At 38.1% G+C, this 72,089-nt stretch overlaps 2 protein-coding genes across 3 annotated transcripts; one reads left to right on the top strand and one right to left on the bottom strand.

The window, feature by feature from the left end:
- The first annotated feature begins 48,031 nt into the window (after positions 1–48,031).
- Positions 48,032–56,609, top strand: LOC135586594 (uncharacterized). Of its 2 annotated transcripts, XR_010493278.1 has the most exons (4): positions 48,033–49,936; positions 50,044–50,869; positions 50,956–51,098; positions 56,391–56,609. XR_010493278.1 is itself a non-coding variant. In XM_065137062.1 (3 exons), the coding sequence occupies exons 1-3, from the start codon at positions 48,533–48,535 to the stop codon at positions 56,548–56,550; spliced, it is 2,619 nt and encodes an 872-aa protein (XP_064993134.1). In that variant the 5' UTR covers positions 48,032–48,532; the 3' UTR covers positions 56,551–56,609. The 2 variants fall into 2 exon arrangements, 1 of the variants encoding a protein (XP_064993134.1); XM_065137062.1 differs by having other exon boundaries at positions 48,032–49,936; positions 50,044–51,098.
- Positions 56,610–64,241: 7,632 nt separating this feature from the next.
- Positions 64,242–65,814, bottom strand: LOC135628421 (EPIDERMAL PATTERNING FACTOR-like protein 6). The gene is made up of 3 exons (XM_065135057.1): positions 65,352–65,814; positions 64,901–64,935; positions 64,242–64,746 (listed from the first exon to the last, which is right to left on the bottom strand). Exons 1-3 carry the CDS (start codon positions 65,455–65,457, stop codon positions 64,552–64,554), a joined length of 336 nt encoding a protein of 111 aa, XP_064991129.1. The 5' UTR covers positions 65,458–65,814; the 3' UTR covers positions 64,242–64,551.
- Between the last annotated feature and the right edge of the window lie 6,275 nt (positions 65,815–72,089).

Genomic DNA, 72,089 nt, shown 5'->3' with positions numbered 1-72,089 from the left:
TCCTCTCCGATGGCCATTAAGGCGTAATGAGCAACTTGCTCGGTGTTAGACTCCTCTTCTTCGGACGCGCTCGAGTCATCCCACGTTGCTTTGAGTGCCTTCTTTTTTGATGTTCTCTTTTTGACTTGGGGACAATCACTTTTGTAGTGTCCTGGCTTTTTGCACTCATAGCAAATAACTTGGTCCTTCTTGGGTTCAAGTTTATTTTTTGTGTCATTCTTAAACTTGTTTCTTTTAATAAATTTTTTAAATTTTCTTGTTAGAAGTGCTAAGTCATCGTCACAGTCCTCATCACTTGAGTTTTCTCTCAGGTGGTCTTCTGAAGTTCTAAGTGCCATATCCTTCCTGTTCTTTGGAAGGATGTCTTCTTGCTCTTCATGAGCTTTACAAGTCATCACGTAGGTCATTAATGACCCGATTAGTTCTTCAAGAAGGAAGTTGTTTAGATCTTTCGCCTCTTGAATAGCAGTGACTTTAGGATCCCAACTCTTAGGAAGGGATCTTAGAATCGTATTTACTAGCTCAAAATCCGAAAAACTTTTTCCGAGTCCTTTTAGACCATTGACGACATCCGTGAAATGGGTGAACATGTCGCCAATAGTCTCACTCGGTTTTATCCGGAAAAGTTCGAAAGAATGTAACAAAAGATTGATTTTTGACTCTTTCACTCTACTTGTGCCTTCGTGAGTCACTTCGAGTGTGTGCCAAATATCAAATGTGATTTCACAAACCGAAACACGGTTGAACTCATTTTTATCAAGTGCACAAAATAAGGCATTCATAGCCTTTGCATTAAGAGCGAAAGCCTTCTTCTCCAATTCATTCCAATCGATCATTGGAAGAGAAGACTTCGAAAATCCATTTTCGACAAGATTCCAAAGTTCAAAATCCATAGAAATAAGAAAGATCCTCATTCGGGTCTTCCAATAGGTGTAGTCCGTCCCATTGAACATGGGTGAACGTGTAATAGAATGGCCCTCTTGGTTTCCAGTGTATGCCATCTCTCTTGGGTTTTAATCCATTTGAGAGTTAACCCCGCTCTAATACCAATTGTTAGGATCAAGAGCACTAAGAGGGGGGGGGGGGTGAATTAGTGCAGCGGAAAACCTTCTATGATTAAAAAAAAAACTACGTTCGTTCGATAAAAGTGATTTCAGTAAGAAAGCCGATTCGTAAATCACTTTAACTTTTGATTAAGCGAGATGCAGCAAAGATATAAATGCAGTTTGCAGTTATGGTTCAAATAAGATAGTAGGTGCAAACTTAAATATGATATTCGTATGAAAAAACTGATTTACGTCTAAATGTTGATTCGTAAATCACTTGATTAAGCGAGATGCAGTTAAAGCAAGGATATAAAGGCAGTTTGCAGTTATGATAGAAATCAAAATGTAAGCGCAAACTGAAATATGATGATCGTACGATAAAACTGATTTACGTCTAAACACCGATTCGGAAAGTGCAAAGCTTGAAACCCAATCGTATATGCACAGAAAGCAGTAAGCTTTTGAGGAGGTTTGCAGTAAAGATAATATGCTCAAAGTAAATGCAAACCGAGATTTAGAGTGGTTCGGTCAATCTTGACCTACTCCACTTTTGGCTTTCTCCACCGACGAGGTCACCGACGTCAACTAGAGGTCTTCCTTCAATAGGCGAAGGCCAACCACCCTTTTACAATTTCACTCCTTTTGACGGGCTTAGAAGACAACCCTTACAGAATTTTCTCTCCTCTCTTTACAACTCAGAACTTGGAAGAACAGAGGGAGAAGAACTTTTGGCCTTTACAACAATTTTGAACTCTAAGAATAATAGAAAAGGATCAAGATTTCGGTGTAAGTTCATACCCTTTCAGTGCTAAATGGGTGGGGTATTTATAGGCTCCAACCCAGTTCAAATTTGGAGCTCAAAATTGTCAATTCCCAGAATTCCGGGATCAGGCGGTTGCACCTCCTGACTGGAGCGGTTGCACCGCCTGGCAAAGCTCGAAGACTGAGCCTCTGGGCGGTGCCACCTCCTGTCAGGGGTGGTTGCACCTCCTGCCAGAGCTCGAAGACCGAGCTCAAGCGGTGCCACCACCTGACTGAGGCGGTTGCACCGCTCTGCTAGAGCTTGGAGACCGAGCCCAGGTGGTGCCACCTCTTGTCAAGGGCGGTTGCACCGCCCAGTCTCGCTCGGAGACTGAGCCCAGGCAGTGCCACCGCCTGGCTTGGGCTGTTCAACCGCCTGGCAAAAATCAGGGTCCGAATGGGTTGATCCATTCGGCCCAATTTGGGTTTTTCAGGGGCCCAATTGCCCCAAGATTAAGTTAATGGGATCACCTCTCATTTCCAACTTAATCATTGTGCTAACTATGATATTTCCTAAGACATTTACTGCAACTTGCTCCGGTGCGTCAATCGCTTCTTCCGGCAAACTTCCGGCGAACTTCCGTCGATCATCCGATGAACCCTCAGTGATGCTCCTGCGGACTTCCGGCAAACTCCTAGACTTGCGATGATCCACTTGGCGAGTTCCGACGAGCTTCTTTGGCAAGCTCATGGACTTCTCGGATTTGTTCCCGCAGAACCTCCGACGACTGTCCGAACTTCCGTCGAACTCTCGAACTCCCAACGTGATCATTGTCTTGACTCCGACGCAACTCCTGCTGTATATCTTATTTTCATCGTAGTTAATCCTGCACACTTATCTCAACATATAAATTAGATAACAAATGACAATTGACTTCATCATCAAAATCCGAGATTCAACAAGACCCTTTTTAGCTGTTATCTTATATACTCCTCTCTCTCTCTCTCCTCCTCAGCCAACAACTCTAGTTTGGGGCGTGTGAACAACAAGAAGAGCTGACCTCTTCTTGATCATATGGTGCATGTGAAAAGGAGGATTATGCAATGATTTGAGGAGTGTTTTCATAGCCTTTGTCATGTGGATCACCACTAGAGAGGAGGACAATTGACCTCCTTCATCTTTTCCCATAAATCTGTAGGGTTTCAGGGATATATGATCTCCCTACATAACATATATTTCAAATATATGTAATTTTTTTATTTTACGATTTTTGTGCATCAATCTTTCTATGACGATGAAATATTTTCTACAAAAAATCTATATTTTTATTTTTTATTTTTTTACTGCACATGTAACGGTGCCCAGATTTTCCAATAATTCCCCTTTAGTCATTCTCATGCTGGCTATTAAGAAGGTATTTGACTCGTTATCTTGGGATAACATCCTCAAGGTGCTTACTTTACTGAACTTAGAAAGCATTTGACTCGTTATCTTGGGATATCATAAGGTGGTTGCTTCTCCTCGAATTGGTTTTCAGCAAGCAGGGATATAAGGCAAAGAGTTCTCTTTTTTCCTTACCTATTCATTCTCACTCAACAAATTTTTGCTTCTATCATCTCATCTATAGCTAGCAATTAGCTTATTACCCCCTTTAATTTGGAAGGTGTCAAACTAACTCTAATCCTTTTAGCCTTTCTAGCCAACAATAAAACTTGCTCGAATGTTCCCAAAGTTCTAAAATCATTTCAGCAGCTTACCAACCTCAAAGTCTCAAAGTCAACACCCTTAAGTCCAACATCTACTTCTTTAAATATTACTTCCCTTCTATTAAATACTTTATTTGCCAAACGATTGGTATTAAAGAAGGGGTCCAGCCTTTTAAATACCTTGGCTCTTTCTTATCCCTAGGTCGTCTTCCTCAAAGCCATCAAAATATTCTTGTTGACAAGTTATTGTCTAAAATCCAAGGATCTTATAAAAGATACATCTCTCAGGCAAGCAAGATAGTTCTCATTAATTCAGTGATTAATTCTATATATACATATCTCTTTTTTAATTACTGCTTATTTGATTTAGTTCTTAACCATATGACTCATATAACTTGGAACTTTTTTTTTTTTAATACTGACTCCACATCCTCTTGGATGAAACTCAAAAGTTGGAGCACCATCACTTAACCTAAAGATAGTGGGAGGCTTAGCCTCAGGGATCTTCTCACTGTTAAAAAATCCATTTGCACCAAGGGTATCCTCCCCCTTTTTAAGGGTATTGACTTCTTATAGGCCTAGATCCTCAGGGTTAAATATGAGAAATTATGTTCTCGGGCTGTTTATCACTCCTCCAACCATTCTAGATCTAGGAGGAACATCAATACCCTCATCAAGGATACCAAACCTGGGTTTAGAAAACTGATTGGGGATGAAAAAACTATCAAAATATGGTTTAATCCTTGGATAGATAATATTTCAATTTTCTTTTGGCTGACTATGATCAATGTGGCTGAGATGCATTCTTTTAACTATGTTTATAACATCTAAGATTCAAACTGATGGGTTATCTCAAAACTTCTGACTTTTTCACCCTTCCCTCATTGATCGTGTTGAATCTCGGATTTTGATGATGAAATTAATTGATAAATGATCTAATCTATATGTTGAGATAAGTGTTATAGGATTAACTACAATAATGAATAAGGCATTGGGCTGGAGTCAAAGATCACTTGATATGTCAAAGATTCAAATGATGTGTCGGAAGCTTGCCGAGAGTTCGTTGGGAGTTCGCCGAGAGCTCGTTGAGAGTTCGTCAAAAGCTCGTCGAGAGTTCGTTGGGAGTTCACTGAGAGTTCATCGAGAGTTCGCTAAGATTTCATTGGGAGTTCGCCAAGAGCATGCCGAAAAGTTCACCAAAATTTCATCGAGACTTTATCGGAAGAATGATTGACATACCAGACAAAGATTACTTAGTTAATATCTTAATTATCATGAACTAAGAATAAGTTAGGATTAGGAGGTAATCCCACTAACTCAGTTAGGGGTCAACTGGGTCCAAAACAGGGCTAAGTTGGGGCGGATGGAAGGCCCACTAGGCCACTTGGAGCCTTGCCAAGCAGTGGCACCACCTAGGGTGGGCGGTGGAACCGCTTGAGGCTCAACCTCCCAGGTGGTCTGGGCTGTGTTACCACCCAAATTGGGCGATGGTACCATCGACAGTTAATACTACCAAGCGGTGGTACCGTTCTGTCAGGCGGTGGTATCGTTAGAGCCCAGTCTCTGAGGCTCTATTAGATTATAGTACCTTTAGACTAGGCGATGGTACCATTAGACTGGGCGGTGGTACCGCTCAGTGTCAGAGTATTTGGCGATGGTACCACCCAATAATGGCGGTGATACCGCCAGTACCCTAGAAATCTAGGAAGAGACACTTTTTGGCTCTAATTCTGAAACCTTTGGGGCATATAAATACCCCACTCCTTTCTGCATGAAAGGGTAACAAAAAGAGCAGAAAAATATGAAAAAATCTTCAAGTGTTAGGGTGTAAAAGTATTGTAAAAGTGCTAAGGGTCCTCGTTGTTGAATCTCGAATTTTGATGATGAAATCAATTGATGTGTTAGTCATCTAATCTACGTTTTGAGTAACACTTGACTAGCTTTGATCAAGGAGAGACAAATTGATTAAAGCAGGAGGAATTAGATATTGGCCCGGAGTGAACATGTCAGAAGATTGGACGTCGGGCTGAAGGATCGGTCGACGTGTCCACAGAAGGCTCATGCCATGAATTCGGGCATCGAGCCGAAGGATCAGACATTATGCCAAGGAGATCGGAATTTGTAGGAGTCAATATGCCAATTGAGCAAAGAAGAGGATGATGCGCCGAAGGATCGGACGAGCACCGGATAAACCAATAACATGACGAACAAAGAATTAATGCTTTGTAATCATTTATCTAAGATCAAAATAGTTTAAGAGGCTAATTAAGTTAGCTTTTAGTATTAATTAGGGGCTAATTAAGCCTTAATTAGGACTGATTTAGGCTCATTGGGAGGCCCATTCAGTGACCGAAAAGTTGGGTCAAGCGGTGGAACCGCTTGTGAGTTGAAAAGCTCGAAAAACCTAGTCTCTAATGTTGTCAGGCGGTGGTAACGCCAGACTGGGGGGTGGTAGCACCCAGTGACAATGTGTCAAGCGATGGTATTGCCCAATGTCAAGCTGTAGGTAGTGGTACCGTCTAGTGCAAGCGGTGATATCGCTCATACCCCGAAATCTCGGGGATTTGAATTTTGGGCTCTAAATTTGAATCCATTTGGGGTCTATAAATACCCCACTCATTCTTGCTTGGTAAAGTAAGAAAGTGAGTTAAAAAAGGGGAAAGAATCCTTGAGTAAAAATTATAATCTCTCTTGAAGAGTAGAGTCACTTCTTCCTAGTATTTAGAAAGTTCTTCTAAAGGGAGAAGAGAGGTCTAGGTCTGAAAGATGTTGAATCTCGGATTTTGATGATGAAGTCAATTGTCATTTGTTATCTAATCTATATGTTGAGATAAGTGTGCAGGATTAACTACGATGAAAGTGAGACATGCAGCAGGAGTTGCGCCGCAGTCAAGACAATGATTACGTTGGGAGTTCGAGAGTTCGACGAAAGTTCGGACAATCGTCGGAGGTTCTGCGGGAACAAATCGGAGAAGTCCATAAGCTTGCCAAAGAAGCTCGTCGGAACTCGCCAAGTGAATCGTCGCAAGTCCAGGAGTTTGCCGGAAGTCCGCAGGAGCATCACCGAGGGTTCATCGGATGATCGACGGAAGTTCGCCGGAAGCTCGCCGGAAGAAGCGATTGACGCACCGGAGCAAGTTGCAGTAAATGTCTTAGGAAAAATCGTAGTTAGCACTTTGATTAAGTTGGAAATGGGAGGTGATCCCATTAACTTAATCTTAGGGCAATTGGGCCCCTGAAAAACCTGAATTAGGCCGAATGGATCAACCCATTCGGACCCTGATTTCTGCAAGGCGGTTGAACCGCCCAAGGCAGGAGGTTGCACCGCCTGGGCTCAGTCTCCGAGCGAGACTAGGAGGTGCAACCGCTCCAGCCAGGCGGTGGCACCGCCTGGGGCTCAGTCTCTGAGCGAGATTGGGCGGTGCAACCTCTCCTGACAGGAGGTGGCACCACCTGAGCTCAGTCTTCGAGCTCTACCAGGTGGTGCAACCGCCTCAGTCAGGAGGTGCAACCGCCTGAGCTCGGTCTTCGAGTTCTGTCAGGAGGTGCAACCGCCCCTGACAAGAAGTAGCACCGCCCAGAGGCTCAGTCTTCGAGCTCTGCCAAGCGGTGCAACCGCTCCAGTCAGGAGGTGCAACCGCCTGATCCCGGAATTCCGGGAATTGATAGTTTTGAGCTCCAAATTTGAACTGGGTTGGGGCCTATAAATACCCCACCCATTCAGCATTGAAAGGCAGAAAATTAACACTGAAATCTTGATCCTTTTCTGTGATTCTTAGAGCTCAAAATTGTTGTAAAGGCCACAAGTTCTTCTCCCTCTGTTCTTCCAAGTTCTAAGTTGTAAAGAGAGGAGAGAAAATTCTGTAAGGGTTGTCTCCTAAGCCCGTCAAAAGAAGTGAAACTGTAAAAGGGTGGTTGGCCTTCGCCTATTGAAGGAAGGCCTCTAGTTGACGTCGGTGACCTCGTCAGTGGAGGAAGCCAAAAGTGGAGTAGGTCAAGATTGACCGAACCACTCTAAATCTCAGTTTGCATTTACTTTGAGCATATTATCTTTACTACAAACCTCCTTTGAAGCTTACTGCTTTCTGCGCATATACGATCGGGTTTCAAGCTTTGCACTTTCCGAATCAGCATTTAGACGTAAATCTGCTTTTTCGTACGATCATCATATTTCAGATTGCGTTTACGTTTTGATTTTTACCATAACTGCAAACTGCCTTTATACCCTTGCTTAAACTGCATCTCGCCTAATCAAGTGATTTACGAATCTGCATTTAGACGTAAATCAGTTTCATCGTACGATCGTCGTATTTCAGTTTGCGCTTATATTCTGGTTTTCATCATAACTGCAAACTACCTTCATAGATTGACTTTAACATCATCTTGCTTGATTTTAAGTTAAAGTAATCTTAGAATCGGCTTTCACACAGAAATCGTTTTTATCGTTCGAACGCAGTTTCATTTTAATCGTAGAAAGTTTTCCGCTGCACTAATTCACCCCCCCCCCCCCCCTCTTAGTGCTCTTGATCCTAACAATTGGTATCAGAGCGAGGTTAACTCTCTATCGGATTAAAACCCAAGAGAGATGGCATACGACGGAAACCAAGAGGGCCATTCTATTACACGTCCACCCATGTTCAGTGGGACGGACTACACCTATTGGAAGACCCGAATGAGGATCTTTCTTATTTCTATGGATTTTGAACTTTGGAATCTTGTCGAAAACGGATTTTCGAAGTCTTCTCTTCCAATGATCGATTGGAATGAATTGGAGAAGAAGGCTTTCACTCTTAATGCAAAGGCTATGAATGTCTTATTTTGTGCACTTGATAAAAACGAGTTTAACCGTGTTTCAACTTGTGAAACCGCATTTGATATTTGGCACATACTCAAAGTGACTCACGAAGGCACAAGTAGAGTGAAAGAGTCAAAAATCAATCTTCTGTTACATTCTTTCGAACTTTTCCGGATGAAACCGAGTGAAACCATTGGTGACATATTTACCCGTTTCACGGATGTCGTCAACTATCTAAAAGGACTCGGAAAAAGTTTCTCGGATTTTGAGCTCGTAAATAAGATTCTAAGATCCCTTCCTAAGAGTTGGGATCCTAAAGTCACTGATATTCAAGAGGTGAAAGATCTAAGCAACTTCCCTCTTGAAGAACTAATCGGGTCATTAATGACCTACGAGATGACTTGTAAAGCTCATGAAGAGCAAGAAGACATCCTTCCAAAGAACAGGAAGGATATGACACTTAAAACTTTAGAAGGCCACTTGAGAGAAAACTCAAGTGATGAGGACTGTGATGATGACTTGGCACTTCTAACAAGAAAATTTTAAAAATTCATTAAAAGAAACAAATTTAAGAATGATGCAAAAAATAAACTTGAACCCAAGAAGGACCAAGTTATTTGCTATGAATGCAAAAAGCCGGGACACTACAAGAGTGATTGTCCCCAAGTCAAAAAGAGAACATCAAAGAAGAAGGCGCTCAAAGCAATATGGGATGACTCGAGTGCATTCGAAGAAGAGGAGTCCAACACCGAGCAAGTTGCTCATTACGCCTTAATGGCCATCCGAGATGAGGTAACAAATTTAATAGATGCAGATTTATCATTTGATGAATTATTAAATGCCTTCCATGACGTATTTGATGAATGCAAGATTATTAGTAGAAAATATAAATTGCTAAAAAAGGAGCATGATAGTCTTACTTGTAATTTTGATAAGTTAAAAACTGAATATCATGATAGTTTAAGTTCATGCATAAAATGCCATGATTTAGAAACTCTCCAAAAGGAAAACTTGCTACTTAAGGACACCTTGAAGAAATTCGAGATTGGTAGCAAGTCATTGAACATGATCCTTGCAAACAAGGGTCACGTTCCCAAAAGAAGTGGAATTGGATTTGTGAGAAGTCCTCACCAAAATCCAACCATCTTCATAAAAGGCCCTATCTTACATGTTCGACACCAAAACAAATGCAACTTTTGTTGCAAATTTGGACACAAGACGCATTATTGTCCATTCAAGAAAATTAGTCCAAACAAATTGATTTGGGTTCCTAAAGGAACCATGATAAATTCTATGCAACATGATAGACAATGTAGATCTATTTGTGAGGCACCCAAAAGCAAATGGGTACCTAAAAATCATCCTTTCCTATAAAAACATAAAAAAATTAAGCTGGAGCAAGAAATAATATTCTGCTCCTTGGATTCTCGATATTCATAACCCAAGATCCAAAAAGGAACTCGCAATGCTCTCTAGCCTAAATAACAGATGGAGATTATAAATTTAAAATCACAAATGTGATTTAGATACAATCCTATTTGACTTTTCAGAATTAGAAACGTATGATTCTCAATTCACATATCCTCTAGATTTTCGAACCCATCAACTTCATCCGTTCATAACTTTCGAATCCAACTCTGTATCATGAACTGACTAAGTCTGTCATGAACTTGCAAGGCTTACCAACTTGAACAAACTGTCACAAACATGTGTACGACATTGAGAGTATGCACGTTAAAAGATCTATCTTGATCGTGCAAAAGTTCTTGTCTTAAACTGAAAACTCTTACGTAATTACGTAAGTAAAGTTGATTGCTCTGAATGAAAATTCTTCTCAAGACAAAAACTCTCAAATCAGATTACACTACGATCAAAACAAGTGCTCACCGCCTGCAGGCGGTGGCACCACCCCAACTGGAGGTAGCACCTCCAGCTGTCACGTGTTGCAAGCGATTGCACCGCTCCAGCCAGAGGTGCAACCGCCCGCAACTCTGCCCTTTTTAACCCAAGCTAGGGCCGACGGTGAAACCGACCCCAACTCACTCCCTTCCCCTCTCTACTCTTCCAAGCCTCCTCCATCCCCATTTCTCCCCTCATAGCATCCCAAATACCCCTCATTTCGGAGCAAAACATCAACAATCCTTCCCTCTCTTGAAGATCTCACTAAGGTATTCTCTAAGAATCCCTTAAACTCTGTTTTTTGATTCATTTACTCTTGCTCATCACTATTCTTCTAAACAACAGTAGTTATGGGATCTAGAAGATCCTCAAGGGACAAAGGAAAGAGGATATTAGTAGAAGATTTTGATCTCACCCTTTTCGATTCAAAATACCATGCTGAAAAATTTTCCTCTTTCGAACTTAGGAGTGTCAATAAGGGAAAATATGTAGATTTAAATGAACTAAGAGACTTAGAGACAATCCAATGGTTTGCAAACTTAGATCTATTTCCTATTTTGTAAATTAATGAACCCATCTATCCAAGACTTGTTAGATTGTTTTACAACAACATACAAATAGAATAGATGAAGAAGAAAGAATGTCTACCTATCTTTTAGGACAACACATCTCAATTACGGATAAATTCATTTGCGACATGATAGGCATTCCCATGAAAAGTAGAGGACTTTACTTTAGAGGATCATGGGATGATGAAACTGTTGGAACAACATATGTTGAAGCCTTAGGAACAATTTTTGTCAATCCCAACTTAGCATTTGTTCCTAAAAGTTGTGAACATCTACTGCCTCTAAACACTAAGGTACTTCATCATATCCTAACTAGCATCATTCTTCCTAAACAATACCATCATGATGAAGTAAGCCAATTAGAATTAGGAACTATGTATTTGATCATGAAAGGACATGACATCTGTCTTGGTTATCTTATCCAACAAAACATGTTAGAACTATCTAAGAAAGACATGATGCTCCCATATGGTGGTATAATCACTAGAATAATGAAAGCCTATGATATTCTAATACCACCGGAAGAAGAAGTAATAAAAGTAGATAGATTTAGCATAATAAATAAAAATCTACTTCACCGATTAAGATGTTTTTATAGAAACGGTAACTGGGTTAGAATGCCAAGAAGAACCGATCCCCCTCAACCTGAACCAGAACCGGAAACACCAGTCTTTAGGGGTACCCAATCTCCTCCGATCTGTCCCTTTGAGGAAACACATCCATTTGAGCAAACTCATACATCATCTGTCGAAGATATTGGGATTCGGATGGACCGATTCGAACAAAGACAAGAACGGTTTAAACATCGACAAGATCAAATCCTATCTGAGCTGCAGCAAATACATCGACAATTTGACTCTTTGTTTAGGCACTTCAATTTTCCACCTCATGAATGAGCTTGTATGAACACAATCATCTGTTGTTATTGTAAACTCCTTATGTTACTCGCCATGATGAGCTTTGCCTTGATCCTTGATATGGTTACCTGATATATTTTGAGCATATGCAGAGTTGTAAACATCTATCGTTGTTTATCTCAGATTTTACATTGAAACTAAATGGTTTGAAAACCTTGTGTTTGCTTAACAATTGGAATGCTAAAAATCAAATTTTCTCATACACTCTTATGAAAAATATTTTTTTTCTGAAATGGATTTGATGAAATGATTCCTGCTTATGAATTCCATCTTGAAATATGGATGATAGTATTTTTACTTGCAAAAAGCTATTACAAACACATATCTTGACTCAAAGTAAACTTACAAATAGCTGGAATCACAAATGGCTTTCCTCCTTCATGCACAAAGGATTATAACAAAAAAAAAGGAAGAAGTATTCAAAGCAATCTACGTATCATGCCTTCCTTTATATGCTTGATAACTTGCTTATATTGTTCTCCTGGTATCACAACTACCATACTTTTTGTTGATGACAAAGGGGGAGAAATATATGAATTGATGCTATAAACACTGATGCTATGATTATGCCATGCTTGCATCACCAAGAGATATATAAACAGATGCCATGCATTAATTTGCATTATGCCTTGAGTTGATATCTTACCATGTGAAGAAATGCAACACTTGCTAAAATATTTGAAATGTGTACATCATGTAATGATATTAAAATCTTACTTCACAGCTTTACATGTTGATATCTTACAATATGATGAATTGCTACAATTACCATCATTCAAAATAGTTATGTAAAAATTGAAAATGAATGTCAAGCCTTGACATCATCTTCAGAGAGATACATCATGAATGGAATCATGATAGGAGTATTGATAAGTTCAAATGATTTAACTTATCAATATGTCTCTTGAATTCTTAGGTCTTGAATTCAAGAATGACTTATCTCAAGTATGGCATATAGACAGGGGGAGTTAAGGTTAACTCCATTATCAATTGATTGTCATCATCAAAAAGGGGGAGATTGTTGAATCTCGGATTTTGATGATGAAGTCAATTGTCATTTGTTATCTAATCTATATGTTGAGATAAGTGTGCAGGATTAACAACGATGAAAGTGAGACATGCAGCAGGAGTTGCACCGGAGTCAAGACAATGATCACGTTGGGAGTTCGAGAGTTCGACGGAAGTTCGGACAGTCGTCGGAGGTTCTGCGGGAACAAATCCGAGAAGTCCATAAGCTTGCCAAAGAAGCTCGTCGGAACTCGCCAAGTGAATCGTCGCAAGTCCAGGAGTTTGTCGGAAGTCCGCAAGAGCATCACCGAGGGTTCATCGGATGATCGACGGAAGTTCGTCGGAAGCTCGCCGGAAGAAGCGATTGATGCACCGGAGTAAGTTGCAGTAAATGTCTTAGGAAAAATCGTAGTTAGCACTTTGATTAAGTTGAAAATGGGAGGTGATCCCAGTAACTTAATCTTGGGGCAATTGGGCCCCTGAAAAACCCGAATTGGGCCGAATGGATCAACCCATTCGGACCCTAATTTCTGCCAAGCGGTTGAACCGCCTAAGGCAGGAGGTTGCACCACCTGGGCTCAGTCTCCGAGCGAGACTGGGAGGTGCAACCGCTCCAGCCAGGCGGTGGCACCGCATGGGGCTCAGTCTCCGAGCGAGACTGGGCGGTGCAACCTCCCCTGACAGGAGGTGGCACCGCCTGAGCTCAGTCTTCGAGCTCTGCCAGGCGGTGCAACCGCCTCAGTCAGGAGGTGCAACCGCCTGAGCTCGGTCTTCGAGCTCTGTCAGGAGGTACAATCGCCCCTGATAGGAGGTAGCACCGCCCAGAGGCTCAGTCTTCGAGCTCTGCCAGGCGGTGCAACCGCTCCAGTCAGGAGGTGCAACCGCCTGATCCCGGAATTCCGGGAATTGACAATTTTGAGCTCCAAATTTGAACTAGGTTGGGGCCTATAAATACCCCACCCATTCAGCATTGAAAGGCAGAAAATTAACACCGAAATCTTGATCCTTTTCTGTGATTCTTAGAGCTCAAAATTGTTGTAAAGGCCAAAAGTTCTTCTCCCTCTGTTCTTCCAAGTTCTGAGTTGTAAAGAGAGGAGAGAAAATTCTGTAAGGGTTGTCTCCTAAGCCTGTCAAAAGGAGTGAAACTGTAAAAGGGTGGTTGGCCTTCGCCTATTAAAGGAAGGCCTCTAGTTGACGTCGGTGACCTCGTCGGTGGAGGAAGCCAAAAGTGGAGTAGGTCAAGATTGACCGAACCACTCTAAATCTCGGTTTGCATTTACTTTGAGCATATTATCTTTACTGCAAACCTCCTCTGAAGCTGACTGCTTTCTGCACATATACGATCGGGTTTCAAGCTTTGAACTTTCCGAATCAGCGTTTAGACGTAAATCTGCTTTTTCGTACTATCATCATATTTTAGATTACATTTACGTTTTGATTTCTACCATAACTGAAAATTACCTTTATACCCTTGCTTAAACTGCATCTCGCCTAATCAAGTGATTTACGAATATGCATTTAGACGTAAATCAGTTTCTTCGTATGAACGTCGTATTTCAGTTTGCGCTTATATTCTGGTTTTCATCATAACTGCAAACTGCCTTCATAGATTGACTTTAACATCATCTTGCTTGATCTTAAGTTAAAGTAATCTTAGAATCGGCTTTCACATAGAAATCATTTTTATCGTTCGAACGCAGTTTCGTTTTAATCGCAGAAAGTTTTCCGCTGCACTAATTCACCCCCCCCCCCCCCCCCCCCCCCTTTTAGTGCTCTTGATCCTAACAAAAGAGAGGTGTAAAGGTTCTCTCCTAAGCTTGTCAAAAGGAGAATAGAGTTATAAGAAGGTGGTTGGTCTTCACTTATTGAAGGAAGACCGTTAGTGGATGTCAGTGGCCTCGACGGAAGAGGAATCAAGAGTGGATGTAGGTCACGACGATCGAACCACTATAAAACTCGGTTTGCATTTACTTTAAGCTCTTTACATTCATTACAAACTGCTTTACTTGCTTTACCTTCTCATTACACTGTTCCGTATGCTTTCAAGTTAAACTCATATTTCCTATATCGATTTTCATCGAACGGACGAAAGAGTTTTAAAACCGATGTTTTTACCTGCTGCAATAATTCACCCCACCCCCCCCCCTTTTTTAGTACCGACTCGATCCTAAGAGTTGGTATCAGAGCCATGTCTTTCTCATTTAGTTTAACACCTAAGAGAAATGCCTCTTTTATGCTTTTAAGAGGGCTTTTCTATTGTTTGTCCTTCCATATTCAATGGGACGGACTACACTTATTGGAAAACTCGTATGAGAGTTTTCTTGCTTTCCTTGAACCTTGATTTATGGAATATTGTTGAAAACGGTTTTAAAAAGTCTTCTACTCCAATGAATGAATGAAATGATTTAGAGAAGAAAACTTTTTCTTTAAATGCTAGAGCTATGAATACTCTATTTTACGCCTTGGACAAAAATAAATTCAATCGGGTTTCTACTTGCAAAATGACTTTTGACATTTGGCACATACTCGAAATCATATACGAAGGCACTAGTAGAGTTAAAGACTCTAAAATAAATATTTTGATGTGTGATTTTGAATTATTTCGTATGGAACTAAGAAAAACTATTGGAGACATGTATACCCATTTTACGGATGTCATCAATAGTCCAAAAGCTCTTGGTAAAAGTTTTTCAAATCTTGAACTTGTGAGGAAAGTTTTATGATTACTTTCTAAAAATTAGGATTCTAAAGTAACGGCAATACAAGAATCAAAGGACTTGAACTATTTTCCGATTAGAGAACTTATTGAGTCTTTGATGACCTATGAAATGACTTATGTGGTACTTAAACTTAAAAATAACCTTCCAAAGAATAGGAAAGATTTGGCACTTAGAACAAATGATGACCACTCGAGCAAAAGCTCAAGTGATGAGGACTTTAAACTCTTAACTATAAAGCTTAAAAAATTCTTAAAACAAAAATGAACCTAAAAAGAAGAAGTTACAAAAGAAGAAGAAAACACTCAAGGTGGCTTGGGACAAATTGAGTTCATCTGAAGATGAAGAAAAAACTACAAAGGCGAGGTGACAAACTACGTTTTAACAGCTTTCGATGACAAGGTAATCAAAATCCCCTTAGTTTACTTTGAAATTACTTGATGCTTTTCCTAAGTTATTTTTAATTTAGTTTAGAAAAATTATATATAATTTTTTTATTGTATGTTTAATGATGTAATGAAAATGTTAAAAGTTTTGGGATCATGTTTATCTTTCTAGTGATTTAAAAAAAAGAAAAATTAAGTATAACAATTGCATATTAACTCCTAGCATTAAGAATGACAAGTTAGATTCACTTAATCATTCTAATTGAAAATGATCATGTTATAGATTTAATGATGCATAATTATTTAAAATCTTATGTTTTGGAATTACGTGTTACAATTTTGATCTTATATCTTTCATGATATGACTCCTTTATATTTATGATTTGTATATCTCATGATATGATTGAATCATTGATGCAAAGAAGGAAAATGCATTACTACAACAAACAAAATAATTTTGATTAAAAATGCTTTCTGAAATCATGCTTGATGAAGTAATATAATGATGATTTGAAATCATGATTAATGAGTTTATATTTCAAAATTATACATGATGATCTTTGTGATGATAAACTTTACTTTTAAACGATGATGCATGTTTTGATTTGGTATAAAAACTTGGGCATGCTTGTGTGAAATAAATCAAAAAAAAAAGGAGGAAAATATTTTTCGTAAGAATTTCTCAATCCCTATCTTATTGAGTTTTCAAAAAGGAGATTGGTGAATCTATTTGTATGAATCTCTTAGACTATAAAAAAAGATTTTGATGATTTAAAGCTAAGTGAGATATCTTCTATTTTATGCGAATCAAGATCTCTTTTTTGTTCTTCTATGTTTCTTCCTACCATTTACTAAAGAAGATATTTTTTATATGAATCATAAGATTTCTTATGTATGAATTAAAATCTTTTTCTCCTATGTTTCTTTTTATGATTTACTAAAGAGAATAGCTTTTTCGAAATTCATGACTTAAAATTTATTTTAAAGATCTTTTATTATTTGATCTCCTAAGATTTTCTCTTGAATATTTAAGAGGAGATTTGTCAAAATGAATCATGTCTTTTGGTATTCACATGATCTCATCTTTCATGATATGATTTTTTGTCTTTGTATAATTTTTTGTATTCATGAAGTATATCTCATCATCAAATTTTTCTTATTATCCTTCATGTGATGATATGAAATTATGCAATACTCATGATATTATGTTGATACATACAAATAAGAAGTTATGATCATGCATGGTAGGATGTAATTTAATTTGACAAATTGATACTATCATGATGTGAAATATTTATGATTTGGAATGATGCATGTAATACTTATGATTTTATTATGATAATGTATATGATGTATTGTATATGATGCGAATCATGATTAAAATTGTTTTGACTTGAATTCAATTTGAATTCAAGATTTACCTCAATTATGGCATATTGCAATAAGAATGACACTTTATCTTTATCATAATTTGTAAATTGATATAAAGGGAAATGAATTGCACCATTGTATGTTATTTCCCTCTTTTTGCCAATGACAAAGAGGGAGAAAGAATTGCTAGTGTGCATATCTCAAAAGAGAAAGATTTGCTAGCTTGCACAATTCAAGAAGATGCAAAAACATGCTAGCTTGCTCATCTCAAAAGAGAAGCATATTGCTAACTTGCATATTTCAAAAAGCAAAAGTTATTTTCTTGAATATATCAAATATTGCTAGCTTACATTTTCTAAAATGATGTAAAAATTTGCTAGCTTGCATGATGTAAAACTTGCTAGAGTTGCTAGCTTGAACATTGCAAAGGAAGTAAAAATTACACTTCTCAAAAGAGAAGAAAGAACTCACTAGCTTGCATGTTCTAAAGTGATGGAAAATTTGCTAAATTCCTAAACTTATATCTCTAAATCTTGAAAGTTGCACTTCTTTTTTTGTTGATGACAAAGGGGGAAAAGTCATGATGACAATCATGTATAGGATGATGTATTTGGATATTTTGATTATGCATGAGTTGATGTTGCATGCAATGATATGATTAATTGGGTCTTTCAATAATTCATGATGCATGCAATGGTAAAATACTTATAATTTTTTGAATTCAAAGATTCTATCAATATGACATATTGATAGAGGGAGTTTAATTTAAACTCTATTATTAATTGGTTGTCATCATCAAAAAGGGGGAGATTATTGAATCTTAGATTTTGATGATGAAATCAATTGATGTGTTAGTTATCTAATCTATTTTTTGAGTAACACTAGATTAACTTCGATCAAGGAGAGACAAATTGATTAAAGCAGGAGGAATCAAACATTGGGCCAGAGTGAACATGTCAGAAGATTGGACATCGGGCCGGAGGATCGGTCGACGTGTCGACAAAAGGCTCGTGCCTTGAATTCGGGCATTAGGCCGAAGGATCGGACATTACGCCAAGGGGTTCAGAATTTGTGGGAGTCACCATGCCGATTGGGCAATATACCAAAGAAGAGGACGATGTGCCGAAGGATCGGACGAGCATCGGATGAACCAATTGTTGAATCTCAGATTTTGATGATGAAGTCAATTGTAATTTGTTTGATCTAATCTATATGTTAAGAAAAGTGTGCAGGATTAACTATGATAATAGTAAGATATAAATCAGGTGTTATGCCAGAGTCAAGATTGAGATCACGTTAGGAGTTTGAGAGTTCATCGGAAGTTCGGACGTTCGTCGGAAGTTCTGCCAAAACCAACCAAGAAGTCCAGGAGCTTGCCAAAGAAGCTCATCGAAACTTGCCAAAAAGATCGTCGTAAAGTCAAGAAGCTTGTTGGGAGTCCGCCAGAGCATTGCCGAGAGTTTGTCGGATGTTCGTCAGAAGTACGCCGAAAGCTTATCGGAAGAGCAATTGACGCATCGGAACAATAAGTGCTATGATCATATCTTAATTATCATAATTAAAGCATAAATTCAGTTAGGATTGGAAGATAATCCCATTAACTTAATTAGGGGCCAACTAGGCCCTTAATAGGGCTGATTTGGGCCGGATTGAACAGCCCAATCAGCCCCTGAAAACATGGCCGGCGGTAGCACCACCCAAAAGACCTAGTCTCCCAGGTGGTCTTGGTAGTAGTACCTGTTGAATCTTAGATTTTGATGATAAAATCAATTGATGAGTTAATTGATCTAATCCATATTATTAAGTTAAGTGTGCAGGATTAACTACGATAATCAGAAGACACAAAGCAAGAATACCGGAGTCAAGTTCGATGGACGTTTAAGAGTCCGAAGAATCGTCGGAGATGCTGCCGGAACCAACCGAGAAAAATCGAGAACCTGTCAAAATTTTCGGAAGTTTGCCGAAGAGATCGTCGAAGATTCGCGGAGATCACCGAGAAGGCTCGGCTACTCGTTAAAGTCATCATAAGATCGGGAGCTTGCTGGGAGTCCGTCGGAAGAAGTTCGTTAGAAAGCTCGTCGGAACAAGACTTGACGTTCGCAGTTGAAAACTTGCTTAGGATGTTTTTAGTTATGTAGTTCACATGTAATTAGGATTAGGATTAAGAGATAATCCTATATCCTGGTTATGGGTCAACTGGGCCCAAAATTAGACTTGGTTTGAGCTAAATTTAAAGCCCAACCAGTGAACCGGAGGGTCTGGCGGTGGCACCGCCCAGCCCCCGAGAGCCAGGCGGTGGCACCGCTTGGTTGGGCGGTGGCACCGCCAGTCCACTGTCAGTGTCAGACACTGACAGGCAGTGGCACCGCCACTGATAGGCGGTGGCACCGCCAGCATCGGGAACCAAAGAGAATTCAAATTTTGGAGCCCAAATTTGAATCCTCTTGAGGCCTATAAATACCCCTCAAATCTCAGCTGAGATTACAACTTTTTGAGAAGCAATTGATTGAAAGAAAGGTCTTAGAAAAGTCTTAGCTAGTCTTATTTTCAATTTGCTAGTGTTCACCTCCTTCTTTCTTGCTGAAAATCTGTAAGAGAGTGAACCGCTTGTAAAAAGTTGTAAGAGGGGTATTTACCCTTCCCTTTCAAGAGATTTGCTAGTGGAATGTGGGAGCCTCATCGAAGAGGGGCCTCGCAAGTGGATGTAGGTCATTTGACCGAACCACTTTAAAATCGGCGTAATCTCTGGTTTGCATTTCATTACTGCTATTTACATTACTGTAAACCTTCTTACTTGCTTTATTTCCTCATTACCTTTTCTGCACAACTTTGTGAATACGCTTTCAAGTTAAGCACTTCCGAGTTCGATTTTTATCATATGAAAGATTTGTCGAAACAAAAGTTTTAATCCGCTGCACTAATTCACCCCCCCTCTTAGTGCCGCTCCGATCCTAACAATTGGTATCAGAGCCAGGTTCACTCTCATATTTGGTTTGATACCCAAGAGAGATGGCTTACTCCGGCATACATGAGGGTCATTCTATCACACGTCCACCCTTGTTTAATGGGTCGGATTATACTTATTGGAAGACTCGTATGAGAATCTTCCTCATTTCCATGGATTTCGAGCTTTAGACTATTGTTGAAAACGGATTTCAAAAATCTTCTCTTCCGATGAGCGAATGGAATGAATCGGAGAAGAAGGTTTTTGCTTTAAACGCAAAGGCTATGAATGCCTTGTTTTGTGCACTAGACAAAAATGAATTTAATCGTGTTTCAATTTGTGATTCAGCTTTTGATATTTGGAGAAGTCTTGAGGTCACTCATGAAGACACTAGCCGAGTGAAAGAGTCCAAAATCAACATCCTTGTGCACTCTTATGAACTTTTCCTAATGAAACCAAGTGAGTCCATCGGAGACATGTACACCCGGTTCACGGATGTCATCAATGGACTCAAAGCTCTTGGTAAAGATTTTACTAACTTTGAACTAGTAACTAAAATCTTAAGATCCCTCCCTAAAAGTTGGGATCCAAAAGTTACGGCCATTCAAGAGGCCAAAGACCTTAAAACATTCTCTCTTGAAGAACTTATTGGGTCTCTAATGACCTACGAAATGACATGTCAAGCTCATGACGAGCTCGAGAACCCCCTACCAAAGAACAGGAAGGATATGACACTCACATCACAAGAAGACCACTTGAAAGGAACATCAAGTGATGAGGACAGTGATAATGACATTGCACTTTTGACTTCAAAATTTTAAAAAATATTTAAGAAAGAACAAATTTAAAAATAATACAAAAAATAAATTCGAACACAAGAAGGACCAAGTGATTTGCTATGAGTGCAAAAAACTGGGACACTACAAGAACGATTGTCCTCAAGCCAAAAAGAGAACATCAAAGAAGAAGGCGCTCAAGGCAACGTGGGATGATTCAAGCGCGTCCGAAGAAGAGGAGTCCAACACCGAGCAAGTTGCTCATTACGCCCTAATGGCCATCAGAGAAGAGGTAACAGATTTAATTGATGCAGATTTACCTTATCATGAATTATTAAATGCCTTCCATGAGTTATTTGATGAATGTAAGACAATTAGTAGAAAATACAAATTGCTAAAAAAGGAGCATGATAGTCTCACTTGTGATATTGATAAATTAAAAACTGAATATCATGATAGTTTAGCTCCATGTGTAAAATGGCATGATCTAGAATCTCTCCAAAAGGAGAACTTGCTACTTAAGGACACCTTGAAGAAATTCGAGGATGGTAGTAAGTCTTTGAACATGATCCTTACAAATAAGGGTCACATTCCTAAAAGAAGTGGAATCGGATTTGTGAGAAGTCCTCACCAAAATCCAACCACCTTCATTAAAGGCCCCGTCTTACATGTTCGGCACCAAAGCAATTGTAACTTTTGTTGCAAATATGAACATAAAACTTATAAATGTCCATTCAAGAAAATTAGTCCGAACAAACTAATTTGGGTTCCTAAAGGAACCATGATTAATTCTATGCAATATGATGAACAAGTTAAATCAGTTTTTAAGGCACCCAAAAAAAAATGGATACCTAAAAATAATCCCTTCTTGTAGAAACATACACCATCACAAGTTAGGAGCAAGAGATTGTATCTAGATAGTGGATGCTCAAGATATATGACTGGAGATCCATCTCATTTCTCTATGCTCACTAGCAAAGAAGAAGGGTACGTCACCTTCGGAGACAACAACCAAGGCAAAATCATTGGCAAGGGAACCATAGGTAACAAATTAAAATTTTCTATTAATGATGTCTTACTAGTTGATGGATTGAAACATAATTTCTTGAGTATTAGTCAATTATGCGATAAAGGTTATATCGTTAGATTTGAATCAAATGTGTGTATTATTGAAAAACCAAACCATAACATAACTATGATTGCATTAAAATAAAATAATGTCTACACCATCAACCTTGATGAACTGAGTAATGAAATGTGCTTCTCCGCTTTAAATGATGATGCTTGGCTTTGGCATAGGAGACTAGGCCATGCAAGCATGAAACTAATATCTAAGATCTCATCTAGAGAATTAGTGCAAGGAATTCCAAATATAAAGTTTATTAAGGACAAAGTATGCGATGCATGTCAGCTAGGTAAACAAATAAAAACTAGTTTCAAACCAAAAACTCAAATTAGCACCACTAGACCATTACAATTGATTCATTTGGACTTATTTGGACCAATTGACACGACAAGTCTAGGAGGAAGCAAATATGCGTTTGTAATTGTGGATGACTATACTAGATGCACTTGGACCTATTTCTTGGCTCACAAAAGTGATTGTTTCAAGTGTTTCTCTAAATTTTGTAAACTTACTCAAAACGAAAAAGGTTTCATGATTTCATCAATTCGGAGTGATCACGGTGACAAATTTCAAAACCGTGACTTTCAAAATTTTGTGAAGTTAATGGATACAATCACAACTTCTCCACTCCGAGGAATCCCCAACAAAATAGAGTAGTTTAAAGAAAAAATAGAAACCTACAAGAAATGGCAAGAACGATGTTAAATGAACATAGTCTACCCAAGTATTTTTGGGCCGAAGCCGTAAATACGACTTGCTACATTATGAATAGGGTCCTAATAAGACCATCCCTATCCAAAACTCCCTATGAATTATGGAATAACAAAAAACCAAATATTTTCTATTTTAAAGTTTTCGGTTGTAAATGCTTTATTTTGAATGAAAGGGATACCTTAGGAAAATTTGATGCTAAATCCGATGAAGGCATCTTTCTTGGTTACTCTTCCGTTTCTAAGGCTTTTCAGGTTTTTAACAAAAGAACCTTAGTAATAGAAGAGTCTATTCATGTAGTTTTTAATGAAATTTCTAATTTAAAGAAAAATGAATTTGATGATGATCTTGGTTTTGATAATTTGAATTTAAATGAACCCCCTCCTCAAAATAACAACTTGGATGCACCTTCTTCCGAAATTTCCTTACCCAAGGAATGGAAGTATATAGATGCTCATCCAAAGGAGCTACTTATAGGAGATACATCAAAAGGGGTTCAAACTCGTTCCTCTTTCAAAAATTTTTGTGCTAACGCCGCCTTCCTTTCTCAAATCGAACCTAAATGCATTGATGAGGCCATAAAAGATGATTTTTGGGTTATTGTAATGCAAGAGGAATTAAATCAATTTTAGAGGAATAAGGTATAGAAGCTTGTTCCTAGACCTAGTGACCATTTAGTCATTGGTACTAAATGGGTCTTTAGAAACAAGCAAGACGAAAATGGTATCGTGGTTAGAAACAAGGCTATATTAGTGGCCAAAGGTTTCAACCAAGAAGAAGGTATCGATTACGAAGAAACCTTCGCTCCCGTGGCTCGATTAGAAGCCATAAGGATGCTCCTTGCCTATGCTAGTAGTAATAATTTTAAACTGTTTCAAATGGATGTCAAAAGTGCTTTCTTGAATGGTTTTATTTCCGAAGAAGTATATGTCGAACAACCTCCCGGATTTGAAAGTTCTCTTCTTCCTAATCATGTATTCAAATTGACTAAGGCTCTCTATAGCTTGAAATAAGCTCCTAGAGCTTGGTATGAAATGCTTAGTTCCTTTCTTATTTTAAATAATTTTACCAAAGGCAAGGTTGATACTACATTGTTTATCAAATATTTTGAAAATAATTTTCTTATTGTACAAATTTATGTTGACGATATTATTTTTGACTCTTCGGATGAATCACTATGTGAATCATTTACCAAATGTATGAGTCATGAATTTGAAATGAGTTTAATGGGTGAATTAACTTTCTTTTTGGGATTACAAATCAAACAACTTAGTGATAGTATATTTCTTAACCAATCTAAATATACATTAGAATTGTTAAAACGATTTAACATGGATAATTCAAAAGCAATAAACACCCCTATGAGTACTTCGACTAAGTTAGATATGGATGAAAATAGTGAAAATTTTGATAAAAAACATATATGGGAATGATAGGTAGTCTACTCTACCTCACCGCGACTAGACCGGATATTATGTTTAGTGTAGGACTTTGCGCTAGGTTTCAATCTAATCCTAAATTATCTCATCTTAAGAGTGTTAAAAGAATATTTAGGTATCTTAAAGGAACTTCAAATTTAGGATTGTGGTATCCAAAATATGAAAAATTTGATTTAATAGCTTATACAGATGTCGATTTTGGCGGATGCAGGATAGATAGAAAAAGTACATCCGGAACATGCCAATTTTTAGGACATGCACTTGTTTCTTGGACTTCTAAGAAACAAAATTTAGTCGCACTATCTACGGCGGAAGCCGAATACATTGCTGCAAGTGCATGCTATGCACAAGTTGTTTGGATGAAAAATACATTAGAAGACTATGAAATTCACTTCAAAAACGTTCCCATAAAATGTGATAATACTAGTGTCATATGTCTTACTAAAAATCCAATTCAGCACTCTAGAACTAAGCACATCGACGTTAGGCATCATTTCATACGCGATCATGTCCTTAACAATAATGTTGTTCTAGAATTCATTGACACAAAGCATCAATTAGCAGATATATTTACAAAAGCTTTGAATGAAGACCAATTTGAATTCATTAGAAGGGAATTAGGTATGTTAAATTGTCCCTAAGAATAAACTTGTTTGAATGGATTTTCCGTAAAAGTTTTTCATCCTCTCTCCGTTCCTCGGTGAATTTGATCCTTCTCTTTCGATTCTAAATGACACGTCAAATTACCTTATCCTATCTTGAGTCAAACACCGCTCCCATCTGATCAAGATTAATGATTTTATGATATTTTGTGAATTTCGAAATTGATTTTGATGGCTTGATTATGAGTTTCAAGTTGACGATTTGAATGAATTTGAATGAGTTTGTATTCGAATTAATGATCTTGACTTATTGGAGTTACTACTTGAAATTTTTTAATCACAATCACTTCTTTGTACATCTATAATTTTTGTTATTTATAGAAAGAAGAGATTTGATAAAATGGATGAATGCTGAATTTTCCTTTAAGATGAACTCTGCGTAAATATTTTAGCATACTTAATTTTGAATGATAAATTTTTGTATGATCAATGCTAAATTCCTGATGTTATAATCACAAGTTAAGTGCTTCAAGTCTCATTCCCTTTTTTGTTGATGACAAAGGGGGAGAAGTGATGACTAAGTAATGACTTATACCATTTCGATAGCATGACTTAATGAAAATGTCTTATGCGCATCGATAACATGACTTATATGAATTACAAGAGATTGTATAATACGAATGTCTTATATGCCTTGTAAAATCTTTGAGAATATCGCAAGATTGATTAATCATATTGAAAGCATGCCTTACATCTATATCATGAAATTCATGTTGAAAATCTTCATCTCCTATCGTAGTAAAAATTGTCTCTTATCATTCGACTTGAAAATGATTTTCATCGAAGTTTCATATTTACTATTGCATAATGAGAATAACGATAAGTTCAACGGTTAGAACTTATCGGTTTATGCTTGAATTCAATGGGATGAAATTCAAGTATTTTTATCTTCTCATAATATGGCATATAGATAGGAGGAGTTATGTTTAACTCCGTCATCAATTGATTGTCATCATCAAAAACGGGGAGATTGTTGAATCTTAGATTTTGATGATAAAATCAATTGATGGATTAATTGATCTAATCCATATTATTGAGTTAAGTGTGCAGGATTAACTACGATAACCAAAAAACACAAAGCAAGAATACCGGAGTCAAGTTCGATGGACGTTTAAGAGTCCAAAGAATCGTCGGAGATGCTGCTGGAACCAACCGAGAAGAAATCGGGAACCTATCGAAATTTTCAGAAGTTCGCCGAAGAGATCGTCGGAGGTTCGCGGAGATCACTGAGAAGGCTCAGCTACTCGTTAAAGTCATCACAAGATCGGGAGCTTGTTGGGAGTTCGTCGGAAGAAGTTCGTCGGAAAGCTCGCTAGAACAAGACTCGACGTTCGCGGTTGAAAACTTGCTTAGGATGTTTTTAGTTATGTAGTTCACATGTAATTAGGATTAGGATTAAGAGATAATCCTATATCCTGGTTAGGGGCCAACTGGGCCCAAAACTAGACTTGGTTTGGGCTAAATTTAAAGCTCAACCAATGAATCGGAGGGTCTGGCGGTGGCACCGCCCAGCCCCCGAGAGCCAAGCGGTGGCACCGCCAGTCCACTATCAGCGTTAGACACTGACAGGCGGTGGCACCGCCAGCATCGGGAATCAAAGAGAATTCAAATTTTGGAGCCCAAATTTGAATCCTCTTGAAGCCTATAAATACCCCTCAAATCTCAGCTGAGATAACAACTTTTTGAGAAGTGATTGATTGAGAGAAAGGTCTTAGAAAAGTCTTAGCTAGTCTTGTTTTCAATTTGCTAGTGTTCACCTCCTTCTTTCTTGCTGAAAATCTGTAAGAGAGTGAACCGCTTGTAAAAAGTTGTAAGAGGGGTATTTACCCTTCCCCTTCAAGAGATTTGCTAGTGGAAGGTGGGAGCCTCATCGAAGAGGGGCCTCGCAAGTGGATGTAGGTCATTTGACCGAACCACTTTAAAATCGGCGTAATCTCTGGTTTGCATTTCATTACTGCTATTTACATTACTGCAAACCTTCTTACTTGCTTTATTTCCTCATTACCTTTGCTGCACAACTTTGCGAATACGCTTTCAAGTTAAGCACTTCCGAGTTCGATTTTTATCGTACGAAAGATTTGTCGAAACGAAAGTTTTAATCCGCTACTCTAATTCACCCCCCCCTCTTAGTGCCGCTCCGATCCTAACAATCACAACTTCTCTACTCCAAGAAACCTCAACAAAATGGAGTAGTAGAAAGAAAAAATAGAAATTTACAAGAAATGATGAGAACCATGTTGAATGAACATAGCCTACCCAAATATTTTTGGGCCGAAGCCGTAACACTACATGCTATATTTTGAATAGAGTTCTAGTAAGACCCTTACTCACCAAAACTCCCTATGAGTTGTAGAATAATAAAAAACCCAATGTTTCATATTTTAAAGTTTTTGGGTGTAAGTGTTTTTATCTTGAATGAAAAAGATACCTTAGGAAAATTTGATGCTAAATCCGATGAAGAAATTTTTCTTACTTATTCTTCGGTTGCTAAAGCTTTTCGTATCTTCAATAAAAGAACTTTAATTATAGAAGAATCCATTCATGTTGTTTTCAATGATATTTTCAAAATCAAGAAAAATGATTTTGATGATGATGTTAATTTTGATTCTTTGAATTTAATTGAAATCCCTTCTCCAACTAGCAACTTGGATGCATCCACTTCCGAAACATCCTTACCCAAGGATTGAAAGTATGTAGATGCTCATCCTAAGGAGCTAATCTTAGGAGACACATCTTACGGGGTTCAAACATGTTCTTCTCTTAAAAATTGTTGTGTCAACGCTGTTTTTCTCTACCAAATTGAACCTAAATGTATTGACGAAGCCATGAAAGATGATTCATGGATTACCGCAATGCACGATAATTTAAATCAATTTGAGAGAAATGAGGTGTGGAAGCTTGTTCCTAGACCAAATGACCATTTAGTTATCGATACTAAATGGGTCTTTAGAAACAAGCAAGATGAATATGGTATCGTGGTTAGAAATAAGGCTAGATTAGTGGCCAAATATTTCAACCAAAAAGAATGTATCGATTACGAAGAAACCTTCACTCCTGTGGCTCGATTAGAAGCCATACGGATGCTCCTTGCCTATGTTAGTAATAACAATTTTAAATTATTTCAAATGGATGTTAAAAGTGCTTTTCTTAATGGCTTTATTTCCAAAGAAGTTTATGTTGAACAACCTCTTGGATTTAAAAATAATAGCCTCTCTAATCATGTGTTTAAATTAACTAAAGCTTTCTATGGTTTAAAACAAGCCCCAAGGGCTTGGTATGAGAGACTTAGTTCTTTTCTTATTGAAAACAATTTCACAAAAGGCAAGGTCGATACTATATTGTTTATCAAGAATTTTGAAAATAATTTTCTCATTGTTCAGATTTATGTTGATGATATTATCTTTGGTTCTACGAATGAATCTCTTTGTGAATCTTTTGCTAAAACTATGAATCTCGAATTCAAATGAGTTTGATGGGAGAATTAACCTTCTTCCTAGGCTTACAAATTAAGCAATTAAGCAATGACATCTTTATTAGTCAAACTAAATATGCTTTAGATTTGCTAAAAATATTTAATATGGATAGCTCAAAAGCTATCAACACTCCTATAAGCACCTCCACTAAGTTAGACGTTGATGAAAGTGGAGAAAGCTTCGATCAAAAAACTTATAGGGGTATGATAGGAAGTTTACTTTACCTCACTACAACTAGACCAGATATCATGTTCAGTGTAAGACTTTGTGTTAGGTTTCAATCGAACCCTAAGATATCTCATCTCAAAGCAGTTAAAAGAATACTTAGATATCTTAAAGGTACCACAAATCTAGGATTATGGTATCCAAAAACTGAGAATTTTGAGTTAATTGCTTATGCTGATGCAGATTTTGCTGGGTGTAGACTAGATAGAAAAAGCACATCAGGAACATGTCAATTTTTGGGATATGCCCTTATCTCCTAGTCATCTAAGAAACAAAACTCGGTTGCACTATCAACAATCGAAGCTGAGTATATTGCAGTAAGTGCATACTGTGCACAAGTTGTATGGATGAAAAACACCTTAGAAGATTATAAAGTTCATCTTAAAAATATTCTCATTAAATGTGATAACATAAGTACAATATGTTTAACAAAGAATCTCATTTAACATTCAAGGACAAAACATATTGATATAAGACATCACTTTATACGAGATCATGTCACTAATCATGATGTAATTATAGAGTTCATTGATACTAAATATCAACTAGTTGATATTTTTACAAAGCCTCTAAGTGAAGAACAATTTGATTTCATTAAAAGAGAATTAGGAATGTTGATGTGTCCGAATGCATGAACTCATTTTTTTGACTTTCTTAATTCATTCACTTAATTGCTATAATGAGAACTTTACACCATTACATGCCTTAATAACATGTTGGAAATTATGTGTTTTGGATACAAAAATTTTTATGATGATGAGCATGCTTTATCTTCATGATTGTGTTTGAAAATCTATAATAAAACCTTGTTCGAATATATGAATTTTATTTTTAGACTTTCTTAATCCTAACAATACTGTCCGAATACATGATTTTGTATTTCTCTTCCAGACTTAATGGAGCTTTCATGAGCCTAAATAATTTTATATCAATGTATCAAGTTTATTTCATATCAATGCTCCATGATTTTTGACATATGAAAATGCACCTCTCATAGATTTATCTTGAATTTTTAATCGAGATAGGGATTTGATGAAATGATTCTTTCATATGAATTCCTTCTTGATGAAGGAAGATTTCCTTTTGAGATGAACACTTGCATGGATTTAATTCACATGCATATCTTGATCCGTGTAAAAATGAAGCATGATTTAATCTTTTATCGTTTTGTTTAACTTCATTTAAGTAAGCTCACAATGTCTTTCCTCCTTCATGCAAATAGATAATGACAAATAAAAAGGAAGATGTAATGAAAGCTATCTCCATGTCATGTTTTCTTAAAATGTTTGTATAATTGGTATCCTATAACTTATTATTGAAAAATGACATGAACCTTTCTTTGACATGAATCATTACTGCACTTATGCTTGAAATTTGCTTAAATCGCTCTCCTTTTTATTGATGACAAAGCGGGAGAAATATGTGGTAAATTGATGATAGATAGAATTGCTATAATTGTCATATTTGTATTATGTTAAGATATCAGAGAAATATGTAGTAAATTGATATAATTGCTATGATTGCCATATTTGCATTATGTTAAGATAGCAATAGCTTGCATCGTAATTTTACAAATTGATATCTTGTCATATTATAAATTGCTATGATAGAATGAATTGCTATACATAGAGCTTATATTTGAAATATTTGCATTATGTAAAGATATCAAGAGCTTGCATCGTAATTTTACAATGTTGATATCTTACCATATGATGAATTGTTATGATGGCTATCTTTCACATTTGAAATATGAAACTTGAAAATGGATGTCATGCCTTGACATCATTTTTAGAGAGAAACATCATGAAAGGAATCATGATAGGGGTATTGATAAGTTTAAATGAACTTAACTTATCAATATGTCTCTTGAATTCAAAGGCTTTAAATTCAAGAATGACTTATCTCAAGTATGGCATATAGATAGGGGGAGTTAAGGTTAACTCCGTCATCAATTGATTGTCATCATCAAAAAGAGGGAGATTGTTGAATCTCGGATTTTGATAATGAAATCAATTGTCATTTGGTTATCTAATCCGTATGTTGAGATAAGTGTGCAGGATTAACTATGATGGCAATAAGACATGCAACAAGTATTGAGCCAGAGTCAAGACCAAGATCACGTTGGGGGTTCGAGAGTTCGATGGAAGTCCGGATTTCTCGGAGGTTCAGCGGGAACAAATCCGAGAAGTCCAGGAGCTTGCCAAAGAAGCTCATTGGAACTCGCCAAGAGGATCGTCGCAAGTCTAAGAGTTTGTCGGAAGTCCGTCGGAGCATCGTCGAGGGTTCGTCGGATGTTCGCCGGAAGTTCACCAGAAGCTCGCCGAAAGAAGCGATTGACGCACCGAAACACGATTTGCAGCATTAATGTCTTAAGTGTCGTGGTTAGTAGGTAGATTAAGTTAAAATTGGGAGGTGATCTCATTAACTTAATCTGGGGCCAATTGGGCCTTGAATAGACCTAAATTGGGCCGAATATATCAGCCCATTCAGACCCAGAATTTCTAGCCGGCGGTGGCACCACCCAGGAGACTTGGTCTCCGAGGAATTCTGGGTGGTAGTACCTCCCCTGTCAGGCGGTAGTGCCACCGATAGTTATTACTGCAAGGCGGTGGTACCGCCCTTGTCAGGCGGTGGTATTGCTAGAGCTCGATCTCCGAGCTCTGCCAAGCGGTGGTACCGCCCAAACTGAGCGATAGTACTGCCCAATGTCAGATGCCAAGTGATAGTACCGCCCAGTTATGGCGGTGGCACCGCCAGGACCCCGGAAATCTGGGAGATGACACTTTTGAGCTCCAAATTCAAACCAGTTGGGGCCTATATAAACCCCACTCTTTCCTGCATAAAAGGGCACCGAAAGCTTGCATTTATTCTAAGAATTTGAGAGCTTAAAAGTGTTGTAAAAGGCTAGAAGTTCTTCTCCCTCTTTCCTTCTAAGTTTTGATCATTCAAGAGAGGAGTGGAAATCTGTAAGGGTTGTCTCCTAAGCCTGTCAAAAGGAGTAAAGCTGTAAAAGGGTAGTTGGCCTTCGCCTATTGAAGGAAGGCCTCTAGTGGACATCAGTGACCTCATCGGAGGAGGAAGTCAAAAGTGAATGTAGGTCAAGATTGACTAAACCACTCTAAATCTCGGTTTGCATTTACATTATGCTCTCTATCTTAACTACAAACTACCTCTGTTGCTTTACTTCAACTATACTTTTTGTTGATCTTAAGTTGAAGAACTTTTTGAAATGGTTTTTCATCAAAAACATTTTTATTATACGAACGTCGCTTTAATCGTCGAAAGTTTTCCGCTACACTAATTCACTCCACCACTCCACCACCCACCCCCCCCCTCTTAGTGCTCTTGATCCTAATACTTAGAGCCCGCGATTCTCTGTCGACCCCCTCTAGCTTCATCTAGACTTGGATGGATGACGCTCCCAGACATGGGAGATTATGTTTGAGATCTCACTTCACCTTCTATGTGTTTGATATGATATCCAAGGCTTTGGCTATGTTTCTATGCATGCTTTGGATAAGAATGAAATGAATGCAACGTCATGTGACATTTGAGCTTCTATTCATGTTTTATTTTTTAATATGTTTCTAAAATGTTTATATGTCTTTGTTATGCCTTGAAATATACCATATGCCATGGATATGCTCCTTATGCCAATGATATGCTCCAGTTACCTTTTCTCGATTATATGAACAAAACATGCTTCGAATGAAATGACATCGTAATTCAGCATTCAAACAAAACATACCTCTGTTTTCATCTTGTATCTCTGCTTTGTATTTTTGATACCTTATTTGTTTGAAAACTATCTGATGTGATGTCAGGCCGGATCACATTAGGTTGTGGTTCATGATCATCTGGTGTGATTGCTTATACACATACTAGATTTGTATATATATTTGCATACGATGTAGATATATATTAAATATGTATATGTGTGATATGTCATATTATGAGACCAAATTATAGAAACCTCTCTCTCAATAATATTAAGTCGATAAACGTGAGGCAATTAGATTGACCCATGTGGCCTTCCATCATTATAAGTAGGAACCGATTCCCGGTATAGGTTGAGTTGGTCGAGTCCCTCGAGGCTCACCTATATCGCAATTCGCTATCTTGCTTACAACATAGAGATGTCACCGGTGACCTAAGGACATGGTATGCTTGGTCGAGCCCCTCGAGGGTATATCATCAAATCAGACTCATCTTGTAACGAAGGTGTTGACTTAACTGAACATCATGGTTGGTCGAGTCCCTCGAAACCATTGTGATTCGGAGGCCGAACAGGATGGGAATCACAAGGAGTTGTGATCGATAAGAGTTTTACCTTTTGGGCTTAGTTTGATTGGTCGAGTCCCTCGAGGTTACACTAAGATGCTGATTGGATCCTGATCCCCACTAGAAGTCTGCCGGAGACTTTCATTTCACGTGCTGAGGGTGTCGCATGACTCGCTAGTAAAATAGTGGGAGCATATTAAGATAGAAGTTCATATCTTGATTGTTTATTTCTTGTAAAATCTGCATGTTATTCATTTTTGCTGTTTCTTTATTTTCAGAAAATATCGCTTTCAAATCCCTTACGTGGCATACTTGATGTCAACCGCCTCACTGGTCTAAATTATACGGATTGGCTCTGCAACTTGAGAATTATTCTCACAGTGGAGAAAATCATGTATGTCCTTGATACAGTGATACCTACACCGGAGGAAGGTGCAAGCGAGGATGAGATCGCTCGCTACGAAGTACATTGATGACTCTACTCTTGCTCAGTGCCACATGTTGAGCTATATGACTCCTGAGTTATAGAGACACCATTAAAAGATGGATGCCAAATCCATTCTCCTATATGTTCGTAAATTGTTTGAGGAACAGGGAAGAACTCAGCGATATGAGATATCCAAGAGCCTTTTCCGCGCTAGGATGACTGAGGGGACACCGGTTCAGAACCATGTCCTAAAGATGAATGAGTGGATAGAGAAACTCATAAGTCTAGGAATGGTCCTAGAGGATAACTTGTGTGTGGACATTGTGCTTTAGTCCCTATTGAATCTCAGATTTTGATAATGAAATCAATTGATGGGTTAATTGATCTAATTCATATTATTGAGTTAAGTGTGCAGGATTAACTACGATAGCTTGAAGACATAAAGCAAGTCTACCGGAATCAAGTTCGATGGGTGTTCGAGAGTCCACCAAGAATCCGAAGATTCATCGGAAGTGCTGCCGAAACCAACCGAGAAGAAATCGGGGACTTGCCGAAGTTTTCAGAAGTCCGCCAAAGAGATCGTCGGAAGTTCACGAAGATCACTGAGAAGGTTCAGCTACTTGCCAAAGACTCGCTGAACTCGCCACAAGATCAAGAGCCTACTAAGAGTCCACCGGAAGAAATCCGAGGGTGTATCGGAAGTCCACCGGAAGATCGTCGGAAAGCTCGCCGGAAGGAAACTCAACGTTTCCGGTTAAAAATCTGCTTAGGACTATGTCTTAATTTCATAGTTTGCATGTAATTAGGGTTAGGATTAAGAGTTAATCCTATAACCTGGTTAGGGGCCAACTAGGCCCTAATATGAACTGGTTTGGGCCAAATTTGGAGCCCAACCAGTGACCTATAAGGACGGGCGGTGGCACCGCCCAAAACCCAAAGGATCGGGCGGTGGTACCGCTGGGCTAGGTGGTGGCACCGCCCAGCACCCAAAAGGTCGAGTGGTGGCACCGTCACTAACAAGCGGTGGCACCGCTAGTAAACGATCAATGTGACATTGATAGGCGGTGGCACCGCCAGCTCTGGGAACCCAAAGGAATTCAAAATTTGGAGCCCAAATTTGAATCCTCTTGTGGTCTATAAATACCTCTTAATTCTCAATAGAGAAGACATCTTTTGAGAAGTTAGAAATTGAGAAAAAGCCTTAGCAAAGTCTTGTTTTTTCAATAGCTTAAGTGTTCACCTCCCTCTTTCTCTTTGAAAAATCTGTAAGAGTGTGAACCACTTGTAAAAAGGTTGTAAGAGGGGTATTTGATCCTTCTCCTTCAAAATGATTTGCTAGTGAAAGTTGGGAGCCTCATCGAAGAAGGCTTCACAAGTGGATGTAGGTCATTTGACTGAACCACTTTAAATTGTTGTGTTCCTTAAATGTGTGAGTGTTTAACGTTCTAAAACCTTTATTTACTTAGCAGCAAGCTTTTGGTTTTCATCTCCTTACTTTACTTGAGCTACTTTTACTAAGTTATTCTTTGTCGAATCGAAATCTTTACACATTTACGAAATCATTTTCAAACTTATGAGTTTTAATCCACTATACTAATTCACCCCCCCGCTCTTAGTGCTGCTCCGATCCTAACAGTCCCCACCAGATTCCTTTTCACAGTTCATAATGAATTTTAATATGAACAAGCTTGAGATGACTCTCCTAGAGCTCCTCAATATGTTAAGGGAGACAGAGAGTACTATCAAGAAAGAGAAGTCAGTTCTTACACTGGTAAGACCAAAAAGAAAAGGAAAATAGAAAAGTCTCTTAAGAAGGACAAGGGCAAGAGCAAACCAGGTAAAGCAAAAGTTACTAAGAAAGACCCAACAAAGGATAAAGGCTAGTGCTTTCATTGTGGCAAAGATGGGCACTAGAAGAGGAACTGCAAAGAGTACATTACAGAAAGGGCGAAACAGAAGCTTGGAGAAGCTTCAAGTACATTCATGATCAATCTCCAGTTATCAGATTTTTATGATAGTGCATTGGTATTGGATACCAGTATTGCTTATCACATCTACAATTTATTGTAGATTCTAGCAATGCCGAGGGGAGATTAGCAAGTTGAATATTGCATAAAATTTTGTTTATGCTAGACACTACTCCATATATCATGAATGTAAGTGTGTCTAAGAGGAAATGAGATGAGGTGAACAGTGCATACATGTGGCATTGTAGGCTAGGTCACATCCATGAGAGAAGGATTTAAAAGTTGCTAAAGGATGGATATCTAGATCCATTCGACTATGAGTCATATGCAACTTGTGAGCCTTGCCTTCGTGGAAAACTAACCAACTCTCCATTTAGTGGAACTGGAGAGACAGCCACTGAGCTGTTGGAACTCATACATAGTGATGTATGTGGACCCATGTCAACTCATGCCATTGGTGGTTACTCCTACTTCATTACCTTTACTAATGATTTCTTAATGTATGAATATGTGTACTTAATGAAGTACAAGTTCGAGGCCTTTAAGAAATTCAGAGAATATAAGAATGAAGTGGAGAACTAGATTGGAAAGAGTATCAAGACTCTTTGATCAGATCGAGGAGATGAGTACTTAAGTACAAAGTTTACTCAATTCCTCAAGGACCATGGGATATTATCCCAATGGACATCTCCTTATACACCTTAGCTTAATGGTATGCCTGAAAGGAGGAATCATATGCTATTAGACATGATATGATCCATGATGAGTTTCGCTAACCTACCCATATCATTCTGGGGATATGCCCTAGAGACCGCAGCTTACCTTCTAAACAGAGTTCCAACTAAGTCGGTAGTGTCTACACCATATATGATATGGAAAGGGAATAAGCTCGATCTTAAGATTGTTAAGATTTGGGGTTGCCCTACCCACATTAAAAGACACAACCCCGATAAGTTAGAATCGAGGATGGAGCTGTGCAAGTTTGTGGGATACCATAAGGAAACTTATGGGTGTTATTTATATCATCACGATGACCAAAAGGTGTTTGAAGCTAAGAGATTAGTGTTCCTTGAGAAGGAACACATTCTTGGCGGAGATAGTGAGAGCATAATAGAGTTGAGCGAGGTTGGAGAACCAAGCTCAAGCACCACTCTACAGCTCAAGTCTGTTCAGGTACCTAACACACAAGTTTCAACTTTACGTAGGTCCGGCAGAGTATCTCATTCTCCTGAGAGATATGTAGGACATATTAGAGGAGAGGATGTTAAGGACATTGATCCTTAAACCTACGAGGAGGCTATTATGAGTATAGACTCCGGGAAGTGGCAAAAAGCCATGAATTCTGAGATGGATTCTATGTATTCCAACAAGGTTTGGAACCTAGTTGATGCACCGAAAGGTATTGTACCCATCGATTGCAAGTGGATCTTTAAGAGAAAGATCGGAGTAGATAGAAAGGTAGAGACTTATAAAGTAAGGTTATTGGCTAAGGGGTATCGTCAAAGGCAATGTGTTGACTATGACGAAACCTTCTCACCCATAGCAATGCTAAAATCCATCCAAATTCTATTGGCTATTGTAGTATACTATGATTATGAGATCTGGCAGATGGATGTGAAAACTGTATTCCTCAATGGGAACCTTAAGGAGGAGGTGTATATAATACAACATGAGAGATTTGTGTCCAAGAACTGCCCAGATAAGGTGTGCAGGTTACTTAGATCCATTTATGGACTAAAGCAAGCTTCCCAAATTTGGAACATAAGATTTGATGAGGCAATCGGATCTTATGACTTCGTTAAGAACGAAGATAAATCTTGTGTGTACAGGAAGGTAAGTGGGAGCACTATTACCTTTTTGGTGTTATATATGGATGACATCCTGATCATTGTGAATGACGTAGGAATGCTATCCATAGTAAAGGCTTGGTTATCTAGACACTTCTTCATGAAAGACTTAGGGGAAGTATCCTATATCTTGGATATTCGGATCTATAGAAATAAATCCAAGAGAATGCTTGGCTTGTCTTAGTCCAAGTATATAGAAACCATTGTTAAAAAGTTTAGCATGAAAAATTCCAAGAGAGGTCTCATACCGATGAGATATGGGATATCACTTTCTAGGAGTATGTCCCCAAAGACTCTAGAAGAGAGGGTGAACATGCGCATGCTCTGAGTGTTACGAGCAAGTATCAAGCGAATCTAGGCTTGGAGCACTAGAAAGCAATAAAGTGTATCCTTAAGTACTTGAGAATGACTAAGGATCTTTTACTAGTATATAGAGGGAGTAGCCTCAGGGTTAAAAGCTACACTAACTAAAGTTTTCAGTTTGATGTCAATGATAGCAGGTCGAATTCGGGGTATATATACACCTTGAATGGAGAAGCAGTATGCTGGAAGAGTTCCAAGTAAGATACTACTATTGATTGGAACACAGAGGCGGAGTATATTGCTGTAGTAGAGGCAACAAAGGAGGGAGTCTGGATGAAGAAGTTCATCATAGATCTAGGAGTCGGGCTAAGTAGCAATTGATTCCTTATATTGCGACAACTACAAGGAGATTACTCAAATAAGGGAACCCAAGTCTCATCAAAAGTGTTCTGAGGAGGTTCTAACTTATTGGAGAGATCATAACCTGAGGAGATGTAGTAGTGGAAAGAGTTCCATCCGAAGATAACATTGCAGATCCATTGACAAAGTCATTATCCCAAATTATCTTTCAGCATCATAGGGGTCTGATGGGGATCAGACACATAGGTGATTAGCTTTAGATCAAGTGAGAGACTGCTAGTCATAGGTGCCCAATAAGCCAATCACGTGACTGATGGCATGTATGACTTGACACGAAATCTTTTTGCTTATTATAATTTGACATTTATCACTTTATATTGACAGTTGCATATATGCATGTATATATTGTGATGTCCTTGGATCTGTGCAATGGGAATCAGATCATGATGAGATCATGATAATGAGACTGATTCACCTTTAAACACAAATCCTAAATAATCCCGATCATAGGTTACTCAAGAGGGACATCGAGATAACTAGACAGACTAGTGTGCTATGTACCCGTCCATATGATGGATGCAGCTGGTCTCATAGTTGCTTGTGTGGGGACACTATGGATACAATATAGGTGCTCATTGGAGAATGAGTTCACTGATTGATCCGCTTACGGAATGCTAGATGGTTGATGATGTTTTATTGTTAGACAACGATTTCATAGTCTTAATGGCGTATCTGGTCCTTAGACTTGAGATACCAAGGATGTCCTATATGAGTGCTCCACTCTTTGATACAAAACTTATAGGTTTGGATGTCTTAGATCTAGTACAACTGGTCAATGGGAGTGGCAGTCGACCTTACAAGGGTTATTGAGTGTCGATAGAGGATCATCCATTCTTGGCATCATGAGAGGAATATCCCATATGTTTTTGCTAAGACAAATCCTTGGCCAGGGTCATTCGGATTGAGAGAGAAAGAGTTATTCGGGAGAATCTAATTAGAGCGAGACTCGAGTAGAAACCGTATGGGTCTGATAGCACCATGCCCGATATACGGTCTCTGGGATATTAGATAGATGAGGGACTATAGGTACATGGTAACTAAGGACAAACAGGTCCAATGGATTGGATTCCCCTATATCGTCCGGGGACTTCGGCGTAATAGCCTAGTATGTCCATAGTCGATGAGTCAAGTGAATTATTATAGAGATAATAATTCACTAATTTAAAAGGAGTTCTGACAGGTATGACTCACGGCCAGCTCGATATTGGGCCTAGAGGGTCACACATATATGGTAGACATTACGATGAGTAGAGGTTCGGATATGAGATATCCGTCGGAGTCCCTATCTTATTGGATATTCAATAAGCCCCTGAATTATTGGATCCCATGGACGAGATCCGATAAGAGCCCATGAGAGATTATTGGATAGAGATCCACTAATCTAAAAGGCTTGGGTAATTAGATGCAAATCTAATACCCACTAGGGGAGGATCCATTAGGGTTTGACAAGGGACCTCTATAAATAGGAGGGATTCAATGGTTCATAGGCTAGAGCCTTTGCTTGCCTCTCCTATTCTCCTCCCCCTCTCCACCTCAGAGCAAGCCTGGAGTTTTAAGGAGCATCGTCGTAGCCCTGCTATGTGGATCACCACTAGAGAGGAGGACGCTTGACCTCCTTCACCCTCTCCTAGAGATCTGCAAGGAAATAGGGATATACGATCTCCCTAGGTAACATAATCTATTCTATATGCAGTTTGTTTCGCAGAATTTTGCACACCAATCTTTGCACGACGATGAACATCTTTTTGAGAAATTGAGGATTTTGTTTTTTCTTGTTTTTCCGCTGCGCATGTGATGTCGCCGGACAATATTTCCCAACAATATGCTAAACAGAAATGCAAACCAGAGAACACGCCAATTTATAGTGGTTCGTTCGTCATGACCTACATCCACTCCGCCGATTCCTCTTCCGTCGAGGCCATTGGTATCCACTAACGATCTTCCTTTACTAGGCAAAGATCAACCTCCTTCTTACACCCCTCTTCTCCTTTTACTGGGTTTAGGAGACAAACCTTACAATCACTCACTCTCCTCTTACAAAATGATAACACTTATACTAGAGGAGGATTCTCACAAGGGATTTCTATAGTGTTTTTCTACTTTTGAACTCTCTGTGCTTGTGTATGTTAACTAGAGATAAGAGGGATATTTATAGGCTTCAAGTTGATTCAAACTTGGAGTCTAAAATTTTCCCATCTTGGGTTCCCCAGGCATGGGCGATACCACCACCTAGGTCTAGCGGTACCACCGCCTGGGGGGCAGTGCAGGATGGTACCACCGCCTGGCACCTTGCTAGGGGCGGTACAATCGCCCAGACTGGTGGTACCACTACCTGACATAGCCTCGAAGATTGTGCCACGATGGTGAGACTTCTTGGGACACTATTTGGGCATCTTATTAGGCCCAACACAATCCTTACATGGGCCTAGCTGGCCCCTAATTGGGTTGGCCTAAATCCAAACCCAATTACGTGCTAACTACAAAATCTAAGATATAATCTGAGCTAAACAAGTTTGTAAGTCTATTCTTCCGGTGAGCTTCTAGTAATCTTCCGACGAACCTCCGACGATCTCTTGGCAATGTTTCGGCAGACTCCTGGCAAGCTCTTGGACTTCACGATGATCTTCTTAGCGAATTCCGATGAGCTTCTTTGGCAAGCTCCGAGACTTCTCGGTTGGTTCCGATAGAACTTTCGACGAACGTCCAAACTTCCAACGAACTCTCGAACTCCCAACGAAGTCACGTCCTTAACTTCGGGATTTCATTTTGCTATATGCCTTGCTATCGTAGTTAATCCTGCATATGTAAAATATACTTCGATCTAGACAATTAATACTAAGTATTAATCAAGTTGTCCGACATGTCATTGGTCCCTCAACACTTCGTCTGATTTTTTGGCGCATCGTCCTCTCTTGCGGCCTATTGCCCAATTGGCCAGTTGACTCTGTAACTCCGATATCCTTGCTGCAATATCTGCTCTTCTTGGCTTGATGCCCGAATCCACGGCCCGAAGTTTTCTGTCGATATGTCGATCGTTCATCCGACTCGACGTCCAATCTTCTGACATGTTTTCCCCCCGCACAACATGATTTTTCCTACTTTAATTGTCTCATCCTTATCGAAGCATCCTGCGTCACTCAAAACACATATTAAAACATAAATATATATCAATTGGTTTCATCATCAAAATACGAAATTCAATAATCTCCCCCTTTTTTTATGATGACAACCAATTGATGATGGAGTTAACCTTAACTCCCGGAGTATAAAGAAACTCCCCCTATCAATATGCATTATTGATAGAAACTCTTGGATTCAAAAATCCAAGCAAACATGTCATGATAAAATCATGCATAACATCAATATACTTCTCCCCCTTTGTCATCAACAAAAAGGAGAAGTTCCAACTATCAAGGGTTTGAGATATCTAAGTTCAATACATTGCATGAAAAACATAATATGAAGTTTTACCATCATGAAATTTGAAGCTAGAAAATTTAGCAAGTGTTACATCATGCAAGCTATCAAGTTTTAGATATGCAAGGTAATAAGATAGCAAGTTTACAACATACAAGCTAGCAAATTTAAAGATGTGCAAGTTAGCATATTTGCTTTTCTTTCTGATGTGCAAGATAACATTTCTTTATAATATTCAAGATAGCAAGTTCTACATCATGCTAGCTAGCAAATTAGAGATGTTCAAGAAAGCAACTCTTGCTTTTTTAAATATGCAAGTTTCAAGCTAGCAAATTTTTGCTTCCTTTGCAATGTTTGAGCTAGCAATTTTGCTTCCATTGTAAAGTGCAAGTTAGCATATTTTGCATCTTGAGATAGGCAAGATAGCACTTTTGGTATGCAAATTTATAGTATGCAAGCTATCAAATTTTACACAAAAAATTTAGCAAAATTTTACATCTTTTGATATGTGCAAGATGGACTATTTTGCTTCTTTTTGAAATGTGTAACTTGGCAAACAATGCTTCTCTTGAGATTTGCAAGATAGCACTTCTTGCTTCCTTTTTGAGATTAGCAAGCTAGCAAGTTTGCCTCTTTTCGAATTGTGCAAGCTAGCAAATTTGCTTTCTAGCAAGTTTTTCTCCCCCTTTATCATTGTCAAAAAGAAGGGAAGACCATTTTCATCAATTTTCAAATTCTAACAAAGGTAAGTATCAATCTTATTTGTGCATCATTATATTTTTAAATTAAAACATGCATATTTTTAAAAACCTTACATTTCAATTTTCATGCACGATACTGAATAAATTAATCATCATTATGAACATATCATACATATTAAGCATTTATCAATATTTTGATCATGATACCAAACATTCATCATTTAAAGCATTCATTATACGTCATTTTGGTAACAAATCATAGCATTTCAAATCATGATGGTATTAATTTTGTCAAATTATATCCTACCATGCATGATCAAAACTTCTTCACATTTTATCATTGTAAACAAGAAAGAAGAAGGGAAGAACATGATGGTGTAAAATATTTCAATCATTTCAAGGCATATAAGCCATAAATACAAGGAAATCATGTAATGAAAAATAAGACTATGTAAATACTAAAAGACATTATTCATAAATAATTTCTTTAATAAAATGCAAGAAGTCATGGTGAACAATCTTGATTTAGATAAAGTTTCAAAACATAATTATCAAGATCATGGTTAGTTTTATAGATCTCCTCTTTAGTAAATGGTAAAAGGGAACATAGGAGTACAAAGAAGATATCTTGATTAAAAAAATCTTAAATAATTTCAAGAGATCAAGATCATGATTTGAATAAAACTCACTCAAATTCAAATTATCAAATCAAAATCATTTTTAAGAGATTCATAAAAATCAATAAGATAGAGAAAAAAAAAATTCAAGAACAATGTTTTCTCTTTTTAGTTGTTTAAATTCATGTGATTTATTTCATAGAAATATTTCATTTTCATTTAAATAAAATATGCATCAATATTTAAAACCAAAAAGGTCACTTTCATTACCATAAAAGTCGATAATCCATAAATCTCAAGAATCATCATGCACAATTTCGAAATATAAATTTATTAAGCATGATCTCATTATATTATTTCATCAAGTATGATTTCGTAAAGTATTTTCAATTAAATACAAAGATTATCAAGATACACGTTATCACTTTATCACATCATTAAAACAACTAGCATGATTTAGGTCTAACATTTTGTTCCTTTATCATATGTAATTTTCATAATTATTTTTAAAATTACTAGCATGATAAACATGATTCCTAATTTTTTTATTTTCATAACATTATTAAACATGTAATTTTTTAAGAAAATTAATTCTAAACTAAATTAAAATAACTCATAAAAAGTATTATGTAATTTTAAAATAAATTAAAGATATTCTGATTACCTCATTGTCGAAAATCGTTAAGGCGTAGTTTGTCACCTCGCCTTTGTTGGATTGTCTTTCTTCTTCGAATGAGCTCATTTCGTTCAAGATTGCTTCATTCTTCTTGCGTTCATAGCAACTAGTTGCTTTCTTTTTAAGTTTATTTTTGTTCTTCAACTTTTGTTTTGTTAACTTTTTAAATTCTTTGTGAGTTTAAGTTTACCATCACTTGAGCTTATGCTTGAGTGGTCTTCAATTATTCTAAGTACCAAATCTTTCCTGTTCTTTGGAAGGTGGTTTTATTTATCATATTCATCATGTGCATTGTGCACCAATTCATATATCATCAATGAACCGATAAGTTCTTCAAGTGGAAAAATATTTAAATTTTTTGTTTATTGTATTATCGTTACTTTGGATTCCCAAGTTTTAGAAAGTGATCTTAAGATCTTGTTAACGAGTTCAAAATCCAAAAAACTTTTACCAAGAGCTTTTAAACCATTGACAACATCCGTAAAATAGGTGTACATGTCAACAATTGTTTCACTTTTCATTCGAAAAAATTTAAAATCATGTATTAAAAAATTAACTTTAGAATCCTTAACTTTGCTAGTGCCTTCGTGTTTGATTTCAAGAGTGTGCCAAATGTCGAAAGCTATTTCGCACATAGAAACCTGATTAAACTCGTTTTTGTCTAAGGCACAAAATAAGGCATTCATAGCCTTCGCATTTAAAGAAAATATCTTCTTCTCCAAATTATTCGAATGGTTCATTGGAAAAGAAGACATTTGAAAACCAAATTCGACTATGTACCATAAATCAAGATTTAATGAAAGCAAGAAAACTCTTATTCGAGTTTTTCAATAAGTGTAGTCCGTCCCATTGAAAAAGGGACGACGAATGAGAGAGTGAGTGACCCTCTTGAAAGCCGAAAAGAGCCATTTCTATTTGGGTGTTAAACCAAATTAGAAAACGAGGCTCTGATACCAATTGTTAGGATCGGGGTCGGCACTAAGAGGGGGGAGTGAATTAGTGCAGTGGTAAAATCATGTCAACTTCGTAAAATCTTCGTATAACAAAAAATATTTCCGACGAAAATCGATTTCGAAAACTTAACTTGAAAGTATTTTCATAAAGATAGCTTGAAAGCATACAGAAGATGCGTAGTGAATGTAAAAAGCAAGTAAGAAGGTTTACAGTTAAAGCAATATGCTAAACAGAAATGCAAACCAGAGAACACGCCAATTTATAGTGGTTCGGTCGTCGTGACCTACATCTACTCCGCCGATTCCTCTTTTGTCGAGGCCACCGGCATCCACTAGCAATCTTTCTTTACTAGGCAAAGATCAACCTCCTTCATACACCCCTCTTCTCCTTTTACCGGGTTTAGGAGACAACCCTTACAAGCACTCACTCTCCTCTTACATAATTCTAATACTTAGACTTGAGGAGGATTCTCACAAGAGATTTCTACAGTGTTTTTCTACTTTTGAACTCTCTGTGCTTGAGTATGTTAACCAGAGATGAGAGGGGTATTTATAGGCTTCAAGTTGATTCAAACTTGGAGCCTAAAACTTTCCCATCTCGGGTTCCCCGAGCACGGCCGGTACCACCGCCTTCGCTGGGCAGTACCATCGCCCAGTGTCAGTCTGACACTGACACTACCCTGGGCGGTACCATCACTTGGGGGGCAATGCTGGGTAGTACCACCGCTTGGCACCTTGCTAGAATCGGTACAAACACCCAGACTAGCGGTACCACTGCCTGACATAGTCTCGAAGACTGTGCCACGATGGTGAGACTTCTTGGGGCACTATTTGGGCCTCTTATTGGGCCCAACACAATCCTTACATGGGCCTAGATGGCCCCTAATTGGGTTGGCCCAAATCTAAATCCAATTATGTGCTAACTACGAAATCTAAGATATAATCTGAGCTAAATAAGTCCGTAAGTTTATTCTTCCGGCAAGCTTCCAACGATCTTTCGGTGAACCTCCGACGATCTCTCGGCAATGTTCCGGGGACTCTCAGCAAGCTCCTGGACTTCATGATGATCTTCTTGGCGAGTTCCGACGAGCTTCTCTGGCAAGCTCCGAGACTTCTTGACTGGTTCCGACAGAACTTCCGACCAATGTTTGGACTTCCGACGAACTATGGAACTCCCAACGAAGTCATGTCCTTAACTCCAGGACTTCATTTTACTACATACCTTGCTATCGTAGTTAATCCTACACATGTAAAATATACTTCGATCTAGACAATTAATACTAAGCATTAATCAAGTTGTCCGACATGTCATTGGTCCCTTGACGCTTCGTTCGATTCTTTGGCGCATAGTCCTCTCTTACGGCCTATTGCCCAATCGGCTAGTTGACTCTGCAACTCCGATATCCTTGGTGCAATATTCGCTCTTCTTGGCCCGATGCTTGAATCCACGGCCCGAAGCCTTCTGTCGATACGCCAACCGTTCATCCGGCTCGACGTCCAATCTTCTGACATGTTTTCCCCTAGCACAACATGATTTTTCCTGCTTTAATTATCTCATCCTGATCAAAGCATCCTGCATCACTCAAAACGTAGATTAAAATATAAATACATATCAATTGGTTTCATTATCAAAATATGAGATTCAACAATTATTTGTACACTTGCAGCTATCATGTAAAGTTCATGTTTGCATCGCAATGATTTATATAGGCACATGCATTCCCTTATTCCACATGTGTTTCTGATATGTACCAACCTTATTGTTCATAATGCCCTTTTGTACTCTGGTGTTTGTGGGATTGTCTGGACCTTGGCTAGAAATGGTAAAGGGTATGTGTTTAGAGCCTGCGATACTCTGTCGACTCCCTTTGTCTTCATCAAGACGTGGATGGATGACGCTCCCAGATGTGGGAGATTATGTTTGAGATCCCACTTCACCTTCTATATGTTTGACATGATATCCAAGGCTTTAATTGTGTTTCTATGCATGCTTTGGATAAAAATGAAATGAATGCAATGTCATGTAATATTTGAGCTTCTATTCATCTTTTATTCTTTAATATATTTTCAAAATATTTATATGTCTTTGTTATGTCTTGAAATATACCATATGCCATGGATATGCTCCTTATGTCAATGATATGCTCCAATTACTTTTCCTCGATTATATGAACAAAACATGCTTCAAACGAAACGACATCGTAATTCTGCATTCAAACAAAACATGCCTATGTTTTCATCTTGTATTTCTGCTTTGTATTTTTGATACCTTATTTGCTTAAAAATTGTTCCCTTTGCTATGGATATGTTATTCACTTGCTGAGCTTTATATGCTCACCCTATTACTATATAAAATTTTTAGGATAGCTTAATGCTCGCTAAAATGTGTAAATTGGGTTGAAGCAGTGGAAAGCTAGATGATTTTGGGGCAAATATTTCGTACTTGGTAGGTTGATGTTGTATAAGTTCATTTTGTGTGTAATGAAATATCAATGACAAATCTAGATTGATGTATCTTATAAATATTTGAAAAGTACTTTTTATGTTAGGATTTTGGGAATGTTAAGTTTAAGCTATGTAATGATATAAACTTGTGGTATATATTGGTTCTGTGATTATATAGATTACCATGCTTATGAATTTACGATATGGTTATGACACAATTGACCTACACGGATTGGCGTCGTGCGACGCCGTCTTGAGCTTTTCGGGATGACTGTACCGTGATGATGTCATTCGTATGGAGGGGGCAACAAGCGACTATCCGCCACGTGTGTGTTGCACGCCACATCATACTTGAGGTTCCATGTCTGCATCATCATGTCTCCTTGCCTGGGTCTACGTGAACAATACCAAAATATGCCCTACCATATATATATATATATATATATATATATATATATATATATATATATATATATATATATATATATATATATATATATATATATATATGCAAGCATTATATAATTATAATGCAAACAACGAGACTCAAACTTTTACTTAACATAAAAAATAAATTAACATGATCATACGAGTCATGTAAAATTCATTAGTACATAACAAATATGTGGTAGGTGGCATAACAAATATTCCTGTAGCATATATTAAGGGTCAATTTTAATTAGGCATGCCTTGCTATGTTAGCTACTATGTTTTAGCTGACATATCTGAATACCTTCTAACTCGAATATATTAAATGTGTGTTGTGCAGCTAAACGCAACGCATTTATTTGACTTGGCTAATACCCGAACCAACTATTCTAAGCAGATTCTAGCCCAACCTAATCCACTTTGGGCGAGTTGGTCTTCTAGTCTTACCTAATCACGTAAAGACAAATCGTATGATTCTTTCATGATGAAAGAAATAACGCAAGGAATTGTTGCCAACAAATTTCCCAAGCAATTATAAGATTCGACAAATTAGAGATAGCAAATCATGAACAAGCAAAATCCACACATTTTGTGACCAATGTGAGTTTGGAGTTTGGTCCACTTGTACGATTTGCCTCACGATCATAGCTATTTGTTGTAAACATGTCACATGCATCTCAAGTTAAGTTAATCATGCATACCCAAACACAAAAGGCAGCTTCAAATGGGTTTTAGTGGGGTCATAATAGATGTATGTGAGCAGGTGGGCCGTGGACTCTCCAGGTATAATAGTGTGGGTTTCAACCTATGTGCATGCCCATATATGGGCTCTGCAAAAAAGTTGACCCTCACACTCGTCATCTTCTTTTACCAATTGACTGTTGCCACATTTAATATCATGTCATATTAAAACCTAAAATTCAATACGTACGTAACACACGTAGACAATGCATACATTCTCTTGGAATACATGGATAAACTATTGGAGCAAATAAGAAAAAGGACGGGTGTGGTATATGTATGCGTGTGTGTGATGTAGAGCAATACGATACCGACTCTCCTCTTTTTGTTGTTTCCTTCCAACTGCGTCTCGAGGCCATGGGCGCGGACCGGTCCCCAAAATTAGGGTTTTCGCCATGAAGGACCTCTCGAGTGTGTAAGTCACCGATTGCCCCCATTCCTTTCGATTCCTCCAATCCTGCACTGTTAACTCCCTAATTAACCGCCCGAGGAAGCCTCGCTTCTTGATTGCTTGCTTGATTGAGTTTGCGAGTGGATTACGGCTCCGAGATTCGGAGACCTGCGATTCTAGGGTTAGGTTTTTGCGCCATTGGGTTGCTTCGTGGCTAGGAATTGGGCGATTCTTGCAAGTTTTGCTTCTTCTGAAGAAATTGTCGTCTAAAAGGCCGCAGATCGGAACGTGGGTCGAGGAAGACGGGGGGCCGGAGGAGGAAATTTCATTCTAGGGTTTGTAGATTGCTGTATTTTGCGGTCGTTGGCGATTGGTTTCTCTGATTTCGCAGTTGGTTCGGGGATAATGTGTATACTTTGTGTGGTTCAGAGGTGGTCACGGAGGATCGCCACCTTGCTGCCCTGGCTGCTGATCCCCTTGCTCCTGTTCTGGGCCATGTCGCCGTTCCTCCCACCAGGGCTCCGGTTTGAGATCACCTCGCCCCGGCTCGCCTGTGTAATGGTCCTCCTTGTGACCCTCTTCTGGTACGAGATCTTGATGCCTCAGTTGTCTCTCTGGCGAACCCGCCGGTCGGCTCGCCTGCGGGAGCGCCGGCGTGCCCTTGCGATTGAGATGCAGAAGCTTCGGAAGACTGCCACCCGCAGCTGCCGCAACTGTCACACTCCATACCGAGACCAGAACCCTGGTGGAGGCCGTTTCATGTGCTCTTACTGCGGACATGTTTCTAAGAGGCCGGTCCTGGACCTTCCACGGTCAGTTGGGAGTTCAGGAGTCAATGATCTTGTTGGAAAGAATGGATGGATGTGTAATCAGGATTGGTCGGCCGAGGGAGGTAGGAATTGGGTCAACCCCCTTCCCCACTATTGGCTAAGGGATGATCAGTGTTCGATGGAGAGGTCATGTTCAAGTGTGGTGCTTTTTCCTTGCAAGCTACTCTTTTGTTTCTTAGCAAGTGTGAACTGGCTGTGCCGAAAAGCTTTTAGGTTTAGTTTGAGGGAAGATGGTTCTGATGCAGTCCACAGAGGGTCATCGAATAAGAGAGGGGACAACGGAGGAAACCTGCAGGAGAGCAGATGGGAGAAAGTTAGAAGGAAAGCTGAGGAGAAGCGTCAGGCGAAGCTGGAAAAGGAGATGCTGGAAGAGGAAGAGAGAAAGCAAAGGGAGGAGGTAGCAAAGCTGGTGGAAGAAAGGAGGAGAATACGTGATGAAATGCTGAAAGCCGAGAAAGAGTTGTCAGAGAGCAATGCAGCTGACAGGGAAAGGGAGAACAGGAAGGTTGCCGAGAAAGGAAGGCATGAAAGGAGGAAGGACAAGGATAAGGGATCCAGCAAAAGCAATTCTGACGTTGAGGACATAGACAAGAGGATAAGCAGGGAAAGTGAAAGAAAGCGTGAGTTTGACAAGAAGTATGAGAATGAAAGACGAGATTCATTGAAAACCACAACAGAGATACACAAGTCATATACCTCAGGGACTTTGCATGGAAATAAGGTAACAGCAAGCAAGCCTAGATACTTTTCTCGCATGACAGGTAATTTCCTATCCTCTTCTAGAGGTTTGAGTGGTGCCTCCTTTTTCGGGAGAAATACTCAGATCCCAACTACCATGAACAAAGTTAGTAAACCAACTATTGGTTTCATGGATCATGTTTCTGAAAATAAACGAGACTCTCAAGTGGCTGGAGATAAAATGGTCAAGGCTACTTCAAATGGTGATAGTAAAGTTCAGGCGGCCAATATTCATCAGCCTGTGAGTTATGATTTGTTAAGCCTCTTCCCTTGACTGTTATGTATTTTTATTGTGTTTTTTCTAATGTTTTGAAGTTTCTACGTTAACTTTTATGTACATATGTGCAGCCAGGGCAAGTTGCTCCAAGAAGAACATGGCATCAACTATTTACTTATTCAGCTGCTGTTTGTCCTTACCCTGATACAACTGCTTCTACATGTCAAAATGTGAACAACCAACTAGAAGCTCAAAGTGCACAGTTAGTTAATCAAAGATCGCCGCCTAATTATTCTGTTGATAGCCAAAATAGTATGGGGCCACCATTACCTTTCACTGCCTATAGTTCAGTGGCTTCAGCCAGTGAAGCCTTTAGTAGTTCAGGCTCTTCTTTGTCAGCTGAATTATTATTTCCTTCTGCTAAAGACCCAGAACTAAGGTCAATAGCAGATGAAGCAGAACTCTTTGAAGATCCAGCCTATGTTCCAGATCCGATATCCTTACTCGGGCCAGTTTCTGAATCACTTGATAATTTTCCGTTGGACTTGGGGGCTGGGTTTCTTTCCAGTGACAAGGTGGAACCTCAAGTCTTAAAAAGTGTATCTGCTTCTGGAAACATATCCAAGCCTTCTCCAATCGAGTCTCCTATCTCCAGATTGCGAGTTTCAGATGAAAAGCAAACTGTGTTTGGCCAAGCTTCATGTAATTCAAGCTCACAGGATTCACATCCTGTGAATGCAAACGCATCACAGGGTACATGGCAAATGTGGGGAACTCCGCTGGCTCAGGATGGCTTGGGACTAGGTGGACCTTCCAGCTGGTTTTTACCTATAGGGCAGAAACATCTTAAACAAGAAGTTACTGAATTTCCTTTTCCTCACAATTCTATGGCATCATTAAGTGAAAAGGAGAGTCCTACCCTTCTGGGTATCCAGTCTTCTCAGCATGTTTGTGATGGTAATCACCAGAATGGAGAGACATATAGTTTACTTGGTGCTCGTATGAATATCAGTGATCATCTGATGCTGAAATCACCCTTGCAGTCATTGCCTGTTGATGGTGAAAGTCTTTCACTTCCTCCTAGTCTCATAGATACGACGCAGCACACTGACTCAACCCATAGTAGTCCAAACAGGTCATCTGCTGACTGCCATTTTGAGTCATCCCTTGCAAATTGTTGGTTCAGGTAAGTCTGTCACATTTATTACAATGATTCTGTTATTAAATCCTTTTTATTGTAGTGTTGTCAATATTTGAGTTTTTGTTCACTGTTGCATTCGGAACTCTTGTGCACATTGTCATATGCTTTGCTTAATGAAATTGAGGACCAAAGGGTATTTGTCGCTGTGGATAAATTATATGTTGTCATAGCCGGACGGGTTTGTGTATTTGGACCTAGGCTAATTTGCTGCTTGTTTGTTGGTTTTCTATCTGAAATTACATTATATTGCCTTTCCAGTTTTGTCTTTTATAATAATCAGAAGGTTGATGCACTAGTAAAAACTGTTATCATATAGTCTACCACATTGCATCTATCTGAGACTAAGTTTCCTGTTCTGATTTATGGATGGTTATATTGTATACTACATTTGGTGATTTCGCTTAGTAAATAACTTCTCTTACCAGTTCCACTTTATCTATATGCAATATCTTTGACATTATTAGCTCTTCATTGTCTTGTATCTCACCATGATATGAGCATGTCAGTTGGGAGGTACTTGTATCCTTTTTGTGTGCTTTTTTTCTTTGCTTCTGCACTTGTTGAGATGAGGATACATGATCATCATGTGGAATGAAGATGAATTTACTCCACATGCATTTTTGAAATTGTACTAGTGCGTCTAAGCTTGGATAATCTACTCCATCCCGTCCCTTCCTCTCCCGTGTTAGTATTATATACTCTCTAGTCTGTGCTGCCAAGGACAAAACTATTGAGATGAGGCTGCATCACCATTATGTGGAATGGAGATGGACATGCCCCACTTGTCTTTTGAATTGTACTACTGTCTAAGCTAGGATACTTTGTTCCCACTCCTTTTCCTGGTCTCTTTGTTGGTTTTCTATACCTTTCCCCCCAAGAAGGAAAATCCAACTGTGATTTGGTTCCAAGTCTTCCGAACCAAAACCAGCACACAAACTGAGAGAAGATATGAAAGTTCTTTATTTTTTTAGAAGTCCCTTTAGCTTGACAATTAGACATGAAAGACAAAATCAATCTATATCATAAAGATGTAGATGCATTTTTAACTGTATCAAAAGGTCAGATAAGTAGTTGTGCTTGAATAAAGTTTCATCTTCACATTGGTACATTACTCCTAATATTAGCACTTCTTAAACTTGACAGGCATAATGTGAGTGTGCATTTATCACAAAGTTCGGATCCATAGTTATTTTGCATTATGAAGTGCTTCTATTTTGGACAACAGATAAACAGTCATAATTGATACGACAGTAAATATATGTTTTCAATATATATCTTTCTCCGAGGAAAAAGAAATCCATCTCCAACTACTGTTACAAACCATTGCCTTTGAAATTCTAGTATATTGCTCTTGATGGAGCTAAAAGGTGGGGAATGGATCATGTAGTTGAGCCAAATAGCTAAGAATATGTTCAAAATGTTTTGCCATGGTCATAAGTTGGTGTCTTGAAATGTATTCTTATTTCTTTTTTAGTTTGCCTCCCTCTATTTCTTATTTATCTTACCTAATCATACAAGTCCATTTATCAGAAATAGGAGTTCATTATTTGGATCAATTACACTTTGTAGAACTTCCATGAGCAACAAGTAGTTTGTCCCAAGTGATGACACCAGATTATGTTTTAGAATAGATCTTCATGTAGCAGCTTTGCAGAACAATTGCCTTTGATGTCAGAAGATGTTAGCCTTGATAGAGTTAGAAATGGAAGAGGGACCATATAGCTGGTTCTGAACAGTGAATGACGCCTGGATGTTTAAAATGTTTTTTGCTTGGACCATGAGGTATATTGGAATATATTATCTCCCTTCTTCCCATGTTCTTTTGGTTCTTTTCTATTCTCTTCATCACATAACAAAATTTGAAGCCTTTCTTTGTTATCTTATGACTTTTAGTTCATCTCTCTCATATGCATGTTCTCTTTTTTCACACGTTATTTTGAGACTCGTTTTATGTATCTTTCTTTAAGTAGACCTTATTATGTATCCGAGAATTTCATTATATTGTTCTTTTTCATTCTATATCTTGTCGTCTATCTCTCAACTCCTTAATGAGCAAAGCTATATAGTGGCACTTATTTTTTAAATATCTGCTAGTTCTACTTTTATTTTATTGCATGTTGGTGGACTTTGAGTTACCAGATAATCTTTGAATGCTTCAATTTTGGAGCTTTTGAGTCTTTTGGACTTATACTTTCTGTAACTCCACATGATGGGCCTATATGTTTGTTTGTGGTGTAATAAATATAATAACCAGATCACTGCAGTTCCTGGGTGTCACACCTAGGGATCTTGATCTAAACATTGGACAAGTCTCTGGCAGTAAGGATGGAATTACACCATTGTAGGAAAGAAGATGAGCATACACCACTAATACATAATATGTCAAACATAAATTTTCATTCATTCAAGCATCTCGTTGGTTACAATCTTTTTCCCTTTATGTAGACCCCAAGTAAAATTTCCTGTTTACCATTCCCAGAGAATCTTCACTTTAATTTGAAGTATTAAATGATTTATTATTTTAAGAGAAAATTATACTGTATGTCAAATCATTTTTCACATAAATAATGAAGTGGAAATGGATTAGAAAGCGCTTGAAGGATATCTGCTTTTAGACTTAATTTTTGTTGGTGGCTGATTCTGATACAATATGCCTGACCTGCATTAGTTTTCCAAGGCTGATTTGATTTCAATTGATTTCTTGGAGTTATAGTGAGAAATTGATTGGAAACAATTAAATTTCATTGAAATTAAATGGAGTTGGTAAATTTTGGTTGGTTATATTGATTTAATATTCTCAAGGAAGAAAGACAAACAGGAAGTGAAGAGGAAGAAGAAGTGGGAAGCCAAGATAGATGAAAAACAAGATGTAGGAATGAGAAGAAGAAAGACAAGACACAGTTTAAAATAAAAAAGTCTGTGACCAAGATTCTAATGGCTGACTAGGACATGGAAATCACTTGGTCCTATTTGATCCCAGGCACATCATCCAATGGCGTTATCTCATTAAGCACATGACTTGGTGAAATAATTGGTTATTGATCAGTAAGCCTTCCACTCAGTGCCGACTACCTATTTAAACTTTTAAAGCATTTTCTAGAATATGGGCCCCCCTCCCCTCTTCTTTGCAATAGCTGTTGGCAACTATGAATAACCATGACATCTCTCTCTCTCTCTCTCTCTATATATATATATATATATATATATATATATGTATATGTATATATATATATATATATATATATATATATATATATATGTATATGTATATGTATATATATATATATATATATATATATGTATATGTATATATATATATATATATATATATGTATATATATATATATATATATATATATATATATATATATATATATATATATATATATATATATATATATATATATATATATATATATATATATCTGTGTTGACATGTTGACATTGCATAACAAGAAGGTATATGAGTTATATCATTTGTGGCTGGACCTGATGTCTTATTTGTCATTGTTTGCTTTTTGGCTTTTAAAAATGCATGATTCTGGAAATACTAGGTTGATTTTGCTCATTTTTTGGGTTCCTTGTTCAGAGGGTAAGCTTTGTAGTAGCATATGTTTTCACCATTGCAACTTTGATATAATTGTTTTCAGTGGCTAGAACTTTCTGCATATCAGGTTAGGGCTCGCATTGGATCCTCCCTAGATACTTGAGTAGCAAGAACCACATTCTGTCTAGTTATTTAGAACTTATTTTGGAGAGGGCTAAAAATGTTTTTTCCAATAGCCACACAGAAACTCTTAACCTTGTTACTTAAGATACAAGCTTCTTGGAAGTAATTTATTAATTTACATTCTCATCTGTGTTATCTTGGTGTGCCTTAACAATCTCTTGATTGACAGATAACTTAGGATGGTTTTGTTTTCTTTATAAGGAATAAGAAGGGTCAGCACTGAGAGAATATTCTAGAAAAGGGTTAGCAGGTTGCCAGATACGGCGATAGGCAGTTTCCTGGGTCTCAAAATATGTGTTTCCACCGTGGTTCGAGTACCACTCAATTCCAATGATGTTTGGAAATCTGATGTATAAGGATTCCGCATGTCTGTAAAAGAGGTTTCCTCTTGTATGATCTATTGGGTTGTGTAGCCAGACCCACTGATTGGTCTCTTTGCCTGACATTTTATGATTACCATTGTCTTAATGCATATGATTATCTTTAAGCGGCCTTAATGTTTAAATACTATAAACAATACTTCTCTTTTTTCAATGTTCACATTGTGAGCTATTGTATGACATGGTAGGATTTATTTGATTTCTGGAGGATAAATATTAATATTCCACTGGCTGCAAGGGCCTAACTGCAGCAACCCTTACAATTTCATCTCTTATTTAAGTGATTTATCTATTTGTTAAATTAACACTTCAGTGCTACTTTGGTGCTACTAATAGGCACCATTTTCCATAGGGGGTTTTATCAACTTTGGATTTGGGCTGAATATACCTAGGATCTGATCCTGAATGCACCAAGGAATTCTTGGAGCTAATTTAGACTCAATGTGGAAGAGTATTATCTCCTGGTGGATTTCAGATATTACACATTTTATGGGTTTTGGATTGAGGATATAGTCCCAGTCAACTATTTTGCATCCAGTTTTAGGAAACTGTTCCCATATTAGGTCGGTAGTTCATATATACTTAGCAGATGTTTGACATCCCTAATTCCTTGGGACATATTTTCTCAGATGTGACATCTCAGTGGATTGGTCACTGGTAATCATTATCATCATAGTTCATTGGGATTTTCCCTTCTTCCTGTTTTATTTGTAGCAAGTTAGATTGGACAAGACAGACCACTTTTTAGTATTATATTGCTGGCTAACTCAAAACTAGATATATATTCATAAATTCATAAACTTTTTCAACTATAGAAAGTTGATTTGAGGATACTTCCTCCTGTCGAACCATTAGAGGTTGGACTCAGATCTTCTTTTAACATGTTAGTTTGTAACCATCAATATTGTTTTGCATAATCCTTGATAATAATCTTTTTTTTTTTCCCTTTCAATGGGCCTAAGTTTTCCTAATGTATGTTCAAGTAGCGCAATTTCTTTCAATTCTGAAATTTTGTATATAGTGATATTATGTGAATTCTCTATGATAGGTAGAATGCATTTCAAAATTGGTCTTTTTTTCCTGAGGCCTCTTCCAGTTCTGAATCGTTGTATCTCAGTTTGGAACGACTAAAGAATTCTAGCCTTTGTGTATTTTTTCTCATTCCAGTGATCGCGGACTTCTGGGTCTTGGCAGGATGGAGTGGGCACTTGATGGTCCTCAGCGAGATGAAAAGTCTACCCTTGCAAATCCAAATGTAGAAGGCTTGTTCTCGGCTAGTCCCGATACAGAATCAGTCTGGTCATTCAGTCAAAACGAGACGGTATAAAATACTAGAGAAACTGCACATTTTATTTTATTGCAAATGAAATGGTCATTTCACTAGCATGAATAGATGGCATGCATTGATTGATGCATTCATGCATCCCTTCAAGATGCTCATTAGTCTTGGTAGAATGAATCCATATGCTAGCTGGGTCATAGTGAAGCTCATCGTTTCTTTCCCATTCCCCCGTGGTGGGTTGTCATTTTAAAATGATATTTATGCCCTTTGCAATCAATTCTAACCTATCTCTGGCATAATGCTGATAAAGGTTTTAGACCTATAATTGAGACTAGAGATTGCATCCCTGTGAATTAGACCGTTGACTGCAACATGACTAAGCACATTGGCCACGAACAATCTTGTGCAGGAATTTTAAGGTTTGATGGTGATAAAATAGCATTCAACTCTGGAACTTGCATTCTTGTTCATTTCTTATTCATGAATGAACAACAATATTAGCAACAACTGCAAAGATTGCAACATTTTCTTTTGTAGGATTAGTTTGCCATGAAACCTCCAATCGTGGGGTACAGTGGTATATGGTTCGTGAAGACAATGCTTTGGTAGGATTTATGGTCTGGCAATCACATAAAATATCGATTCTTAAATGATTCTTAAACTGACGTCCGTAGTGGGATTTGTATGCTTTGGACTAATGATTTGTTCTTGGAAGTATTGCTCTGATCCTAGTTTTGAAGCAGAATCTCCTTACTCTGGCTTTGCAAATTTAATGGATCAGTTATCCTATCATAATAATTAATGGATCAGTTATCTTATCATCATGTTGGTTCGTCACACTTCACGGCAGGTTTCAACGTGTGAGATGGAGCGTAGTCTCCCACCATGCCCATAGATGAGCTCGATCATATTAGGGCATATTTCCCTCATGGTCAGCTTTGACCTTGACATCGACAGGCCAAGAGTACAAAAGATTTTTTTCTCTTAGGAAAATATAAAGGTGTTATGATTAATTATCTTGGAGGATGAGCTTATCTGATATATAGCTTTTTCAAAGTTTTTTAGTTTTTTATCTTGAACTGATGGCAAATATTCTCCTCCTCTAGAATCCAAAGTTTGTGGTTTATACAGATAAAATGATACATCATTCATAAGCATTACAGTTTCACCTCAATAAGATGATTAAGGTAACTAATGGGAAGGTTTTAATGGACTCCAGTGTTGTACTTACAGGCCCAGTGATTAGACCTTACTCTCTTATATAGATAGATCCATGATCTCGAGCATCCATCTCTAATTCACATGAAGTCAGATTCGTCGATTTTAAATCGAATCGAAATCGAATGGATTCTTTTATGAAGCTAATAAATTGTATAGAAAAAGAAAAAGAATATGAGTAAAACAGAAACACGATATAACATGGTGATTACTTTAAGAAAATTATTCACCTTGCCATGCGTACACGATTTAACTTCGCATACTCCGCTGTCACCAGTCACCGGATCCGCGCACACGTGACTCCTTCATTTGCGCCAAATGGAATAGACACATCGAGGGATCAGCGTACACGTGACTTGTTCATTTGCCCCCAAATAGTATAAACACAACAATTAAACCCAACGAGGACCACCACATCTCTTCCTCAATCTCCCACTCCCATTACCGTGATCACAACCCCAAAGGCATCACATAGATCACGGAATGCCATTATGGATCCTCGTAAGCCTGTTTTTCCCTTTTCCTTGTATCTTTGTTTCTAGTCCTCTTCTTGGGCCAACCTCTCATGTTAATTTTTTATTGGTGGCGAGATATCTCTTTTTCATTTAATTCTTGCAACAAATTCTTCATCATCAATTAATTACAAAATCACTTCGCGATCTGTGTGATAAGGATCAAGTGATGGGGAATAGTACAAAGATTATATACATATTGATAATTCTTGGTATCCAATACACTCGGTAATTTTACTATAAAAAATTATTAAAAAAATAGATCTAAAAATAATAAAATAAAAGAATAATAGCTTCAATGTGATTATAATATGTGATTGATCACCAACCATATGAATATAAGAGAGGAACAGAATGAGATGTGACCTTATAAGAGGCTACTTGTAGATATGGCTTAGAGCTCTGAGTCTTGCTATGCTCTAGCGATAAGGGTAAAGCGACCTTATAAGAGATTATGACAGTGACAAAGGTAATAAAAAAAGCTTTATGGTTGAGAGGTTTGTTCGGTGAATTATGTCTGCATCAAGGTGTTACAATAATTTACTATGATAGTCAAAGTGCTATTCATTTCACTAAATACCAAATATATCATGAGATGACGAAAATGTGAAGTTTCATTTTATTCGGGATACCATTGCTGAGGGAAAGGTCATTGTTCAGAAAATTCATACGAAGGACAATCTGATATGCTTACGAAACATCTTCCGGTTTATAAGTTCAAGCAATGCTTGGACTTAGTTTGTGTTCATTATTGGTGATTTCCAGTTGAGACTTTTGTAAAGAAGGTGGAGCAAGTTTTGTTAATTGTCAATGTTGGGACATGCCAAGGGGAAGATGTTAGTTTGGCAAGTCCCACATAATCCTACATTAAGAAAATCAAGCTTGTTATCTCTTATTGCAACTACAAATAAGGACCTGGGCCTTGAAACCAGATGCATCACAAGAAAAACCTAATTATTTGCTTTGGATTTAATTTTTATTAAGTTAACACTTAGTTAAAATAGTTTGGATTAAGTGTAGACTTAATAGAAATTAAACCCAAAGTAACTAATTAGGTTTTTCTTGCATCTCACTTTAAAGTCTAGACCCCTTATTTATAGTTACAATAGGAGATAACAAGCTTGATTTTTCTGATGTGGGACTACGTGGAACTTGCCAAACTAATATTTTCCCCTTACATTAAGAGAGCCTCCCCTTCCTCTTCTTAATTTATTTATAAAAATCTTAAGTTAGAATTATACGGGTGCTAATTATACGTGATTATTTAGTTAATATCCTTCCTAGGGTCGCTCGATGCTTATAGGAAACCTTTATTGATTCTACCTAGTTTGATTTTGCTCAGTGAACCTTAGAGGCCTAAGGGAGCATCTTATTAGCATGAAACTTTGTCTCAACCGATGTCACAATGTATTCATGTTATTATTTAATTCAAGAATTTCCAACTTTCATTACTTTCTATTGTGTATGTGGTGTTTTATTAGCATGCTGAAATTATTTATGGGATTCTTGAGTTTTGATCAATCTGACAAATATTCCTTGGTGTCTTATAAGGAATTTTAATTTTATTTTGGAATTATGACAAGCATGGTGGTTGACCTTTTTCTATTTTGGCTTCTATCTGGTGCTTTCGTAATTTTATTCATGTCTTTGGTCTTTCTCACCTCGGCTTTATGGGACCCAAGCTTATTGCATAGATTTTTCTTAGGTAGAATGTTTTTTTTCGAACAATTGTTAAATGAATCTTTATGGGCAATCTTCTGTTTGTCAACTCCATAGCTCTTGTTCTGATCATTGTCCACTATTATTAATAATCAACCCTTTCTCTAATTGTGAATTGAAAATTGTGAGATTCTTTCTCTTTCAAAATTTCTGGATTGAAAATTGCCACCTCCTCATTTATTTCTAATTTAAAAAATCTTTGTTCTATCCTATCTTATAAGAGTGATAGTATTTCAATTATCTAGACCGATAAGCTACCATTGTCCAGGATTCTATCTCGACCCTTGAATCGAAAGAGACCTCTTTTGGCCTAAATGATGTAGAGAATTTTTAACTTGTGTCTTTACAATCACCTGTATACTATTTTTAAGCATACCAATTTAAAATGATGAGCCCTTGCTAAAACCAAGTGGATCTCCGATGGAGATCATAATACTCACTTTTATTTTAACTCACTTAGTTCAATCATATCTACTCCCTAAAGATTGATTGAGATATCTGTATTAATTCTTCTTTTATCAAAAATCAATCTATTCTTTTTTATAAGATCCTTTAGAATTGACCTACTCCTATTTTTGGCTTTTTGACATGGTTGTCGATGCTACATCTCTCAATTGCAGGGAAAAATTTAGAATTTTCTTATATACTTGGGATATGATAAAAGCCGATGGGCATATCATTGAATTTTATTATGATTATTGAGAAATAATATAAGTCCTTTAACTGATTCCACGATTCATGTGTTCTTCATAAAGTGTAAACTTAGACTCATATTATCTTTACTCTTAAATGGCCTCATCCTTTTATAATTTCTGATTTTTGTTCAATCTCCTTATGTAATGTTGACAATTGAAATCTTACGAAGTTGTTGGCTAATCACATGAAAGCTTTCCTTTCTAATCTGATTTCTAAAGAGTAGTCTGTGTTCCTAAAGGACTGTAATATTTTAAGATAAGAGCAGCCTCTTCTTTCAAAGGGAGAGTGGAATTCTCTATTGATTGAAACACTAAAATCTTGCACGAGAAGAGAGAGTGCGCTCTTTACGATACACTTGAATCTTGCAAGAGAAGAGAGAGAATGCTCTTTATGATACACATTGCATAAGTATACATAGCATACAGAATCACTCAAGCATAGTGAGAGCAACCTCCATTCAAGGAAGCAAGATACATTAGATATTCTTATAGCCACATATTCTCTTTTCAATTCTAAAGATAATTTTTATTGTTATTATTAGAATCAATTATTGTCTCTCTTGAAATGATATCATTATAACTCCTAGATTTATTCTTACATATCTTCCCCTAATTTTGTTTGTACTATCAATGGCGAGCCTTCTACTTTCTTTTGAGCCTTCCAGATATCTTGTATTTTTATTGTAATGGCTCAATTTCTCTCTTCAATACTAAATGAGGTTTGCAACCAGAATCGCTTATTTCCTTTAATTTTAAATATAATATCAAACTTTCTCACCTGATATATGCTAATGATATCTTTCTTTGGCTTAGAGTTAATCCAAAATCCTATCGAACTATTATGATTTTTTTAAACCTATGAAAGACTTACTAACCAAAGGATTAATATTAAAAAAATTAATTTTTTTTTTCCTTTAAGCTAAAAGAAGGGTTGTTTCCTTTCCGGTCTTGGAACCTTCATTGCCCCTTGGCACCTTCCTACCTTTACTTTTGATTCTCATATTAGCTCTATATAATGAAAGATTAGTAATTAACAAAATTTTCATTTTTCACAAGCTAGTCATGTGACTCTTTTGAAACTTGTTCTTATTGTTTCTCTTGTTCATAATTTTTTCATTTTCTAGATGCTTTAAAGGGTGCTTAATAATATTGATTGTATTTATCAAGATTTGTGTGGCAAAAAAAAAAAAGCTCAAGGGGATAGGTGGGATACTAAATTTGCCACACACTCTTTATGAGACCAAATGAGCTTAGAAGCCTGATTATTATTCAGGGCAACTAACTAGCGAAATGTGTATGAGTTCTTAATATCCTAGCAAACTACCTCTTATTTCTTACCCTATTTAATGGTCTAGAAATCTAATGTTGTTCCTAGGGTTTCTTGCTTTTGCTGGAAATTGCTGCACCTTCATCTCCCTATTACTTGCTATATTACTAATATGGGGATTTTGTAGTCTAAACCTTGTTTTTTCTATGGCTAATAAATACTCTGGTGAGATTGATCATATATTTTTTTTTATCTGTGCTTTCACACAATGTATCTTTTCCATATTGAAGAATAAGCTTGGCATCTCTTTTCACTTGCAAAATAGTTGGTATGTTGGGTCATGGTGGCACGAGAGGAGGGATTTGTGCAGTAGTGCCTCGTTAATCATTCAAGTCCTACTTATGTATATTTTCTTAACTCGTTTAGACGGTCAGAAATGATACTATATTGAATGACAAGAAGACCTCTCCTTACTCTCTTGTGTGGCCTAAATCTTCAAATTCTACTAGAGTTAATTTCTTGGGTCATTGTTTGTTTATATGTGATAGATTCCCACAAGGCGTGAGTAATCATTTCTTCGAGCTCATGCCCATCAAACAAGGCTTGATACTGTCTATCCAACATGCCTAACTTTGAGACTATAAAATAAAATTGTTCTTTTATGATCAAATAACTTGTTATAAAATTGTCAAAAGTAACTTTTCTTGAATTTTTCCACGATGATAATAAAAAGGTTGCTTCGTGTTTACTCTACAATAAGGTTATTTCTTTACGGTCGAATAACTCAAGTTTGAATCATAGAAATAACTTCTCCACATCTTAATATCATCACTAGTCTTGAAAGGAAGGTTGCTTCTTTCTGATCGAGTAATTCAGGTTCAAATCACATAAACAACTTCAAAGTTGTAGGTTAAGATTATCTGCATTGTTTCTTGATTTCAGGGTGGAATTGGAGCAAATTTTGCAGAAAGAAAACAATCTAACAAAAGAGTCTAATATCAGCAGAAGCAATCAAGAGAAGAAAACCCAGTTGTATATAGGACCATTGAATCTTATTGCAAAAGTTCATCCTCAATGTGATTCCTCCCTTTTTTTCTTATTTGTCATCAAATCTTGTCTATCTATCATGCAAATGTAAAGAAACTAGGCGAACACAAAACATGTAAGGGAGAAAAATTGCCATCAAAACATGATCTCTTGTTCTCTCTCTGGTGATTTTGAACACTGCCCACACCTACAATTTCCATTTCCAAGTTTCATGATTTATAGTTGCCTTTAGATGCTTGTTTGTATCAACAACTGGTAGTAGCTATGTAGAAGCCTACTGGACCAGCATCTGCCCATTTATTTTCTCCTTCTTTCCTTTTATGTTTTCTCTTTCTTTGCCTTTTGCATTGTTTTGTCACCTATTTTTCTTCCTTTGGCCCTGTATGCTTCCATCTTCCGAAAAGGCTCCCAGTTTGTTAACCATCTTAAACTGGGCATAGGACAAGTTAAAGAAGAGACACATGGCTCTCTCCATCCTATTAAACTTAAGGATTCTTCTCGATAGTGATCGATAAAATGAAGAATTAAATTGTAAAGGTAAAAAAGGACACTTCAATTAGTGTCACATGGTGTCTATTTATACATGATAAAAGAGAGGTGGGCGAAGTCTCGCTTGGGAATATGGCTGCAACGACGGTGGTCGCTGGCCGGAAGTAGAGGCGAAGCCTCGCTCTTCTCACTGCTCTGATACCATGATAAAATGAAGAATGAAATCGTAAAGACAAAAAAAACATACTTCAATTAGTGTCATGTGGTGTCTATTTATACATGGTGAAAGAAAGGATTTTTTTTAACTGAACAGCGAGATTTCCTTATACAGGAAATCTTATCATCGTAAAAGTAAAGACTTCAATTAGTATCATATGGTGTCTATTTATATATGTTAAAAAAAAAATTTTCTCAACTGAGTAACAAGATTTCCTCACGCAGTCGAGAAAATCTCATATGCTACGCAGTAAAAGAAATCTATAGTTCTCAGTTCTATGGTTCTCATTCCACCAAACAAACAAAGTCAAATTAGATTATGTTTGCAAAATGCTTCTTTAATGAACAGCTCCTCATAAAGAATTGGTGGGTGGTCACAGGTGAACAGGGTTTTGTTTCATATGCCTCCTGTTCAACTTAAGTTTAATGTATTTGCACTGTCTATGAATCAGATCAGACACAAAGAAGCACTATGAACATGAAAAGACATCACGTTATACTGCACAACAGCTGATCAAAGATCTAAAACCTCGAAAGAATTGGTATCTGCACATCAAAGAATTGGTCAAATCCTGGCAGAAAATTACTGTGGATATTAAAGATTGTGATATCATAAGAACCCTGTACACCAGTGTCTACACAAATGAACATACATGGTTCTCTAATTCGGATGTCCTTCACATGTTTGATTCATTGCGTACCAACGTTGACAGCATCGGCATCTTTGACCTGATGCCAGGCAAGCCATGAACGAACTCGCCCCATGTTGGTCCGATCACGAAGAGTAGCAATCCCTTCCTCGGTCGTGTGTTCATGTGGAGGTGAGGGGATCGATGATCGGACAATTCATCAAACACCTGGCGAGGAGTCGGGTAGACGATGGTCAGGGCATGTAGAGCTTGTTGCGACACTTACACCGCCACGCCTCCGGATAGTACTCGGCGATCACCGGCCTGCCCGGCGGCACCGCCACGTGGACCGGGACGCAAGGCGTGCAATCGCCGCACTTGGCCGTGCACAGCGGGGGGTACGACCCCGGCCCGCCCCGCAGCTCCCGCCGTCCTCCTGCCCACGCTTCCTGCGGCCACCTAGCTCAGGTTAGCATGGACGCCTAACTAGCTGTTGGACGGAGAGAATCTACTCTGAAATGGAATGTTATGCATCCACTCCATCTACATGGAAAGGCAATTAAGATGTGATAAGAGAAAGAAGATAGGGAAGAGGAAGAACACCTGAGCATGAGAAGCACTGCTTGGGCTTCCAGCATCTGCCACAGCAAATAATTCAATGATGATGAGTTGGTAACAAGTAGATGTATTTCCATAGAATATATAGCCAACAAGTAAGCTACCATTTCAAAGAGAGATGAACACAAGAAATTAGCTAGATTTAGCTCACAGCAACATGTACAAGTCGCAGAATGCTATCATCTGCTACAATCTATTAGCTAAAACGGTGAAGTCCCCTGACACAGACACAGACACATACACACACACACAGAGAGAGAGAGAGAGAGAGAGAGAGAGAGAGAGAGAGAGAGAGAGAGAGAGAGAGAGAGAGAATTTCAGGTGCCGAAGTGAAGACTGCATCAAACAAAGAGTGGAAAGATTTCTTCCAATAGAAGAGTGAAACAGTTGAAGAAACAGCAAGGGAGAAAGCCACAAATGGAGGTGGCTTGCTCACCTGAGTGAGGACTGGTGAGGAGAGCACGAAAGGATAAGAGGCAGACTAGAGCACAACATAGGAGAAGAGCCATCTTCGACGCACATCCATCTCTCCTCAAGTCCATCAACAGCCCTCTTAAAGAAGGATGAGCTAATGGAAGGAGGGAAAGAGGAAGCCGAAGTCTCCAACGCGAATCTCCTCCTCCTTCATCCTTCACTCTCTCTCCAAAACTGTAGAAACATCAGATCTCAGTGACCGCATCCGAGACAACAATAGCAGAGTAATTTAATGTTATCCAATCTTTCTCTCTGTGTGTCACAGTGTGACAGATAAGAACACTGTTCCTGAGGCGAGCATCAGCACATGGATCACGGCGTGTGCACGGTCCGAAGGAGGAAGAAATGGTCGTTTGCGATGGGGTTGAGTTTGACGAGACTCGCGTGACCTGAGAAAAATATGAACTTGAATTGCAAACGAACTGTTTGCAATGTTATAACTTGAAAACAAGAGTATGAGAACGTAGAAAAGAGTTTGCACAAACAAGTTCTATCTCGCCAATTTAGAAGTAAGATTAGCCTCCTATTTGGAACATTAACTCACGTGGATAATTTTAAAATATCCTTCAAAATATTTCTAGCCATCATGCCGGTTTGCAAAGATTTTTTGGGCATTTTACCCAAAAAAAAAAAAAAACACCCACTGATCGAGTTTTATCAAATGGCATTCTCATATTTATTTTTTATAAGGAGATATCCTTTTATTTAACTGTAAATATGCTCTTCTAATTTATTTGACTCTTTATATTGATCTTATCGGCCTAATTCAAATCTGATCAATCGAAGGGCTAGTTCACTTCGATCTAGGTCTTGGTTTGGATCGAATTGATTTCGGTCAAATCCTTCAAACCGGATGATCTAATTGGGTTTGAATTAAAAGACAAAGGAGGTGAAAAGATGAAGGTTATACCGAACAAGTATAACCTTATTACATGTATGTCATGACGACAAGTGGTCCTCTCCTCCCCTGCAATAAACGATGATGGTATCCTCCCCTCTCTTGCATCGACATTCTCTCCTCTCCAATAATGGTAGCCAGTGTAACCTATGCTCCTCTCTATAATGGCATCCTGGGTCCTCTCCGGAGTTAATAGTGGTGGCATCAAGGTTCGCAATACCGTACCGTACCGGAGTTTCGACCTGGGCTCGGTACCGGTACGGTACGGTATACCGCTCGGTACACCCAGGTGTACCGAGCGGTATATTCAAGCGTGCCGAGCACTGTAGCAGTGCTACAGTACTGCTACAGTACCAGACCGATAACAGGCGGTCCGCGTACCGGAAACCTGTCGGACCGGTACTGCAAACCATGGGTGGCATCCTCCACAGTTTCGTCAACGACATCATCGAGCAGCATCGCCCTTATCTCCTCTCCAACGGTGACAATTTTATCACCACTCTAGTGACCTCATCTCCTCTCTAACTATGAATGGTATGATTCTTTTCTCGACGGTGGCACTATATCAACCACAAAGTAAGGTATTAAAAAGAACTTAATTTTTTATATTGCTACTCATAACTGAGTTGAATAACAAAAAAAAAAAAAAAAGAAGTTAAAGACTAATGTACCTTGGAAAAAAATATCATATTCTTTCACCTATTGATTCCAAAATTAGAAAATATATATAAATTAATACAAAACATGTTATTATAATTTTAAAGAAGTTTACATAAGTTTAGGTTAATTGAAGATATTTACGCTTGGATTACACTCAAGTTATACTTAGGTTACACTCGAGTTACATTAGATAACATATTCAATGAAAAAATCTCCTATTTTATCAATTAATGACCCAAAAATTAAAAAAATATAAAATATAATACAAAATATGTTACAAATATGTTATTACTCTTTCGGATAAGTTCAAGTAGTTTTGAGGAGATTTCTAATTCTTATACTTTAATTACACTAGAGCTACACTCATGTTGCATTGTGTTATACTTGATCATAGATTCAATATAAAAATATATTTTTTTAATAATTAATTATTTTAAAATAAAAAATAATATTAAATATGTTATAATCATGCTATGATAGTTTTTGAGAAGTTTGGATAACTTTAAGGATAATTTTTCTATTTACACTTTCGTTACATTGGGCTTGTTAGAAAACCACATAGAGCATCATAGGTGTAGTAAAAAAAAATTAGTTTCCAAAAAATAGATTTATTAAATCGTCATGCGAAGATCGAGAGCATAAAACTCGAAAGCAACAAAAATTGCATAACTGCATAAAGTGGTCGAGATATTCTTACCTATGAGAGATAGTATATCCCTAAAACTACATATCCTAGTTCGTGGATGAAGGAACTCTCAGAAACTCCTCTCTAACAAAGAACCACACAGTAGATATGACGACGACGCACCTCGTCGCACTACACGTTATTTCCTTACTTTCGTGCACCACCATACCGTAACAACCAAGAAGGGATTGGTCCCTCTTACTATCCTCTCACACCAAACCAAAGAGGGGGCAGTCGATTGGAGGAAAGGGCAAGAAGGAGATGAAGGAGGTGGCGACAACAGGGGTCTAGCCTATGATCCCTTTTAGTCTCAATTTATGTTTATAGAGAATCTCTTTTAACTAATCCAAATGGATCCTTCTTTTTGGGTGTTGAATTTTCATCCAATAACCCCTAGCTTAATGTATATTGGATTGCTATCTAATAATCATTCTAATCTCTATTGGGTCTCTCCTAAGGATCCATTAAAATAGGGGCTCATTGAATATCTTATATCGGATTCTTTATTCATTGCATTGTACACTATATGTGTGTGACCCTCTAGTCCCAATATTAAACTAGCTGTGAGCTATACCTATCAAAACTCTTTCTAGCTTAGTGAATTATTATCCCCATATAATTCACTCAACTTATCAACTACGGGCGTACTGAGCCACTATGTCATAGTCCCTAAATGGTACAAAGGGATCTAATCCATTGGATATATCTGTCCTCAATTATCGTGTATCTATAGTCTTGTATCCATCTAATATTCTAGAGATCGTATACCGAGCATAGCGCTATTAGGCCCATATGAAATCTATCTTAGTCTCACTTTAATCGGATTTTTCATGAGAACTTATTCTCTCTCAATTTGAATATTACGCTTATCAATTCATCATGATCTGATTGACCTTGGCTAGAGATTGTTGAATCTCAAATTTTGATGATGAAATTAATTGATGAGTTTATAATCTAATCTGCATTTTGAGTGACATAGGACTAACTTCTATCAGAAAAGACAAATCAATTAAAGCAGAAGGAATCAGACGTTGAGTTGGAGTGCAATATGTCAAGAGATTGGACATCAAGTTGGAGGACCGGCCGACATACTAGTAGAAGGACTTCGTGTCATGAGTTCAGGTATCGGGCCAAAGGATCGGACATTGCGCTAAGGAGATTAGAAGTTACGGGAGTCAACATATCGATTGGGCAATACGCCGAAGGATCGGACGATACGTCGAAGGATTAAACGAAGTGTCGGATGAACTAATGATATGTCAAACAACATAGGATTCATGCTTGTAATCGTGTTCTATATCGAGTTAGTTTAGGACTAATTGAGTTAGTTTTAGGATGAAATAATGTACCTCAATTAGGGGTCAATTGGGCCTGAATCAAGTTGAATTGGACCTATTGTTTGGCCCATTCAGTGATCTATAATAGAGTTTGACGGTGGTACCACCTAGTGTTAGTGTCAGACTAAGTAGTGGTACTGCCCAGTGTCAGACTGACAAGCGGTGGCATTGCTAGTTATCAGTCTGTTAAGAGATGGTATCGCCTAGTAATAGCGGTAGTATCGCCAGTACCCCGAAAACCCAAGATGATATCTTTTTTGGCTCCAACTGCTAGTACCCCAAAAACCTAGGATGAGATCTTTATTGGCTCTATTTTTGAAGCCATTTGGGGCCTATAAATACCTCAACTATTCCTATATGGATCAGCAAGAAAAAAAGTAAAAAGAGGAAAAATATTCTTGAGAAAGAAAGGTTGTAATCTCTCTTAAAGTGTAGGGTCACTTCTTCGTAGTATTTAGAAGTTTTTCTAAAGGGAGAAGTGAGGTCTAAGAAAGAGAGGTTGTAAATGTTCTCTCTTGAGCCTATCAAAAGAAGAAATAATTGTAAGGATAGTTGATCTTGTTGGGAAATCATAGGGGGGCGACATCATATGCGCAGCGGAAGAACAAGAAAACAAAATTCCCCGATTCCCAAAAAGATGTTCATCGTCGTGCGAAGATTGGTGCGCAAAATCCGCAAAAACACAAAACTGCGTATAGAGATTGTGTTACCTAGGGAGATCGTATATCCCTGTTTCCTTGCAGATCCTTAGGAGAGGGTGAAGGAGGTCAAGCGTCCTCCTCTCTAGCGGTGATCCACACAGCAGGGTTGCGACGACGCTCCTCAAAACTCCAGGCCTACTCTGAGGTGGAGAGGGAGAGGAGAATAGGAAGGGCAAGCAAAGACTCTAGCCTATGAGGCTGTGAATCCCTCCTATTTATAGAGATCCCGTGTCAAAACCCTAATGGGTCCTTTCCCTAGTGGGTATTGGATCTGCATCCAATAAGACAAGGACTCCGTCGGATATCTCATATCCGAACCTCTACTCATCGCAATGCCTACCATATGTGTGTGACCCTCTAGGCCCAATATCGAGCTGGCCGTGAGTCATACCTGTCAGAACTCCTTCTAACTAAGTGAATTATTATCTCTGTAATAATTCACTCGACTCATCGACTACGGAAGTACTAGGCCACTACGCCGTAGTCCCCAGATGATACAGGGGAATCCAATCCATTGGACCTGTCTGTCCTCAGTTACCATGTACCTATAGTCCCTCATCCATCTAATATCCCAGAGACCGTATATCGAGCATGGTGCTGTCAGACCCATACGGTTTCTACTCGAGTCTCGCTCTAATCGGATTCTCCCGGAGAACTCTTTCTCTCTCAACCCGAATGACCCTGGCCAGGGATTTGTCTGAGCAAGAACACATGGGATATTCCTCTCATGATACCGAGAGTGGATGATCCTCTATCGACACTCAATAGCCCTCGTAAGGTCGACTACCACTCCCAATGACCAGCTGTACTAGATCTGGGAACAGCCAAACCTATAAGTCTGGTATCAAAGAGTGGAGCACTCATACAGGACATCCTTGGTGTCTCAAGTCTAAGAACCAGATACACCACTAGGACTACGGAATCGTTGTCTGACAATAAGGCATCATCAACCATCCAGCATTCCGTAAGCGGATCAATCAGTGAACTCATTCTCCAATGAGCACCTGTACTGTATCCCTAGTGTCCCTACACGAGCAGCTATGAGACCAGCTGCATCCATCATATGGACGGGTATACAGCACACCAGTCTATCCGGTTATCACGATGTCCCTCTCGAGTAACCTATGACCGGGATTATTTAGGATATGTGTTTAAAGGTGAATCGATCTCATTATCGTGATCTCATCACGATCCGATTCCCATTGCACAAATCCAAGGACATCACAATATATATGCATTTATGCAATAGTTATAAAGTGATATACGCCAAAATATAATAAGCAAAAAGATTTTGTATCAAGTCACACGTGCCATCACTCACGTGATTGGCTTGCTGGGCACTTATGACTAGCAATCTCCCACTTGACCTAAAGCCAATCACCTATGTGTCTGATCCCCATCAGACCCCTGTGACGCTCAAAGACAATCTGAGACAATGGCTTTGTTAGTGGATCTGCAATGTTATCTTCGGATGGAACTCTTTCCACTGCTACATCTCCTCGGGTCACGATCTCTCTGATAAGGTGGAACCTCCTCAGAACATGCTTAGATTTCTGATGAGACCTAGGTTCCTTCGCTTGAGCAATTGCCCCGTTGTTGTCGCAATATAGGGAAATCGGCTCCTCACTATCCGGCACGACTCCCAAATCTGTGATGAACTTCTTCAACCAGACTCCCTCCTTTGCTGCATCTGATGCAGCAATGTACTCCGCCTCTGTGGTCGAGTCAGCAGTGGTATCTTGCTTGGAACTCTTCCAGCACACTGCTCCTCCATTCAAGGTGTACACATACCCTGAATTCGACTTGCTATCATCGACATCAGACTGAAAACTTGAGTCAGTGTAGCCTTCAACCTTAAGGCTATTACCTCCATATACTAGTAAAAGATCCTTAGTCCTTCTCAAGTACTTAAGGATACACTTTACTGCTTTCCAGTGCTCCAAGCTTGGATCCGCCTGATACCTGCTCGTGACACTCAGAGCATGCGCTATATCAGGCCTAGTACATAGCATGACATACATGATAGACCCTATTGCTGAGGCATAAGGTATCATATCCATGTTCGCCCTTTCTTCTGGAGTCTTTGGGGACATACTCATAGAAAGCGATATCCCATGTCTCATCGGTATGAGACCTCTTTTGGAATTTTCCATGCCAAACCTTTTGACAATAGTTTCTATGTACCTGGACTGGGACAAGCCAAGCATCCTTTTGGATCTATCTCTATAGATTCTAATCCCCAAGATATAAGATGCTTCTCCTAAGTCCTTCATGGAGAAGTGTCTAGATAACCAAGCCTTTATTGTGGATAGCATTCCTATGTCATTCCCAATGATGAGGATGTCATCCACATATAACACCAAAAAGCTAATAGCGCTCCCACTTACCTTTCTGTATACACAAGGCTCATCTTCGTTCT

The sequence above is a fragment of the Musa acuminata genome, chromosome BXJ3-1 (assembly GCF_036884655.1).
Source record: "Musa acuminata AAA Group cultivar baxijiao chromosome BXJ3-1, Cavendish_Baxijiao_AAA, whole genome shotgun sequence".
Lineage (NCBI taxonomy): Eukaryota > Viridiplantae > Streptophyta > Magnoliopsida > Zingiberales > Musaceae > Musa > Musa acuminata.
The sequence above is the reverse complement of the archived record's forward strand: the minus strand, read 5'-3'. Positions and strand labels throughout refer to the sequence as shown.

What these genes read in the sequence shown, in the direction of transcription:
- LOC135586594 (XM_065137062.1), top strand. Translation starts at nt 48,533, where the DNA reads ATGTGTATACTTTGTGTGGTTCAGAGGTGGTCACGGAGGATCGCCACC. An exon ending in CGGCCAATATTCATCAGCCT is followed by an intron (nt 49,937 to 50,043) that starts GTGAGTTATGAT and finishes ACATATGTGCAG; the next exon opens with CCAGGGCAAGTTGCTCCAAG. An exon ending in CTTGCAAATTGTTGGTTCAG is followed by an intron (nt 51,099 to 56,390) that starts GTAAGTCTGTCA and finishes TTCTCATTCCAG; the next exon opens with TGATCGCGGACTTCTGGGTC.
- LOC135628421 (XM_065135057.1), bottom strand. Translation starts at nt 65,457, where the DNA reads ATGGACTTGAGGAGAGATGGATGTGCGTCGAAGATGGCTCTTCTCCTA. An exon ending in CCTCACCAGTCCTCACTCAG is followed by an intron (nt 64,936 to 65,351) that starts GTGAGCAAGCCA and finishes TTGCTGTGGCAG; the next exon opens with ATGCTGGAAGCCCAAGCAGT. An exon ending in GCAGTGCTTCTCATGCTCAG is followed by an intron (nt 64,747 to 64,900) that starts GTGTTCTTCCTC and finishes AGGTGGCCGCAG; the next exon opens with GAAGCGTGGGCAGGAGGACG.